The 70,727-nt window shown below is 50.9% G+C and overlaps 2 protein-coding genes across 3 annotated transcripts in view; one reads left to right on the forward strand and one right to left on the reverse strand.

Moving 5' to 3' along the window:
- TICRR (TOPBP1 interacting checkpoint and replication regulator) overlaps positions 1–25,217 on the reverse strand; it is a 48,757-nt gene extending 23,540 nt beyond the window's left edge. The window contains exons 1-8 of the mRNA XM_070400337.1: positions 24,555–25,217; positions 11,350–11,611; positions 9,940–10,178; positions 7,994–8,228; positions 6,996–7,125; positions 2,516–2,655; positions 1,457–1,675; positions 1,144–1,295 (exon numbers count right to left, since the gene is read on the reverse strand). Coding sequence (XP_070256438.1) covers positions 1,144–1,295; positions 1,457–1,675; positions 2,516–2,655; positions 6,996–7,125; positions 7,994–8,228; positions 9,940–10,178; positions 11,350–11,611; positions 24,555–25,217 — 2,040 coding nt within the window. The remainder of the gene's footprint in view (positions 1–1,143; positions 1,296–1,456; positions 1,676–2,515; positions 2,656–6,995; positions 7,126–7,993; positions 8,229–9,939; positions 10,179–11,349; positions 11,612–24,554) is intronic.
- Positions 25,218–44,951: 19,734 nt separating this feature from the next.
- On the forward strand, positions 44,952–60,154 carry RHCG (Rh family C glycoprotein). 2 transcript variants are annotated; one of them, XM_070400492.1, is made up of 11 exons: positions 44,952–45,220; positions 50,169–50,355; positions 51,196–51,346; positions 51,655–51,802; positions 52,896–53,062; positions 53,327–53,464; positions 53,589–53,725; positions 54,233–54,357; positions 54,566–54,639; positions 58,108–58,200; positions 59,742–60,154. In XM_070400492.1, the coding sequence occupies exons 1-10, from the start codon at positions 45,034–45,036 to the stop codon at positions 58,174–58,176; spliced, it is 1,383 nt and encodes a 460-aa protein (XP_070256593.1). In that variant the 5' UTR covers positions 44,952–45,033; the 3' UTR covers positions 58,177–58,200; positions 59,742–60,154. The 2 variants fall into 2 exon arrangements, with proteins under 2 accessions (XP_070256593.1, XP_070256594.1); XM_070400493.1 differs by having other exon boundaries at positions 58,108–58,189.
- The last annotated feature ends 10,573 nt before the right edge of the window (positions 60,155–70,727 follow it).

The raw sequence follows: 70,727 nt of genomic DNA on the forward strand, positions 1-70,727 counted from the left end.
AGCCAAACCGGTCAGGGCCCCTTCTTTCACTTTAATGAAAAAATGGTGAAATGAATGTTCTTCTTTTCTATCTTCAAGCCTGCAGATTTGACTTTTTTTTTTAGTCCCCACCTGAAGATATTTTTTCCACTGCTTTTCAGAGAGAGAGGAAGGGATGGAGGGAGAGAAAGAGAAATACTGATGTGAGAGAGACACATTGACTACCTGCTTCCAGCCCAGACCCCAACCAGGGATGGGGACCAAACAAGCAACCCAGGAATGCACTCTTGACTAGGAATTGAACCCATGACCCTTCAGTGTGCAGGCCAACGCTCTGACCATTGAACCACACCGGCCAGGGCTTGACCTTTCTTAAAAGGAAGATTCCATACAGTAGTGACTGAGATGTCTACATACTATAAACAACTCCTGTTCACTTAAGAAGAGTCTGGCTTCACTAGCCTTGAATAGAAGCAATAACTGGTCTAAAACAGTGGCTTACAATATCCCTGTGCATAAGGGTCACGTAAGAAGCTGTTGGTATATAGATACCCAGGTCCCAACACAGGGACCCAGGTCCCAAGCAGACATTTGCTTCACTGCGTCTGGAGGAAGGCAGGCATCAGGTACTAAAAACTGTCCCACGTGCCCCAGACAGTGTTCATCAATGGTTAGAGCGTTGGCCCGCACACCAAAGGGTCACGGGTTCGAGTCCCAGTCGAGGGCACATACCTGGGTTGCAGCTTTGCTCCCCAGTTGGGATGTGTGTGGAAGGCAACCAGTCAACGTGTCTCTCACACCGATGTGTCTCTCTCACACCTATGTTTCTCTCTTTCTCCCTCTCTCTGAAAACCAATGAAAAAATGTCCTCAGGTGAGGATTTACAAAAAAACAAACAAGCAAAAACGTTGCAGGTGACTCTACAGTCCTGGCAGGACTGAGGACCACTGGCTTAATTCATGTGGCTCACACGCAGCTCAGATAAGGACAGAGGAGAGCACGTGGCATTACGGGCCTAACCCATGCCCTTCGTTTCTGCCTTGTTAGAAAGACCTGGAACTGTGCTCACTGCTCCCCTCATCATGTATGAATCATGCCCTGCATACAAACATGTGAACCAAACCCGCCAATAAGCAACGATGACATTCATCGGGACCCTCTTACCTCTAAGTCCTTGGTGCCTTTGGACTTGAGAAATGCTTTAATGGTTGAGATCATGTTCTGAGCACATGAATACAACACGGTTTCTCCTGTGGCCACAGTCTTTTGGTAATTTTCATGTATGTAAGATTGTAGCTCCTCTTCAGTTTTAAAATCTGTTACAAAAAGAAAAAAAGTTAAACTGAGGACTTCCAGTAAAGATGGCCGAGTGGGTAAAGGCTGTGCTTGCTTGAGGGATAGGACTGAAACGTACACAAATATGAGGGTGTAAAAGGTACCCCTGCACTCAGACACTGAATGCTGAAGTGAGGAGTACCTTTAGGTTTGGCGCTTCTTCGTGTCCTTCCTCTGGGCTCCAATCTACCCGCTGTTCTCCCACCTGCTGTCTGCTGGGTCCCCCTGTCCCCAGCGGCCTCTGGACTGCCATCTGGATGCAGCTTCTGAGCCTTGACGTTCAGCCTCGCGACGTTCAACATCTTTAAGGAGCGGCACATGGTCTTCATCTTCTGCCGCACTGGCGTGCGAGGGACGCCTCCTACCAACCATCGTGGGAGGGAAAGTGAAAGAAATTTTACCCCAGTGGACCAAGAACTACTTCAGTTACCAAAAAACCAAAAAACCCCACTGCTTTAATTCTGCACTAAGAGCTACTTTTCCCACTTTATAATGCAAAAACTTTTCCTAGAAGCTTATGCTAATGAAATCACTAAAGAACAAACCAAATCATACGCATGATATGTACACTACAGTATCATTTATAATGATATCAATCGAAATATTCAACAACAAAAGAATTCTGTAAATTTTGTTAAGCAGTGAGGTGGAATAGTAACTGAAAAGGCAAGGTAGCAGATGAACAAATAATTCTGTAAGCGACACACAAAGTTGTATTTAAATTTGTTATAACTAAAAATAAAAATGGTTTATTAAGAAGGTAAAATTGTGGCTCATTTTTTATTATTTTGTTAATCCTCACTGAAGTATAATTTTTCCATGGAGTTTTAGAGTGGAAGAGAGGGTGGGAGGGAGGGAGAGAAAGAGAAACATCAACGTGAGAAAGATTGGTTGGTTGCCTCCCGCACACACCCAACCAGGGTCAGGAATCAAACCTGCAACCCAGGTACATGCCTCACCAGAATCAAACCTGAGACCCTTCAGTGCACAGGCCAACACTCTAACCACTGAGCACATAGGCCAGGGCTATGGCTGATATTTTAATCACTATTGTACTAACGTAATTATTTTGAAATTTGAAATAGAAGAACGTGTCCTTGTTTATTCGGTTACCATTTCAACCTCATTTTAGGGAGTATTAACTCTTTATAAAACATACAGTCTCAAAAAACACTCAAGAACCTCCTTGGTATGAGCGTACGTTTCTTTCTGCTGTCTTCCTGGTTAGCCACAGCGGGTTCTTCACGAGACCTTCTCAGGTAGAGCTCGGCCAGGCGGCGTGTTAACTCGCTCTCAGTCTTGGAAGACTCTTCCTTAGTGGGCGAGGCAGCCTGCAGCAGCCTGTGAACAAGTCAAGAAGGCTGGTGTAAAGCTGAAAGTCTAATTTCCCCAAATGCTTTAAAGACAACACGACAATAACAACAAAATGCCTCTTTTTATAAGCTAATCAGAGATGGCCCCACAAGATGCCTTCAAAAGTATGCTTTCTCAAGAGGGAAATGGTCCCTTTTCTCACGCTTTGAACAAACTCAGAGGCAAAGGCTACCTGTTCACAGAACCATTAATCGTTACACACAGTGTTGACTTTTTTTAACAAGATCTTCACGTCCCAGGGTACATGTTTGATTACGGCAACTACTTCACTTCTGCACTTCCCTGGTTATTTTTTGCTCAATGTCCATGCATTCAAGTGCAAGATGATGGAATGAGGAGAAATGGGGAATGAGGAGAAATGGGGGTGAGGGGTGATTAGTTATGGAACACTTGTCCACCTAGAGCAGTGGACGGCAAACTCATTAGTCAACAAAGCCAAATATCAACAGTACAACGATGGAAATTTCTTTTGAGAGCCAAATATTTTAAACTTAAACGATATAGGTAGGTACACTGTTATTAACTTAATTAGGGTCCTCCTAAGCTGGCCTTTGCTAAAAATGTCCTCAATCTGATGGAGGTACGTTCGCCGAGGTTGACCCCTTCCAACTCTCCCATCCACACGCGTCTTGTATACTTGTTTCGTCTGTCTCCTTTCGTTCATCCTCTCTATATGTCCAAACCATCTCCACATACCTTTCTCAATCCTTGACACTACATCTTCTTTCACTCCACAACGTTCCCTAAAATTAACTTAATAAACTTTACTTAAAGTTTTAAGTCAACTTCGCACTGTACGTGCGCGCCCGCACGTGGTATTCTGTGGAAGAGCCACACTCAAGGGGCCAAAGAGCCGCATGTGGCTCTTGAGCTGCGGTTTGCCGACCACTGACCTGGAGCTAACTACCAGGCACTAAGGAAATCACAAAAATGGGACAACTTTCAAAATGTATTACTTGTATTTCACTATCTTCCATTACCTGATATAATCTGATTTAAAAATAGGAGAAAGTTATGATGCCATTAGCAAAAACTAAAATCATTTCCCCTAAGAACAGGAACAAGACAGGAATGTCTGCTTTCACCACCCTTGTTCAACATAATATTGAAAGTCCTAGCCACAGCGATCAGACAAGAAGAAATAAAAGGCATCCAAACTGGAAAGGGGAAGTAAAACTCTCATTATTCGCAGATGACATGATATCGTACATAGAAAACCCTAAAGACTCCACCAAAAAACTACTAGATTTAATAAATGGATTTGGCAATGTAGCAAGATACTTAATCAAGGAGGTAAAAGACTTGTATTCGGAAACTACAGGACATTGAAAAAAGAGATAGAGGAAGACATAAACAGATGGAAGAATATATCCGGTTCATGGATTGGTAGAATCAACATCATTAAAATGTCCATAGTACCCAAGGCAATCTACAGAATCCATGCACTCCCTATTAACCCACCAACAGCATATTTCACAGATCTAGAACAAACACTCCAAAAATTTATATAGAACCAAAAAAGATCCCAAATAGCTGTAACAATCTTGAGAAAGAAAAACAAAGTTGGAGGAATCACAATACCAGAATATCAAGTTATACTACAAAGCCACTGTAATCAAAACAGCCTGGTACTGGCACAAGAACAGGCATATAGACCAATGGAACAGAACTGAGACCCCAGAAATCAACCCAAGCTATTACACTCAATTAATATTTGACAAAGGAGGCAAGAGCATACAATGGAGTCAAGACAGTCTCTTCAATAAATGGTGCAAGGAATATTGGACAGATACATGCAAAAAAATGAAACTAGACCATCAACTTATATCATACATAAGAATAAACTCAAAATGGATAAAAGACTTAAATTAAATGTAAGTCAGGAAACCATAAAAATCCTAGAAGAAACCATAGCCAGCAAAATCTCAGACATTTCTCGTAGCAATATGTTGACGGATACATCTCCTAGGGCAAATGAAACTAAGGAGAAAAATAAACAAATGGGACCACATCAAAATAAAAAGCTTCTGCACAGCAAAAGAAACCATCAACAAAACAAAAAGGGAGCCCACTGTATGGGAGAACATATTTGGTAATGATACAACTGATAAAGGGTTAATATCCAAAATATATAAGAAACTCATACAACTTAACAAAAGGAAGACAAACAATCCAATTTAAAAATGTGCAAAGGCTCTAAATAGACATTTCTCCAAAGTGGACATACAGGTGACCAAGAGACATATGAAACAATGCTCAAAGTCACTGATCATCAGAGAGATGCAAATTAAAACAATAATGAGGTATCACCTCACAACTGTCAGAAAGGCTACCATCAACAAATGACAAGTGCTGGCGAGGATGTAGAGAAAAGGGAACCCTGGTACACTGATGGTGGGAATGCAAACTGGTATATTATGGAAAACAGAATGGAGTGTCCTCAAAAAATTAAATTGCCATAGCTGGTTTGGTTCAGTGGGTAGAGTGTCGGTCTGTGGACTGAAGGGTCCCGGGTTCGATTCTGCTCAAGGGCACATGCCCGGGTTTCAGGCTCAATCCCTAGTAGGGGGCGTGCAGGAGGCAGCCGATACATGATTCTCTCTCATCATTGATGTTTCTATCTCTCTCTCTCCCTCTCCCTTCCTCTCTGAAATCAATAAAAATATATTTAAAAAAACAACACTGTGGTACATTTATACCATGGAATACTATGCAGCAGTGAAAAAGAAGAATCTCTTACCCTTTGAGGCAGCATGGAGGGACCTAGAGAGTATTATGCTAAGTGAAATAAGTCACTCAGAGAAAAAACAATTATCACATGATCTCACTCATATGTGGAATCTAATGAATAAAATCAATTGATTAACTGAGTGGATCCAGAGATATAGAAGCATGGAACAGAGGGCGGACTCCTTGAAGGAAGGCAGGGGAGGGTGGGTGTGTGGTAGGTAATCAACCAAAGACCTTGTATGCATAGATGCATAACCCATGGACACAGACAATAGGGTGGTGAAGGCCTGGGGTAGGGGGCAGAGGCAGGCTGGAGCGGGTCAATGGGGGAAAAGAGGGGACATCTGTAATACTTTCAACAATAAAGATTAAAAAAAAAAAAAGCTACGGTACCATTAGTTGAATCTGCTGGCAGGTCTACAGCAAACTCAGTCTCCCTAAGTGTGCTGGTGTTTTCCTTTACCAATAGGGAGAGTTTGCCTGTTTTGTTTTTTTACTCTCCTGTTAATTTTTTAAAGCTTTAGACATGTCAAATATACAGAAGAGATGAAAAAGCATTATTAAATAGTAAGTATGTACCTCGCTCCAAGATTAAATACTTGTTAACAGTTTGCCATATCTGCTTCAGATCATTTGTTTTTAATAAAATTTAGCATTATAGACACAGAGAAAGCCCCAATCTTTTCCCAGCCTTATCTCCCACAGGTATTCCTAGATTTGGGTCTTATTTATAGAGACATACAACATATGGATTAAAACCAGCATAAACTGCTATTTTATGTTGTAAATTACTTTAAAATATTTGCAATTTTTATTGTACTCCACATACTTTCATGTGCAAATAAATAGGTATTAGGTATATTCATGTTGTGCTACCATCACCCCATTCATCTTCAGAACTCTCTTCATCTTGTAAAACTGAAACTGTACACCCATTAAACAACACTCTCCGTTTGTAATTAGTTTTCATTTATTTGTTTTTTTAGCTATGAAATGTATTTAATTTCAGTAGAAGTGGTTTTTAATATGATCCTACTGGTTTTAAATTTGCTTTTCAGCCGAAACCGGTTTGGCTTAGTGGATAGAGCGTCGGCCTGCGGACTGAAAGGTCCCAGGTTCGATTCCGGTCAAGGGCATGTACCTGGGTTGCGGGCACATCCCCAGTAGGGTGTGTGCAGGAGGCAGCTGATTGATGTTTCTCTCTCATCAATGTTTCTAACTCTATCTCTCTCCCTTCCTCTCTGTAAAAAATCAATAAAATATATTTAAAATAAATAAATAAAATAAATAAATTTGCTTTTCAGAATTGTTTTTTTTCCCCCCAATTACAGTTGACACTCAGTATTTTATATTAGCTTCAGGTGTACAGCATAGCAATTAGACATTTATATGATTTACAAAGTGAAGCCCCAATAAGTCTAGTACACACCTGGCACCATACATAGTTATGTAATTACTTTTTAATGTTATTGAACTATACTCATAAAATGTGTCTATTATATAAAAAAAAACCACTCCTATCAAGATAACTGAGAGCTGATTTCAATGATCAATTCCCAGAGAAACAAAAGTTTTACCAAAATGACTCCATCAAATTCGAACTGGCGCCACTGAGGTTGGAGCAGGGAAACCAGCTCTCGGCAACAGCAGCTCTCCAGGGCGCGGTGCGGCCGAGCTCCTGCTGAGCCCACTCTGGACAGGGAGGAGCTGCAGGGACGGAGCAGAGATGGAAGGAAAAGAGGCATGAGAACCAAAGCGGACATCCCCGTTCTTGCGCCTGCCAAGGACTGACCGCCTTCTCACCCAGGACATACAAAGCGCAGCATTAGCGACCCTCCTTCATCTGCACCCACTCCCACGGCCTGTGTCTATGAAAACTGCTGCTCTGACTGCACGAGCGCACGCTTCCTGGCTGCGCCTCAAACACAGCAGGCGCACCCTGCAGGCCTGTGCTCAATGGCTTTCCAACCAGGCCTGCTTAAAATGGCACCCCTCTTACCCCATAACTGCCCCATTCCCCTTTTCCTATTTATTATATAGCACTTATCGCTTTCAAATATCCTATATAATTCCCTTATTTAGTTTATTGTCCTGTCTTCCAACTGAATGGTAAACTCTGTGAGAACGAGAGCTTTGTCTACTCTGTTCACTGGTGTGTTATTCCCAATACATAGCAGCGCCTGACATGCAGCAGGCACTCGCTAAATCTGTTGAATAAATGAACAAATGGAAGAAATACCAAGGTAATTGCATTTTCATCTACCTAGCATAAGTGACAATGCCATGAACCGGAAGGCAGACAGAATCATGACAGGTTCACGTGCAGTCTTTAGTAAATATGTTAAAAACCAGGTTTCATCTTATTCTCTAATTTCGAAGCGGTTCCACAGAGCCTTTGGCCTCCTCCGACCGCTTCAGGATTCTATCAATAATGACGATTTAAATTGCCTGAAGTACTAGTTTGCCTTCACCTGTTTTATAACAGATACTGGGGTTCTACTGAGAGCAGATGGGGCGCAGGGGGAAAGTCCTGCAGCCACCGCCCTGGAGTGTCAGCTGTTGGTTGCAAACTTACCGGAGGTGGTAGGATCTTCCAACAAACAGGGGGTCGGACTCAATATGACACCCATAACATCGGAACAAAGGGACGCGGTGTCCAGGGGGTTCTCGGCCACAGCTGTTTGGAGAAAATGCCTCTGAAATGCAGCCTCCTCGGTGCGGAACACGGTGAGAACCGTAGTGTTGGTAGAGAGCGGGGAAATAACGCCTGTGACGGGGGGCCAGCCGTCACCGGGGTCCACACTGGCGACCTACAGAAGAAGTTCCAGCTGGTTGAGAACTTTGCTGACATGCGTAAAGGAGAATGCAGCAGGGAAAGGCAATGACAGTTTCCCCAGATGCTTATTAATATAAAAACCTACGGAAGACACAGTCTTGGTGGATATTAGTGCAAGAATTGAACTTATTGATTATGTAATCCTAACTCCTCGATTTACAACTAAGAAAAGGCTAAATATACTAGGAATATTTATTGAGCATGTATTTTATTTTATTGATTTCAGAGAGGAAGGGAGCGGAGAGAGAGATAAAAACATCAATGATGAGAATCATTGATCGGCTGCCTCCTGCACGCCCCCTACTGGGGATCGAGCCCGCAACCTAGGCATGTGGCCTTGACCGAGAATTGAGCCGTGACCTCCTGGTTAACAGGTCCACACTCAACCACTGAGCCACGCGAGCCAGGCCTATTGAGCATGTATTATGTATTGATTATAATCCACTGGATCCTCCCAACCACTCTGATAAAGTTTAATTTATAAATCAGGCACAGTAATAGATTAACAGCAATAACTAACAATAAAATAGAACACTTACAACAATATACTGCAATAAAAGTTATGTGAATGCTCTCTCTCTATATCAAAATACCTCACTGTACTGTCCTCACCTGTTCACTTGAAGGAAGCACTTTTCAGCTTCTCTTTGGCATTTCTGATTTGCCGCCATCACTAGCCTTACACTTTGGGACCATTATTAAAATCAGGGTCACTAAAACGCAAGCACTGTGACATGAGACCGTCGATCTGATGACCGAACTGGTTACTAAACTAATGGGTGGGGCTGTACACGGCATGGAGACGCTGGACAGGGGATGATTCGAGTCTGAGGCAGGACTTCTGGAGACTTCATCACGTTACTCAGAACAGCACACAATTTAAAACGTATGAACTATTGCCCTAGCCGGTTTGGCTCAGTGGATAGAGTGTCAGCCTGTGAACTGAAGAGTCCTGGGTTCGATTCCAGTCAAGGGCACATGCCTGGGTTGCGAGCTCGATCCCCAATAGGGGGTATGCAGGAGGCAGCCAATCAATGATTCTCTCTCATCATTGATGTTTCTATCTCTCTCTGCCTTTCCCTTCCTCTCTGAAATCAATAATATATTAAAACAAAACAAGCAAAAGAAAAAACTGGATGAACTGTTTATTTCTGGGACTTTCCATTTAATATTTCAGACTGCATTTGACCGTGGAAAGTGAAGCCGTGGATAAGGGGGGCTACTGTCCCGTCACTTCACCACCCTAATACAGTCACTGCATTTGGCCCACGCCCTTTTTTCTTATGTGAATATAATTTAGCTTAATGGGATTCCAGGTACATGCAATGTTATAAACTTTCTTCACTGATGAGCATTGTCGTGATCTACAATGTAGACAATATTAATATTATTTACAAAAGCATCACCTGTTTCACTGAGATGATATTATAGAGGACAATCCTGGGTGTTTCACAAACACACTTATTCCCCTTTACCAATGATTTAGACCGGCGGTCACCAACCTTTTGGATCTTACGGACCACCAGTGGCCCACGGACCCCCGGTTGGTGACCGCTGCTCCAAAGGTTTCCTTAAACCAGCGTTTGCCAACCTCTCGGACCTCACCGACCTCCAGTGGTCTGAGGGCCACCGGCTGGCGACCGCTGTATTAGACAAGCATGACCTAGCGTGTGGCAGAGACCTACCAGATGTAACTCTTCGGCAGTGAGCCTGTGGACCAGCTGCTGAAACAACGCCCTGTGGGCTGACTTATTCTCCTCTGGACTCTGGAGCATCCAGCTATCAGTGCCCAAAGTGCCACTCATGGGGAGAGACCACTGCGTGGCCGTGCCTTTCAGGAAAATTCTGACTGGTTTCTGAAAATGTCTCTGATGCATGGCCAAGGGCTCTAGGATGACTGTCCATGCTTCTTGAGTCTCTTTGCCTGTTAGAAATAAAGAACATTAAAATCGGAATGTAATAAACAGTTACTAAAAGTAAACTTAATAGTAAGTATTTTACTTATTTTTTAATCCTTACCCAAGGATATTTTTCTATTGATTTTTAGAGAGAGTGGAAGACAGGGGGAAAGACACAGAAACACAGATGGGAGAAAGACACATCGATTGGTTGTCTCCCGCACGCCCCCTGACCAAGGCCGGAAGCCTGCAACCGAGGTGCGGGCCCTTGACTGAAATCAAACCTGGGACCCTCAGTCCACAGGCTGACACTCTATCCACTGAGCCAAACCAGCTAGAACAAGACATCACTTCTTAAATCCATAAAATACAGTACACAACATATCTTATGAGGAGGTTAAATTCTAAAGATGAAACTGCTTAAACAAAACTACTCTTGAAATTTCCTTAGCCCTAGCTGGTTTGGCTCAGTGGACAGAGTGTTGGCCTGCGGACTGAAGGGTCCTGGGTTTGATTCCAGTCAAAGGCACATGCCCGGGTTGTGGGCTTGATCTCCAGTAAGAGGCATGCAAGAGGCAGCTGATCAATAATTCTCTCTCATCATTGATTTTTCTTTCTCTCTCTTTCTCGCCATTCCTCTCTGAAATCAATAAAAATATATTTTAAAAAAATTTCTTAAACTGCAAATAATGTCTAATGTAGTTTTATGTATACATCTCTATATAGTATTACTTCTGTGTGAATGATTCAAAAATGAGACTCGCTATATAGTGAATAATACGGCAAAGGAGAGTTAGGAAGATTCCACATGCTGGCTCTTCCTGATAACACTTTCAGCTCCCTTTGACTAACTTGTTATCAATCATAGTCTCACCGTGGTCTCCCACTTCATCAGTCTCTTCCAGGAGGCAATGAAACCTCACCACCCATTTGCTTGTGCACCTGCGATATTATTTTCTTTGCACACAGCTGAGAAATTTTGAAGTCACTTGCTCGCCTTCTTATACAACGCTGGCAGGTGTACCATACCCGAGTTCCATCCTTCCCTGTGGCACCTCTGACTTGGCTCAGACATACTTTAATTACAAACACTGAGTGCCTGGGCTGTGGAAATTCTAGAGAATTTGAAAGCATAGGCCTGCCTTGAAGAAATGAATATAACTGACACCACCACCACCCCCAACATTATTTGCTTACCTTCAACAGGGAGAAATAACGTTCCTTCCGTCCGTGGAAATGAGGCTTCATACTCAGGAGAATTATAGAGCACACAGTTTAAGATGGAGTCTGTTGGCAGAGCTGACACCCACAAGGAGAGGTGGGGCTCACGTGAGAACAGGGTCTCCCCAGCTTTTGTACCATCGGGGCTCAAAGTCTCCAACGGCAAGACGGTGCCCCCCAGGTGCTGGAGCAGTTCACATACTGTCCAGTATCCAAGGTGGTCTGGGGACTCCCACAGCTAAAATGAAATGACAAAGAACCTTAAGTTATTCTAAAGGAGGCATTCAGAAACGAATCTAAGGGAAATCAGGAGGCACGAAAGGTGATTTCTACACTAAATGATCAAATGACACAATAATGTATTTGTTGGACCCAACACAGAAAATGGCCAGCCTCCTATTACCATACAGTCCAAGAATGTAATCCTATATAATAAAAGCCTAATATGCAAATTGACTGAACGGTGGAACGACCAGTGGGTGGGGGCAGGGCCAGCAAGCGGGCAGCACCAGGCCAGCCAAAGAAGGTGCCAGCGGGCAGAGAGAGGGGATGGTGGCAGAGGGGTGATCGGGGGCGGGGCCTGCCAGTCGCCTCCCGAAGAAGGAGGCCAGACTGTGCTTAGGCCCACTCCTCGGACATCCCCTGAGGGCTCCTGGACTGTGGGAGGGCACAGGCCAGGCTGAGGGACCCCTTCCCCCTCCCAGTGCAAGAATTTTTGTGCACCGGGCCTCTAGTTACTATATAATATGCCTTCAAGATAGTGTCCATTTACTGAAAAGACAACTTCAATTCTGTTTCCTGTCAAACAGAAATGGAGCAAATCACTGGGGATACATCATAAAATGTTAAGAGTCAGAAGGAACACAAACTACGATACGTTAATAACAATTCTGTCCCACACAACAATGGCCAGGTTATCACGGGAATGAGGCAGGTGAACCTCCTGGAGGGTGATCACACAACCCCACAGCACTGTGTGGGGACCAAATAGGTCTTTTAATTCTACCTTCACCAAATCCCTCGTCACCCTTTCGCCTGGACTCTAGCCTATAAAGCCTGTGCCCTGCTTCTAATCTCCTCTCCCTGTTGCTCTAAGAAGTATTCTTCTGAGCACACATCTGGAGCCTGCTACTTCTCTAAAAACTTCTTCCCACGGCCTCCATGATAAAGTAACTCCAGCGCAGCCATAAAGCCCTGGCTAAGGAGCTCAGTTGGCCAGAGCAGCGGTCGCCAACCAGTGGTCTGTGACGTCTGATAGGTTGGCGACCGCTGGGCTAGAGCATCGTCCCCACACCCCAAGGTTTCGGGTTCCATTCCCCGTCAGGGCACATACAAGAAGCAACCAATGAATGCATCAATAAGTGGAACAAATCAATGCTTCTTTCTCTCTCTAAAGTTAATTTTTTTAAAAAAGAAGAGCCCTTCACAACCTAACCCTAATCCTTTTCAAACACATGATCTTTCCCACCTCCATCCCTACCTTCTGAATCGTTTGCTGTTTGCTGAACACGTCATATTTTATAATGCTTCCATGTTTCTGCTGATTCTGTTTCCTGTACTTTCCCCTTCCTTGCTCACCAACTGGATGTTAATTACAGTACTTCCATCTAGCTCAAATCCTGCTTTCTCTGTAAAAGCTGTTCCTCAGTCCTTCACACAGAGCGAACTCTTCATTCAACAACCTTTTACTGAGTAGCCTTTATGTGCCGAGATCTAGCAAGACGTATTCCCTGCCTTCTAGAATCTTCAAGTCGGGATAAGGGTGAGTAAAACAGCAACAACGTGTAATATTTAACTCAGCTTCACAATAGAACATGATGATGTTCAGGAACGAAGGGAACAGGAAGGAGGAAAATGTACCCTGGATTCCTACTCCACAGGGACAACTGGAGACCACAAATCGCCAGGTGCAGGTGAGGCCCTCTAGGTCATCGCCAAACTTTCCATTCAAGTTCAAAGGGGGCAGAAGAGCGCCCACGGTCACGGCAAGGCACTGAAAGACCAGTCTAAACCCAGGACTATCTTGCATCGTGCTTTTAAAAATGAAAGTGGGGCCCTTTGATGGTCTTAGATGGATCCTTTGATGAATCAGTTGCCTGGTTTATAATCAACATTAAAGAAAAAAAAACCTGAATAGAAAATATGTTCAAATAGTTTCAGCCAGAGGTATCGGGGTGGGGGTGGGAGGCACATGACTGCTTATCAAATGAAAGGTAAAACTTCAATAAGCATTGAAAGAACATTAAGTTTTTTTTAAAAATATATTTTGATTTTTTACAGAGAGGAAGGGAGAGGGATAGAGAGTTAGAAACATCGATGAGAGAGAAACATCGATGAGAGAGAAACATCGATCAGCTGCCTCCCGCACACCTCCTACTGGGGATGTGCCCGCAACCAAGGTACATGCCCTTGACCAAATCGAACCTGGGACCTTTCAGTCCGCAGGCTGACGCTCTATCCACTGAGCCAAACCGGTTAGGGCAGTACATTAACTTTTGATTAAAAAGTAATATATGGGCCTGGATGGTTTGGCTCAGTGGATAGAGCAACGGCCCGCAGACTAAAGGGTCCCAGGTTCGATTCCGGTCAAGGGCACATACCTTGATTGCAGGTTCCCCTGCCCTGGTTGGGGTGCATGCAGGAGGCAACCAATCAATGTGTCTCTCTCACATCGATGTTTCTCTCTATCTCTCCCTCTCCCTTCCATTCTCTCTAAAAATCAATGGAAGACTATCCTAGGGTGAGGATTAACAACAACAGAAGTAATATATGCACGTGTGTTTTAAAAAACCCACAGACATGCCCTAACCAGTTTGGCTCAATGGGTAGAACGTCAGCCTGCGGACTGAAGGGTCCCGGGTTCGATTCCTGTCAGGGGCATGTACCTTGGATGCAGGCACATCCCCAGTAGGGGGTGTGCAGGAGGCAGCTGATCGATGTTTCTCTCTCATTGATGTTTCTAACTCTCTATCCCTCTCCCTTCCTCTCTGTAAAAAAAATCAATAAAGTATTTTTTAAAAAAATAAAAAACCCACAAACAGGATATAGAGCATGGTTAAATTTTTCATTTTTATGCATATGATAGGGTAACCTGTCTGGCTCACCAGCACACCAAGCAGGTATGTGATAATATGTACTGAATAAAACAGAGGCATAATCATGTGCCAGGGTCCACTCTACTTCCCTGCATCCTCCATCTGTACAGAGTTCTGTGAGCTTGGACCACCCCTCCCCCACCACATCCGTAAGTCCAGGTTGTGTTTCCCCGTATGACTTTTCTGCCTTTTCTCTTCGTCCCTCTCCTACCCCTGTAGAGAGAACGCCCCAAGGACAGAGCCCAGGACTCCCTTTTGCCTCCACAGTACGGCTGGCCAGAGGCTTTTGAACAGGGAAAAGACAGAACATCAGCAGAAAAAAAAATTTTCCAGAAAAGCTTAAGAAGATCTGACTCAACTTTTCTTACAGGAAACAACCTAACGGATGCGAGAAGCCTCAGGTGGTAGAATATCAGAACTGGAAGGGAACTTTAAAAAGATCCTGCCGAGCCCTAACCGGTTTGGCTCAGTGGATAGAGCATCCGGCCTGAGGACTCAAGGGTCCCGGGTTCAATTCCGGTCAAGGGCATGTACCTTGGTTGCAAGAACATACCCAGTAGGAGGTGTGCAGGCGGCAGCTGATCGATGTTTCTCTCTCATCGATGTTTCTAACTCTCTATCCCTCTCCCTTCCTCTCTGTAAAAAAATCAATAAAATATATTTAAAAAAATAAAAAAATAAAGTAAAATAAAAGATCCTGTCGAGATAGAAGGAAGATGGTTGCCTACAGGAAGGCAGACTGCAAGATAGTGCGTGAGTGAGAGAACGAAGGGAGACTGTGTGCTCGCATGGGGAGTTTTTGTTTGTGAGTTGAGGGACAGCTATACTCCAGGGGACTGTGGGGGATTGCCGGATGGGGTTCCCCTGACCGGACAGCTTCCACTGCTGCTGGGATCCCTCCCGGAGCAACCAGCTCTGACACAGAGACCACACCATCTTGAAGGGGAGAGTGGATGTTGCCGGAAGCCACGTGGATTCGGAGGAGCTCTGTACCCCCGCACGAAAAGGTCCGATTTCGCCTGGGATAAGGAGAGAACTACATAACCAGACACCTGGAGAAGAGAGATCATGGGGAGACAAAGAAACAGCTCACATTTGAAGGAAAAACAGGCATCACCCGAAAAGGAAGTAAACGAAATGGAGGCAAGCAACCTATCAGAAAAAGGATTCAGAGAAATGGTCATAAGGTGGATGAAAAGAATGGAAGACAAATTCAACAATATGTGTAAGAACCGAGAGGAAATGAAGAAGAACCAAGAAGAAATGAAAAATGACATCACTGCTATAAAGAACTCAATAGAAAGCATCAACAGTAGACTAGAGGAAGCAGAGGACCGCATCAGTGAGCTAGAAGACAAGGTAGGAAAAAATACCCAAGCAGAGCAGCTTCTAGAAAAAAAAAAATTAAAAAGCAGGAGGAGAGCCTAAGAGAACTTTGGGACAATACAAAACGAAACAACATCCACATAATAGGGGTGCCAGAAGGAGAGGAAACTGAGCAAGAAATAGAAAACCTGTTTGAAGAAATAATGACAGAAAACTTCCCTGATATAGGGAAGAAAAAACTCACACAAATCAAGAAGCTCACAGAGTCCCAAACAAAATGAACCCCAAAAGACCGACGCCAAGGCACATTATAATTGGCAAGCACCAACGACAAAGTAAGAATCTTAAAAGCGGCCAGAGAGAGACAGAAAGTTACCTACAAAGGATCCCCCATCAGACTAGCGACTAATTTCTCAACAGAAACACATCAGGCAAGAAGGGAATGGAATGAAATATACAAAGCAAGGGTCTAAATCCAAGAATATTGTACCCAGCAAGGCTATCAATCAAAATTGAGGGTGAATTCAGGAGCCTGACAGACAAAAAAGGACTAAGGGAGTTCATTACCACCAAACCAGCAATGCAAGAAATGCTAAAGGGTCTGCTGTAAAAAGAAGAAATAGGAAGCGAAGGAGGAACACAGGGGTAAAGAATAAAAATGACGACAAACAGGTACCTATCAATAATAACTTTAAATGTAAATGGATTAAATGCCCCAATCAAAAGACCTAGGGTAACTGAGTAGATAAGAAAACATGACCCATATATCTGCTGTCTACAGGAAACCCACCTCAGAAAAAAAGACACACACAGACTGATGGTGAAGGGATGGAAAAAGGTTTTTCAGGCGAATGGAAATGAAAAAAAAAGGCTGGGGCAGCAATACTTACATCTAACAAATTAGATCTCAAAGTGAAGGACATAAAAAGAGATAAGGAAGGCCACTTCATAATACTAAAGGGAGCAATCCAACAAGAAGCAATAACTCTGGTAAACATATACGCACCCAATACAGGAGCACCCAAATACATAAGAAAAACTTCTGGAGGATACCAAGAAAGAGATTGACAGCAATATAATCATAGTAGGGGACTTTAACACCCCACTATCACCATTGGACAAACCCTCTAAACAAAAAATCAGCAAAGAAACATCAATCCTAAATGACTCACTAGATCAGATGGAACTAATTGACATCTTCAGAACATTTCACCCCAAAGCCACAGAATATACATTCTTCTCAAGAGCATATGGGTCATTTTCAAAGATAGACCATATATTGGGTCACAGGCAAAGTCTCTTCAAATTCAAGAAGATAGAAATCATATCAAGCATCTTCTCAGATCACAATGGCATAAAACTGGAAATCAATCACAATAAAAACAATCCAAAAAACTCAAACACTTGGAAGCTGAATAGCATGCTATTAAACCATGACTGGGTTACCAGAGAGATCAAAGAAGAAATAAAAAACATCATGGCAACAAACGACAATGAAAACACAACAATCCAAAACCTATGGGACACAGCGAAAGCAGTCTTGAGAGGGAAGTTCATAGCTCTACAAGCCTACTGCAAAAAAACAAGAAACAATGGTAATAAGTTACCTAACCCTACAACTCAAAGAGTTAGAGAGCAACAAGAAAAGCCCAGTGTAAGCAGAAGGAAGGAAATAATAAAGATCAGAGCAAAGATAAACGACATAGAGACCAGAAAAACAATACAAAAGATCAACAAAACCAAGAGCTGGTTCTTTGAAAGGATAAACAAGATTGATGAACCTCTAGCCAGGCTCACCAAGAAGCAAAGAGAGAGGACCCAAATAAACAAAATCAGAAATGAAAGAGGAGAAACAACAACAGACCCCACAGAAATACAAAGAATTGTTAAAAAATACCATGAACAACAACTCTATTCCAACAAACTGGACAACCTGGAGGAAATGAACATATTCCTAGAAAAATACAACCTTCCAAAACTCAATCAGGAAGAATCTAAAAATCTCAATGGGCCAATAACTATGGAAGAAATTGAAGCAGTCATCAAAAAGCTTCCAGCAAACAAAAACCCGGGGCCAGACGGCTTCACAGGGGAGTTTTACCAAACATTCAAGGAAGAACTAAGACCTATCCTCCTCAGACTATTCCAAAAAATTCAAGAGGAAGGAACACTTCCAAGCTCATTCTATGAAGCCAGCATCACCCTAATACCAAAACCAGATAAAGACAACACAATGAAAGAGAATTATAGGCCAATATCCTTCATGAACATAGATGCCAAAATCCTCAACAAAATCCTAGCAAATCGGATCCAGCAGTACATCAGAAAGATCATACACCATGACCAAGTAGGATTTATCCCAGGGATTCAAGGATGGTACAATATCCGCAAATCAATAAACGTGATACATCACATAAACAAATTGAGAGAGAAAAAACCACATAGTCATATCAATTGATGCAGAGAAAGCATTTGACAAAATCCAACACCCATTTTTGATAAAAACTCTTAGCAAGGTGGGAATAGAAGGATCATACCTCAACATAATAAAAGCCATATATGACAAACCCACAGCCAACATCATACTCAATGGGCAAAAACTAAAACCATTTCCCCTAAGAACAGGAACAAGACAGGAATGACCACTCTCACCACTCCTGTTCAACATAGTACTGGAAGTATAAGCCATTGCGATCAGACAAGAAGAAGAAATAAAAGGCATCCAAATTGGAAAATAAGTAAAACTGTCCTTATTTGCAGATGACATGATATTGTACATAAAAAACCCAAAAGACTCCATCAAAAAACTATTAGACTTAATAAATGAATTCGGCAATGAAGCAGGATACAAAATTAACACCAAGAAATCTATGGCATTTCTATACACCAATAGTGAACTTACAGAGAGACTAAAAAAGCAATCCCATTTACCATCACACCAAAAAAATTAAGCTACCTAGGAATAAACTTAACTAAAGAAGTAAAAGACCTCTACTCAGAAAACTACAGGACGTTGAAAAAAGAGAGAGAGGAAGACATAAACAGATGGAAGAACATACCATGTTCATGGATTGGTAGAATCAACATCATTAAAATGTCCATACTATCCAAATCAATCTATAAATTCAACACACTCCCCATTAAAATACCAATGGACTATTTCACAGACCCAGAACGAACTCTCCAAAAAATTCATCTGGAATAAAAAAAGACCCCGAATAGCTACAGCGATCCTGAGAAAGAAGAACAAAGTAGGTGGGATCTCAATACCAGATATCAAACTGTATTACAATGCCACTGTTCTCAAAACTGCCTGGTACTGGCACAAGAACAGACATATAAATCAATGGAATAGAATAAAGAACCCAGAAATCGACCCAAACCAATATGCTCAATTAATATTTGACAAAGGAGGCAAGAACATACAATGGAGTCAAGACAGTCTCTTCAATAAATGGTGTTGGGAAAATTGGACAGATACATGCAAAAAAATGAAAACTAGACCATCAACTTACACCATACACAAAAATAAACTCAAAATGGATAAAGGACTTAAACGTAAGACAGGAAACCATAAAAATACTAGAGGAATCCAAAGGCAACAAAATCTCAGACATATGCTGAAGCAATTTCTTCACCGATACAGCTCCTAGGGCATTGGAAACTAAAGAGAAAATAAACAAATGGGACTACATCAAAATAAAAAGCTTCTGCCAAACCGGTTTGGCTCAGTGGATAGAGCGTCGGCCTGCGGACTTAAAGGTCCCAGGTCCCAGGTTTGATTCCGGTCAAGGGCATGTACCTTGGTTGCGGGCACATCCCCAGTAGGAGGTGTGCAGGAGGCAGCTGGTCGATGTTTCTCTCTCATTGATGTTTCTAACTCTCTATCTCTCTCCCTTCCTCTCTGTAAAATATCAATAAAATATATTTAAAAAAAAAAAAAGCTTCTGCACAGCAAAAGAAACCATCAACAAAACAATAAGAAAGCCCACTGCATGGGAGAACATATTTGCCAATGTTATCACTGATAAGGGTTTAATCCCCAACATTTATAGGGAACTCATACAACTTAACAAAAGGAAGATAAACAATCCAATCAAAAAATGGGCAAGACCTAAATAGACACTTTTCAAAAGAGGACATTCAGAAAGCCAAGAGACATGAACACATGCTCAAAGTCACTAATCATCGGAGAGATGCAAATCAAAACGACAATGAGGTACCATCTCACACCTGTCAGAATGGCTTTCATCAACAAATCAACAAATGACAAGTGCTGGCGAGGATGAGGAGAAAAAGGAACACTCGTGCACTGCTGGTGGGAATGCAGACTGGTGCAGCCACTGTGGAAGACAGTATGGAGTTTCCTCAAAAAGTTAAAAATGGAACTCCCATTTGACCCAGTAATTCCACTTCTACGACTATATCCCAAGAAACCAGAAACACCAATCAGAAAGGATATATGCACCCCTATGTTCACAGCAGCACAATTTACCATAGCTAAGATCTGGAAACAGCCTAAGTGCCCATCAGCAGATTAATGGATTAGAAAACTGTGGTACATCTACACCATGGAATACTATGCTGCTGTAAAAAAGGAGGAACTCTTACCATTTGCAACAGCATGGATGGAACTGGAGAGCATTATGCTAAGTGAAATAAGCCAGTCAATGAAAGAAAAATACTACATGACCTCACTCATTTATAGATAATAAAGACCATTATAAACTGATGAACAAAAATAGATACAGAGGCAGAGCAGAACCAACCAGCTATCAAACTACAGTGGGAAGGCCGGGGAGGGTTGTGGAGGGGCGGGTAAGAGATCAACCAAAGGACTTGTATGCATGCATATAAGCATAACCAATGGACACAAGACATTGGCGTGTAGGGGAGGCTGGGGGAAGATCAGGGGGGGAAAAAAGAGACATATGTAATACTCTTTGTAATACCTTAAGCAATAAAACAAAATAAAAAAAAAAAGATCCCCTAAACCTAGTTACTTCAATACTATTCCAAAAGCGAGAAAAAGAATCTCCAGACACCACCTGCAAAGATGTAGTTCTAGTCGGTATTTGATATGATTTGATATTATCCCAAATCAAGCGCTTCTGTGTTGTGTGCTGTGCCCAACTTTTGCTTTGCTGCCTGAACAAATGTTAAGTCCTAGGTTTCCATTTTCCCCACCAAATGTCTACCATCCCCTTACGCACATCTGTCCTTCCCTTTTCTTTGACAAGCCTGCTGCCTTGTTTTGCATTTTACTACACCTTGGGGGGGGGGGGGGGGGGGGGGACGGACGGGGGGACGACGCTTTGTATATGAAAGGTGTTGGAAATTTTAATATACTATGTCATTATTTAAATATCTGCTCATTCTCCTTTTTTAAAAAAAAAATATTTCTTTATTGATTTCAGAGAGAAAGGAAGAGAGAGAGAAACATCAATGATGAGAATCATTGACCAGCTGCCTCCTGCATTCCCCCTACTGGGGATCGAGCCCGCAACCCAGGCATGTGCCCTTGGCCAGAATCGAACCTGGAACCCTTCAGTCCCGCAGGCCGACGCTCTATCCACTGAGGCAAACTGGCTAGGGCTCATTCTCCATCTGTAATCTTACAATTTAACCCACTGCTAGTTTAGCAACATGCGTTTCCACAAACTGGAATCACCGTCCATCTGGTTAAACCACATCTTCCCATCAATTAGAACAAAACCCGACCTTCCGACCTTGGGCCTACAGAGAGATAAGCCTCTTCTCTTTCCTGACTTCCTCTCCGGACTCCCAACAAACCAACTAAGCTCATCTCTCGCTCAGATCTGTACATCAGCTCTTCTCTCGGCCTGGAATGTTCTTTCCCGACCTTCACATTTCTCCTCCTTCACCATTCAATTCTGTTCCAAGAGGCCTTCCCTGACTGCCGCCCTACTGTGCACAACATCCACACACACTCCTACATCCTCTGCCACACCCCTTCCCCAGCTTTATTTTCTTCAGAGCACAAATCCTATGGCTTACTTGCTCAGCTATATCATCTGTCAGTCTTACCTATATAATTGCCCCTAGAACAGTGGTTCTCAACCTTCCTAATGCTCGACCCTTTAATGCAGTTCCTCATGCTGTGGTGACCCCCAATTCCATTGTTACAAATTGAACATAATTAAAGCATAGTGATTAATCACAAAAACAATATGTAATTATATATGTTTTCTGATGGTCTTAGGCGACCCCTGTGAAAGGGTCGTTTGACCCCCAAAGGGGTCGTGACCCACAGGTTGAGAACTGCTGCCCTACAAGGAAAATTCCACTTTGGCTGGCCACCTTGTCCCCAGCAGCAAAAACTGTGTAGTAGGTACTCAATTTGGTAGCTTCTCAGGAATTATTTATTGTCTAAATTAAGTGACAGGAAGAAAATGGGCCCTGACTGGTTTGGCTCAGTGGATAGAGCGTCGGCCTGCGGACACAAGGGTCCCAGGTTCGATTCCAGGCAAGGGCATGTACCTTGGTTTTGGGCACATCACCAGTAGATGTGCAGGAGGCAGCTGATCGATGTTTCTCTCTCATCGATGTTTCTAACTCTCTATCCCTCTCCCTTCCTCTCTGTAAAAAATCAATAAAAATATATATTTAATAAAAAGTGTGTGTGTGGGTGGGCACCATTTTCTTTTTTTAAAAATATATTTTATTGATTTTTTTACAGAGAGGAAGGGAGAGGGATAGAGAGTTAGAAACATCGATGAGAGAGAAACATCGATCAGCTGCCTCCTGCACGCCCCCTACTGGGGATGTGCCTGCAACCAAGGTACATGCCCTTGCCTGGAATCAAACCTGGGACCCTTCAGTCCGCAGGCCGATGCTCTACCCACTGAGCCAAACCGGTTAGGGCCACACACACTTTTTTAAATTATAGCACTTAACTGGGGCCAGGGCCCCACTGCCTCAGCAAAAATCCAAACTAACCCTTTAGGAAGGTGAATTCTAAGTACGTCAGAATTAATTTAGCTAACAAATACTGAACAACCACAGTGCTCAACACACATCTGCAGGGGATAAAAGATGCCTGTGCCCGCCTTTATTAAGGTTTTTCTAGACCACGTGGGAGTGGAGGCCACACAACTAGAACACAGATGAGAAGGGACGAGTTGTGCCGCAAAAGTATGGAACTCAGACGCCGACACCGAGTAGCTGCCATCGGGGCAGGGCCTTACAGAGTGAGGCTGGGACTGGAATTCCTGGTGACCAACAAACAAGCAGCCGGACCCGCTGACCAGCTAGACTGGGCTGCAATATGCCAGAATACGGGTCGTGCGTAGGACACGTAAAGTCGGGGAAGGCAGACAGGGCCCACATTGTGAAGGACCTTAAACGCTTCGTGGTAGGCAGACAGACAGACTCGAGCAGAGACAGGGCCACAGGCAGGCACGGAAGGTCGCCAGGGTGGAAAGGCCCGGGTGCCTAGCTATGGGCAAAACTGGAAAAGCAAGGACCTCCCCCCCAGGGTAATCTTTCCTCCTCTGACATGTCGCTGGTCAGGCAGCTTGACCCCTTGACCTTTCACATGGCTAGTTGGATGCCCTCTGATCTTCTTCCCCCTGGCATGTCGCTGGTCAGGAAGTTTGACCCCTTGACCTTTCATATGGCTAGTTGGATGCCCCCTGACCTTTCCTCCCCTGGCATGTCAGTAGGCCTGGGGTAGAACCCCTTGGAGGAGGAACAAGGGCGCCCCCCCCCCCCCCCACTCCCTTAGCCATTAACCCTTAGGGCTAACATCTAGGCCAGCAGTTCTCAACCTGTGGGTCTCGACCCCTTTGGCGGTCGAACGACCCTTTCACAGGGGTCGCCTAAGACCATCCTGCATATCAGATATTTACATGACGATTCATCACAGTAGCAACATTACAGTTATGAAGTAGCCACGAAAATAATTTTATGGTTGGGGGTCACCACATGAGGAACTGTATTTAAAGGGCCAGAAGGTTGAGAACCATTGATCTAGGCCTCAGTAGCGTTTCAGCTCCAGGCCCAGAAAAGCAGCCAAACCAGACAAGCGATGCCATGGCTGACCTCAGGACCAGCTGCACTGAATAATGACCCCCGGCGCCCACCAATAAGAGGAGACCAGGACCCTGAAAGGACGCACCTGGAAACGCAGCCAAATCTTCTGAGGTCCTCCCCCTGGGACCGCCCCTAAAATCGCCCCCTTGAAAGCACCGAGGACAGAGGACCTGACATGCTCTCCCCCAGACCGGACACCCGTACCCTTCTCCGCTCACTTCTTCCACCTCTGTGTCTTTCTAAATAAACCCGAGTCTTGGCTCTGAATTCTTTCTTTTCCCACCCCCTCTTTCTTTCTTAAACGTATGTTTATTGACTTCAGAGAGGAAGGGAGAGGGAGAAACATCAATGATGAGAATCATTGATCGCCTGACTCCCGCACGCCCCCTACTGGGGATGGAGCCCACAACCTGCGCATGTGCCCTGACCCGGAATTGAACCGTGATCTCCTGGTTCACAGGTCGATGCTCAACCACTGCACCACACCGGCCGGGCTGAATTTTTCTTATCAGAACTCAAGTACCTACTGAGTTTGCTGAACCAGGGTCAGGTCCGACTCCGAGGGTGTAACACCTGGTGCGGGTCTGGGAACCCACACTTGGACTTGGCAGGTTCCGGGGCCCTGCCTAGTGTATGGTGTAGGCTGCCCCGTCTGGTGAACCCCGAGGGCACGGCGCCCTAAGTCTGAGCTCCCGACCCTCTCACCTTGGACCGCTCGGTGGTGTCCACCCAGTACAAGGTGACCTTCCGGGTGACCATGACCTCCTGGACCCTCCTGGGCAGCAACTTCTCCATCACCTGCTTCGGGGTGGGCGGCGGGCCCTGGGCCTGGGCCTCGCAGCCGGACACGAACTGCACCAGCTCCCTCTGCGAGCGCGGGCAGGGGCCCAGCAGGAAGACGGCGTTGCCGAAGCCCCCGCGCGCCGCGCCGGCCTCCGCGGCCTCGCTCTCCGCGTCCAGCAGCCGCCGCCCGCGGCGGCGCAGCGCCGGCTTGGTGGGCGACGTGATCTCGGGCCGGTCCCACTGGTAGTCGAGCAGCGTCTCCATCAGGGCGCCGTGCGTGTGCGCCGCCCGGGGCGCCGGGCCGGGCAGGTGGGCGCCGGCGGCGCCGTCCCCGAGCCGGGCCTCCAGCTCCTCCTCGAAGTCCTCCCAGGAGCGGGCGCCCAGCTCGCGGAAGTCGGACACGCGGGACGGCCGACCCCGCGCCCCTTGAGAGTCGAAGAACCGGAAGGCCCAGCGGACCCTCGCCAAGCCGAACCGGCAGCTGAGGTAGAGGAGCAGGCGCAGGGCGGCCCGCCGGACCGGGCTCCGGCCAGCGGCGCCGCCCGCCATGTCCAGCAGCAGCATGACGTTGTGACAACAGGCCATGGCCGCCGCCGCCGCCGGGGGGCTCCGGCTCCCCCAGACCCCGCTTCAGGGAACCAGCGCCATTCACGCTCCCGGGGACCCTGCTCAAAAGGCTCCCGCGCTCTCCAGGAAACACCACTATTGGCGGAGCCAGCTCCCAATCACAGCTCTTATTGGTCCCTGGCCTTACGTAATTCACGTGAGCGCCCGCCCTCCTCGGCGCTGATTGGAAGGGCGTTGGGGAAATCCTCTGCTCGATTGGTGGAGGGCGTGCCTGTGGGCGGGCCCTGTGTTCCGGGAAGAACTTAACGCTGATTGGCCAGGGCCTTCGTTTTAAAATTTAAAGAGGTGGTGCTGGGACGGCGTCTTGTAAAGTTCCCTCCTGGGAAGGAGGTGTGCGTTTGGGCGATTGTGCGCAGGTGCGCGGCGGCCGGCCCGCCGGGAATCCGTCTGGGTTGAAGCTACCCTGGGCTTTCGATGGGGTAGAATCAAATGCGAGGACTTTAATTTTCTGTATTTTAAGTAAAGTTATGAAAATAGAAAAGTTCACTCCCTTTGGCCAAGTTAACTTAGAGCTGAGTTTCTTTGAATGAGGCAATCAGATCCATAGAGTGGCTTTAACTTGAGAAAAATTGGAAACTCGAATGGGAATGGCACCCTAGGAGAAAGAACGTCGGGTGTAGCTTTTTAAAATAATATTTTTTCATACGTAATGATACATTTTTAAAAAAAAGACTGTATGTAACAGCACATGCAGTGAGATCTCCGGATTTTCTATCCATTTGTATATTTCTAAACTGCTACGTTAATCTGTGCACGAAACTTGTCTGCTATTATCTCTGGATGATAAGATGATGATGATTTTTTTTAAATTTTGATTTTACACTTTCTGAATTTTCTAAGTTTTCTACAATTCTGTATTTCTATATTACATTTACAGTAGGGGGGGGTATCCTTAATGAATAAAAAGAATCATCTTGCTGCAAAGTGAAGACTCCTCAACCTCCCAGTCTCCTTACAGACTTGTGGAGGGGGGCAGGGGGGGGGGGGGTCGCTTTCCTTAGAGGGGAGAGCAGGCATAAGCGCATCCATTCCATTTTGTTTGTATAACTTAGCACGTTGTGCGGGACTCAAGCCACCTCTTTAAGACTTTTGCTTTATTTTCTAAACCGTGAGTTCCGAGAGGGCAAGAACGGTGTTTTATCTGTCTCTGTATCCTTCCTGCCTAGCAGCGTAGCCATAAATTATTTTTTAAAATCGAATTGTCTTATGTTATCCAGCATCTCTTCCCCAGAAGGATTTCAGGACTTGGTGCAGGTACAGGTGAATTACCACCAGAGGGCAGTAGCAGCCACTGCACTGAAGGGCTCTGATGCCTATACGTCCCACTCACAATGAAACCTTCCCCCCCACTGCACTGCTTGTCCTTAGTTTAGGTGAGAAAAGCAGACGTCTGGGAACTTATTATAGCTGGGCCTCCCATGGAGACCAAAGTCCTTGGGGTGGCTGACAAGGCTGCACCTGGAGCAAAGGGTCCCATTCTTTTTTTAAATATTTTTTTATTGATTTCAGAGAGGAAGGGAGAGGGAAAGAGAGATAGAAACATCGATGATGATGCCTGCCGGCCGGCATGGCTCAGTGGTTGAGCATCGACCTATGAACCAGGAGATCAGGGTTTGATTCCCGGTCAGGGCACATGCCCGGGTTTCGGGCTCGAAACCCAGTGGGGGGCGTACAGGAAGCAGCTGGTCAATGATTCTCTCATCAATGATGTTTCTATCTCTCACTCACCCTTCCTCTCTGAAATCAATAAAAAAGAAAGGAAGAAAGAAAGAAAGAAAGAAAGAAAGGAAGAAAGAAAGAAAGAGAGAAAGAGAGAAAGGAAGAAAGAAAGAAACATCGCCCTGGCTGGTTTGACTCAGTGGATAGAGTGTCAGTCTGCAGACTGAAGGGTCCCGGGTTCGATTCCTGTCAAGGGCACATGCCTGAGTTGCAGGCTGGATCCCCAGTAGGAGGCTTACAGGAGGCAGCCAATCAATGATTCTCTCTCATCACTGATGTTTCTTTCTCTCTCTTCCTCTCCCTTCATCTCTGCAATCAATAAAAATATATTAAAAAGAAAAAAGAAATCAATTATGAGAATCACTGGCTGCCTCCTGCACGCTTCCCACTGAGGTTCGAGCCCATGACCTTCTGGTTCATAGGTCAGTGCTCAACCACTGAGCCACACCAGCCAGGCACCCCTCCTCTTTCTTTAATGGGGTGATAACCCACTCTGCTTAGGGCCAGGACCAGCTCCATCACTTGCAGGGCCCAGGGCAAAGTGAAAACATGGAACCCCTTGTTTAAAAAAACGTTAAATGCCTGCAGAGCATCGACCCTAATAGAGCAATGAGAGAAATAATGAATAATGACATCACAATAGCTCCCCTCTTGGGGCACTTAGACTCTGCATTAGACTCTGTCTCTTTAAACATTTCTTTCCATCTTCCTGGGGTTGTTTGTCCCCCTGTGTGTTTTCATCCCCACAATGAGGAGGCTGGACTAGACCAGTCGTTCTTAACCCTGGTTACACATTAGAGGCATCGGGAGACTTTAAATAAACACCCAAAGCTGGCCCCACCCCCAAGGATCTAACAGAACTGGATGGGGGAGAGGGGAGCAGTTGGGCACATGAGTCAACTCCCTCCAGTTCTAGGACTCCGGCGACAGTTTGAAGGGGACGATGACAATGAAGATCTCCTTCCCCTCCTTTGTTTTAAAATAATAGTATTTTTTATCGATTTCAGAGAGGAAGGGAGAGGGAAAGATAGAAACATCCATGATGAGAGAGAATCGTGGATCAGCCGCCTCCTGCACGCCCCCTACTGGGGAGCCCACAGCCGGAGTCCAAGCCCCTGGGGGAAGCTATGCATGTGGGGCAGGGTTTCTGGGCACAAAGAGACAAGAGTGGCTTCTCCGCCCACCTGGGGACTCCCCGCTCGGCTGGCAGCCACGTGTAGGAAGCTGCCACAGAGAAGCAAGCAGAAAGGGAGAGAATGTTTACCACACACTGTCTGGGGGTCTCCCATGGCGGTAAAAGCGTCCAGACTTAATCTTCCCCAAACCCTTCTGGGTCTTTTGGTTTTTTAAATCCCCATTTCTTAAAAAAATATATTTTATTGATTTTTTACAGAGAGGAAGGGAGAGGGATAGAGAGCTAGAAACATTGATGAGAGAGAAACATCAATCCCACTGGGGACGTGCCCGCAACAAAGGTACATGCCCTTGACCAGAATCGAACCTGGGACCCTTCAGTCTGCAGGCCGACGCTCTATCCACTGAGCAAAACCAGCCAGGGCATAAATCCCCATTTTTACAGCTCAGAGAGGTTAAGTTGCTGGACATCCCTCTGCTCCCTGGAGGGGCAGGGCTAGGTTCAGAGATAGGGACCAAACTAGTTTGGCTCAGTGGATAGAGCGTCGGCCTGCGGACTGAAGGGTCCTGGGTTCGATTCCTGTCAAGGGCACATGCCCGGTTGTGGGCTCGATCCCCACTAGGGGGCGTGCAGGAGGCAGCTGATCAATGATTCTCTCTCATCATTGATGTTTCTACCTCTCCCTTCCTCTCTGAAATAAATACAAATATATATCTTTAAAAACATTTTTAAAAATGTAGGAAGGCCCTAGCCGGTTTGGCTCAGTGAATACGAGCATCGGCCTGCAGACTGAAGGGTCTTGGGTTCGAGTCCCATCAAGGGCACATGCCCAGATTCTCTCTTATCATTGATTTTTCTATTTCTCTTTCCCTCTTCCTTCCTCTCTGACATCAATGACAATTTTTTTTTAAAGGAGCTATGACTCTTCTAAGCTTTAAAAGAAAAAAATGTAGGGAGAAGGCTGGGCGGTGCTTGCCTCCCCCCCACCCCCCTCACCCCCCACCACCCCCCTTATCTCTGACCCTGTTAGCCTGAGGCCTAGGAGCCTACTCCACTCCACGCCCACCAGCAGGGCTCCCCGTGTCTGAGGCCAGAGCAGAGGTCGGCAGACTTCGGCGGCTCGAGAGCCACTTGCGGCTCTTTGGCCCCTGGAGTGTGGCTCTTCCACAAAACACCGACTTCTGCGCATGGGCCACGAAGTTTCAATCGCACTGTACATGCGCGCCCGCACGTGGTATTTTGTGGAAGAGCCACACTCCAGGGGCCAAAGAGCCGCACGTGGCACGCGAGCCACAGTCTGCCGACCCCTGGGCCACAGCAACCCCAGAGCCAGCAGAACTGCCCTCCCTTTTCTGCCTGGGAGAGCCGAGCTATGGCTGCAGCCAGTGAGGCGTGGCCCAGGCCTGCCTTATCAGGACTACACAGAGCCCAGAAACCCCTCACCTGGGCCCTGGGGACATGACCTGGAACACTGGGTCCATTCACTGACGTAGGAACCCAAGGACAAAAGGAAGGTCCCCCGGGGAGGCAGCCCAGGCTCCTTGAGGAAGCCCGGGAGGAGCTGGAGCAAAGGCAGATGGGGGCCCGGCCGGCCGCTGAGCAGGGCAGAGAGCAACCATGGTAACATCTGGCGATTTCATGAAAAGAAACCCTGACTTCTGGCTTGTCTGGAACCCTCAGAGGGTCTGGCTGGCCACTGGGACCGTGCAGTGGCTGCTCGGGTTGTCCGTCCGTCCATCCGTTGTCTCCTGTGGGCCCTTCCATCCGCTCACTTCAGTCCCTAATTTACCTGCCTGGCCCTTGAAGGCATCTGCGTTTGCCTGAAACTCACGGAAGCCTTATTTGCATGAATCTGATCAGACTAATGAGAGCTGGACTTCTGCCAAGCCAGCCCAGCGGATCTTCCCTCGAGCCCGGTCGAAACTTAAAATCGCCGATGATGAAAATTTCTCTCCGATGTTCCCAGAGTTCAGTGGGTAGGATCCCTTTGGCCCCAAGCCCCCATGACTTTTTAAAAATATATATTTTTGCCGAAACCGGTTTGGCTCAATGGATAGAGCGTCAGCCTGCGGAATGAAGGGTCCCAGGTTCGATTCCGGTCAAGGGCATGTACCTGGGTTTCGGGCACATCCCCAGTGGGGGGTGTGCAGGAGGCAGCTGGTCGATGTTTCTCTCTCATCGATGTTTCTAGCTCTCTATCTCTCTCTCCCTTCCTCTCTGTAAAAAATCAATAAAATATATTTAAAATAAATAAAAATAAATAAAATAAAAAATCTATTTTTATTGATTTCAGAGAGGGAGAGAGATAGATAGAAACATCAATGATGAGCCCAGCCAGTGTGGCGTGCAGGAGGCAGCCGATCCATGATTCTCTCTCATCATGGATGTTTCTCTCTCTCTCTCCCTCTCCCTTCCTCTCTGAACTCAATAAAAATACATATTTTTAAAAAATAAACATCCATGATGAGAGAGAATCATGGATCGGCTGCCTCCTGCACGCCCCCCTACTGGGGATCGAGCCCGCAACCCGGGCATGTGCCCTGACCGGGAATCGAACCGTGACCTCCTGGTTCACCCCATGATTCTTTGATCCTCAAGATTCCCAGAGACTAAGTCCTGTGGATATAGGCGAGGAAAGAGAGAGAGGAAACAGACAAGTCACACACACCCACAGGTAGACTCAGGATATTAAGAAAGAGCACACAGAGTCCTCCCAATCAATGAGCCAAATGATATATAGCAGCCTTGTCCAAACACTGCTCTCTGACTCACTCCCTGAATCACACTGAAGGGATAAAGCTGTGTGCGGCCTAGAGCCCCGCCATCCGCCCAGAGCACAGGGTGAGAGGAAGGGGAAGGTGTCCATGCCCGGTGACTCCACGCGTTCCGGCTCACCTGGCCCAACCTTCTCCTGAGCCACCTGGCCACGCTCCTGCCTTCCTCTTGGACTTGAACCAGGAACTTGACTGTCCAGGTACATGTGAGCTCAGCAGCCAGCCATCCTGAAACTCAGGTGTCACCCGGTGGCTTAGAGGCAGAAAATAATAACTTAGTTAACAGTCAATGAAGTTTAGATGGTGCTTACCATGTGCTAAGCACTGTGCTAAGAATTACGCATAGATTGCCCGGCCGGCGTGGCTCAGTGGTTGAGCACCAACCTATGAACCAGGAGGTCACGGTTCGATTCCTGCTCAGGGCGCATGCCCCGGTTGCGGGCTCGATCCCTAGTGTGGGGTGTGCAGGAGGCAGCTGATCAGTGATTCTCTGTCATCATTGATGTTTCTCTCTCTCCCTTTCCCTTCCTCTCTGAAATCATAAAAATGTTTAAAACACATAATCTCTGTTATAAAAACCCCTTGGTTGTGACGCCGTCACGCCGTAACGACCAAAGACCGGTCACCAGGAGGCTGCGTGCACAGCGAGGCGGGAGTGGGTGGGCGGGGACTGGACGCTGGGTCCCACAGGCGCTGGGAGGATTTGACACTGTGTCCCGAAGCGTGCCGGGTCTGGGTCTCACTCGATTTCGTGTGCTGGGTTCCTAGTAATAAAATAAAGTATAGCCCTCACTGGTGTGGCTCAGTGGATAGAGCGTCAGCCTGAGGACTGAAGGGTCCCAGGTTCGATTCCAGTCAAGGGCCCATGCCCGGGTTGTGGGCTCAATTCCCAGTAGGGGGCGTGCAGAAGGCAGCCAATCAATCATTATCTCTCATCATGGATGTTTCCATCTCTCTCTCTCTGTCTCCCTTCCTCTCTGAAATCAATAAAAATATACAGTGGGGCCTTGACTTACGAGTTTAATTTGTTCCGTGATGGAGCTCGTAACTCAAATTACTCGTATGTCAAATCAAAAGTGAACGAGTGAGACACGTGATACTGGGCTGATGTTGTGGCGTTCACTGTGACGTTCGCTGCACCAACTAGCGGTGGGGTGTCTGAAGCTGGCTCGTCACCCGAATTTTAGCTCGCAACTCAAAGCAAAAAAACCGGCCGAGAGAGACGGCTCGTATCTCGAAAAACTTGTTAGTCGGGACACTCGTAAGTCAAGGCCCCACTGTATTTTTTAAAAAATTAAAAATAAAAGTACAAGTGTGGCCCTTGGCCCAGCAGCATGGAATCATGGCAAAGGCAGACCCTCAGGCCTATCCCACACCCACACCTGCCACATCGAAATCTGCGTCTAATACCAGCCCCAGGGACTCGAACACACGGACACACGCTGACGTTTGAGAGACACCACAGCAAATGGCATGACTCGCCCTCCTGGCCACAGGCATCTTGGGGAGGCGGTGGTGTCATTCCGGGGGGCCGGGCGGTGGGAGGGAGCCAGAGGCAGGCAGCACTATGATTTCACTTGGTCACCTTCTCTGTGAGCCCAGGACCCCTGCGGTGCGGAGGCCCGGGAAGGCGATATGTATTTGCTGGTCCTTGCCCCATGCTTTCCCCTTCCCTCCCCACCCCACCCTCCTCTCTCTACCCCCTCGGGTGGGTTGGTGGTTGGGAACAGGGCTGGCTGCTGTGCCCAGCGATAGTCTCAGCTGGCTGCCTCCCCTCCCCCGCAGATCTCCCTTATCTTGGGCATCGAATCTCTGCAGCCATGCCTCCCCCCACCCCCACCCCACCAAGGTCACCTCCAGGGCTGGCTCATTGCACAGCCCCCTTCTGCTTGGCCTGGACATGGGGGAGGGTTTTAAAGAGCCAGGTCCTTGCCTGGAGTCCCCCCCTTCCCACCCCAGGGAACCGAGTCAGGGGGAAGGGGAAGGGGAAGGGACCATGATGGGCTTGGGAACAGAAGGGGCACGTTCAGTCCCAGGCTCTGAGCCTCATTCGCTGGGAACCTTGGGCCAGTCGCACCCTTGTTCTGGGCCTCAGATTCCTCATCTAGAAAGAGGGGGGCTGGGCCAGACACTCCCCGAGATCCTTGCCTTCTAGGAGGGGGTGTCCTGGTTGGAGTGTCAGGTTTGTGACAGGGGTCTATGTAAGCATTTCTTTTTTCTTTTATTAGAAATACTGGCAGGCCCTGGCCAGCCTGGCTCAGTGGATAGAGCGTCAGCCTGCGGACTGAAGGGTCCCAAGTTCGATTCCGGCCAAGGGCACATGCCTGGGTTGCGGGCTCGATCCCCAGTAGGGGGTGTGCAGGAGGCAGCCGATCCATGATTCTCTCTCATCATTGATGTTTCTATCTCTATCTCCTTCTCCCTTCCTCTCTAAAATCAATAGAGAAATATATTTTTTTAAAAATACTGGCAGCCCTGTCCCCAGCCAGGAAGGAGTCCCACTGACCGTTCCACTGAGAGGAGGAAGAGAAGATCAAGAGGAAACCAATAGCTGAGGAGAGACAGAGAGATCGGAGGCGGGAGCAGGAACCCCTGGGTTTGGCTTTGACAGGGCACAGAATCCCACAGCTTCTGAAATGGGAAGTCTTGGCCCTGGCCGGCAGCTCAGTTAGTTAGAGGATCATCCCGGTACGCCAAGGTTTCGGGTTAGGTGCCTGGTCAGGGCACATATAAGAAGCAACCAGCCCGGCCGGTGTGGCTCAGTGGTTGAGCGTCGACCTATGAACCAGGAGGTCAAGGGCACATGCCCGGGTTGCTGGCTCGATCCCCAGTAGGGGGCGTGCAGGAGGCAGCCGATCCATGATTCTCTCTCATCCTTGATGTTTCTCTCTCTCTCTCACTCTCCCTTTCTCTCTGAAATCAATAAGAATATATTTTTTTAAAAAGCATCCAATAAATGCATCAATAAGTGGAACAACAAATTTCTGTCTCTCACTCCCTTCCTTTCTCTCTAAAATCAATAAAAATATGTTTTAAAGCCCTGACCAGTTTGGCTCAGTGGCTAGAGCGTCGGCCTGTGGACTGAAGAGTCCCAGGTTCGATTCTGGTCAAGGGCATGTACCTTGGTTGCAGGCACATCCCCAGTAGGGGGTGTGCAGGAGGCAGCTGATAGATGTTTCTCTCTCAGGGATGTTTCTAACCCTCTATCCCTCTCCCTTCCTCTCTGTAGAAAATCAATAAAATATATTTTTTTAAAAATGTTTTAAAAAAGAAAAGTGGTCCCTGAAACAGCGGCATTGGCATTGCCTGGGACTCGTTAGAAAGGCAGCCACTGGGCCCCGATCCAGGCCTGCAGGAGCCGGACCTGCCATTTAAAAAAAAAAAAAAAAGAATTTATTGATTTTTTTACAGAGAGGAAGGGAGAGGGATAGAGAATTAGAAACATCTATGAGAGAGAAACATCGATCAGCTGCCTCCTGCACACCTCCTACTGGAGATGTGCGGGCAACTAAGGTACATGCCCTTGACTGGAATCGAACCTGGGACCTTTCAGTCCACAGGCTGATGCTCTATCCACTGAGCCAAACCGGTTAGGACGGGACCTGCCATTTCACAAGACCCCTGAAGTCTGCGGTGCTTGTGACTCTTGGGAGAGGGCAGAGGTGGGAGGGAGGGGGAGCAAAGGGCACAGCTAGCCCAGGCCCCGGCATCCTCGCCCTGGCATCCTAGAAGCTTCTGCTGGGACCCGGCTACCAGGCCGGGAGAGACCGACGCCCTGTGCCCACGGCCGGCCCGTGTCACAGCGCTGTGGTGGGGACAGCTCCGGGTCAGTGGCCAGCACCAGAGGGAAGCACCCGAAACCGGAGCTCTGCGGGGCCGGGCGGGACACGGGGCCCCTGATGGGTGGGGACCGTACACACAGGCTCTATTGTGTATACACAGCCCCAGGCGGGGAGGGAACCCAGTTACAGAGCGGCCAGTCCTGAGCACCCTGAACCCCCCGGGGAGGGTGGGACCCTCACGGCTACTGGGTCCCCCGGCCCCTCACCAGGTATGGAGGCTGCTGACGAGGTCTCAGGTCCCTTCAGCCACAGAGAGGCCCTCCTGGTGGGCAGGCAGGTGGCACTCGGCTGTCACGCTAGGGTGACCATCCGTCCCATTAGCCCAGGGCAGCCCTGGGTACACCTGCTGTCCTGGTGTAATTATTAATAATGCCCCCTCTTGCTCTGGTCTGGATGACACATTAAAGGGTCACCCTGGCGATAGCCCAAGTTTGATCCCCAGAACCAAAGGAAGGTGACTCTAAAGGGGACTGTCCCAGGAGTTGGGAGCTGACACCTGGGGCCTTAGGCCAGTCCTCTCTGGCAGCAGGTGCCTCGTCTCAATGAAAGAGGTTGGCCCGGCCGGCGTGGCTCAGTGATTGAGCATCAGCCTATGAACCAGAAGGTCACGGTTCGAGTCCCAGTCAGGACACATGCCCGGGTTGCAGGCTCGATCCCGAGTAGGGGGCGTGCAGGAGGCAGCCGATCAGTGATTCTCTCTCATCATTGATGTTTCTATCTCTCTCTTTCTCCCTTCCTCTCTGAAATCAATACAAATTTATTTAAAAAAATAAAACTTATAAAAAAAGAGGTTGAATAGATGGGCCCTTCTATTAATGAACGTGAGATGTGGGTCTGTGGGGTGAACACGGGAGGGGGAGGACATGGACCCTTCCCCGGCGGCTTTGACTCCGTGGCCTCTGGGGACCCCACCTTCTGCTGGTTCTTCTTCCAGGACCTGGTCTCTGTGCCCACAGCTCATGGGGGCCCTTGGCTTGAATCCCTGCCTGTCCCCGCCTGTCACCCTGCCTTCTCCACCCCAGAGGGACCCTCCTTCAACCCGCACTTCCTCACTGGCTGATGTTGGAGACACATAACTTCATACCCTGCGACTGTGTCACCACTTGTCACCCTGGGACAGCAATGCCAATCTCGCAGGATCAGGGACATGTCATACAGTGCTTGGCTCCTAACAGGAGCTCACTGGGGTATTACTTTGTCTTGTTTGTTTGCTTTTTTTAAAATATATTTTTATTGACTTCAGAGAGGAAGAGAGAGAGAGAGAAACATCAATGATGAGAGAGAATCATCGATCAGCCGCCTCCTGCACGCCCCCTACAGGGGATCAAGCCCACAACCCGGGCATGTGCCCTGACCAGGAATCGAACCGTGACCTCCTGGTTCAGAGGTCGATGCTCAACCACTGAGCCACACCGGCCGGCCGCGCCCCAAGGTATTACTAAGCCACCTGCTTCCCATCTTCATGTGAATGCATCCTATCTCTGCATCTCAAGGCAAACCACCTGCTGGCTGGCGTGGGAACTAAAGGAGGGGGTTTATAAGCACCCGAAGGTCACGAATGTCACGCTCGGTGACACTGTGCACCGGGAAGGTTCTGTGAACGCTCCCAATCCTCAGCCCCACCTCACGGGCAACATGATCCATCTGTCATCTGACTAATGCTGGGGCGAAGCAATGTGGACACTTTAATCCCAGGGCTCAGCCATCTTGACTCTCACGACAGAGTCATGTTGTTAAACTTTCTTCCCTCACTTGCTCCATTAGCCTTGCGTTTGGGGGATTTGCAGCCAGCAGAAAAGGCGCCCGCTCTGCAGGCTGACACTTGTCTAGCTGCCTGTCTCCCACTGGGCCGCAATTCCTCTTTTCTTTTCTTTTTTTAAAATATATATTTTTATTGATTTCAGAGAGGAAGGGAGAGGGAGAGAGAGAGAAACATCAATGATGAGAGAGAATCATCCATCAGCTGCCTCCTGCACACCCCACACTGGGGATCAAGTCCACAACCTGGGCATGTGCCCTGACCGGGAATCAAACTGTGACCTCCTGGTTCAGAGGTCGATGCTCAACCATTGTGTCACGCCAGCCGGCCGGGCCCCACGGTATTACTAAGCCACCTGGTTCCCATCTTCATGTGAATGCATTTTGCCTCTACATCTCAAGGCGAACCACTTGCTGGCTGGCGGGGGAACTAAAGGAGGGGGTTTGCCCTGACCGGTTTGGCTCAGTGGATAGAGCGTCGGCCTGCGGACTAAAGGGTCCCAGGTTCGATTCCGGTCAAGGGCATGTACCTTGGTTGCGGGCAACATCCCCAGTAGGGGGTATGCAGGAGGCAGCTGACCGATGTTTCTCTCTCATCGATGTTTCTAATTCTCTCTCCCTCTCCCTTCCTCTCTGTAAAAAAAAAAATCAATAAAATATATATTAAAGGAGGGGGTTATAAGCACACGAAGGTCACTTAGGTCACGCTCGGTGACACTGTGCACCGGGAAGGTTCTGTGAACGCTCCCAATCCTCAGCCCCACCTCACGGGCAACATGATCCACCTGTCATCTGACTAATGCTGGGGCGAAGCAATGTGGACACTTTAATCCCAGGGCTCAGTTATCTTGGCTCTCACGACAGCGTCATGTTGTTAAACTTTCTTCCCTCACTTGCTCCTTTAGCCTTGCGTTTGGGGGATTTGTGCCAGCAGAAAAGGCGCCCGCTCTGCAGGCTGACACTTGTCTAGCTGCCTGTCTCCCACTGGGCAGCAATTCCTCTTTTCTTTTTTTTTAAATATATGTTTTCATTGATTTCAGAGAGGAATGGAGAGGGAGAGTGAGATAGAAACATCAACGATGAGAGAGAATCATTGATGGGGTGCCTCCTGCATGCCTCGAACTGGGGATCGAGCCCACAACCTGGGCACGTGGCCTGACCGGAATCGAACCATGACCTCCTGGTTCATAGGTCGGTGCTCAACCACTGAGCCACACCAGCTGGCCACCCAATTCCTCTTTTCAACCAAGGGATAATTGTCCCCAAGTCACAGACTCATCAAGGTTTTATATGAGGTAGTACGTGAAAAGGATCCGTACAGGGTAGGCCTCAATAAATGTAGGTTTCATTGCCTTTTAACCTGTTTTTTTTCCTCTTGCTGAGAAAATATAACTTTCTGTGGGATAAGATAAGTAAGCAAGCAAGAGTGTCTAGTTTCTATTGCCAAGTAACAAGTAATCCCAAATTTTAGCATCTTAAAACAATCAGTTTCTCGTTCATGGTTTTGTGGGTCGAAAATTTGGGAAGGCTTACCTGGGTAGGTCTCGCTGGGGGTTTCCCAGGCAGTTGTTGGGTGGGGCTGCCATCATCCGAAGGCTCGACTGGGCTGGATGTCCAAGAAGACGCACTCACTCGACTGGCAGCTGATACTGGTTGTCGGCTGGGCGGAGCCTGGGACTGTCAACTGGACCATCTACAGGTGCCTGCGCAGCATGGAGGCGTTTGAATTTCTTACGTGGGGGCTGACTTCCCCACCAGAGCAAGCATCTCAAGGGGCCAGGCCCAAGCTTCATGGCCTCTTAGACCTGGTTTTGTTTTTATTTATTTTTTAAAATATATATTTTATTGATTTTTTTTATAGAGAGGAGGGGAGAGGGATAGAGAGTCAGAAACATCAATGAGAGAAAAACATTGACCAGCTGCCTCCTGCACACCCCCCACTGGGGATGTGCCTGCAACCAAGGTACATGCCCTTGACCGGAATTGAACCTGGGACCTTTCAGTCTGCAGGCCGACACTCTATCCACTGAGCCAAACCGGTTAGGGCTAGGCCTGGTTTTAGAAGTCACATAACATCACTTCTGCCCCAGTCTATTTCTGGGAGCCTGCCCAGATCCGAGAGGGGATGTAGACCCACTTCTCCATGGAAGGAGTAGCTTCCATGTAGATTAGCAGGTGGGATGGAAGATACCGAGGCCATCCTGGGGAAATAGAACATGACATCCCCCCTTCATAAATTTGTATGTAAATTGGGGCTTTTATCAGTTACGGTTCTTGCTCATGAACTCCAGAGGCTGGCTCTGGTTAGCTTAAGCCAGTGGTTCTCAACCTTCTGGCCCTTTAGATACAGTTCCTCATGTGGTGACCCAACCCTAAAATTATTTTCGTGGCTACTTCATCACTGTAGTGTTGCTACTGTGATGAATCGTCATGTAAATATCTGATACGCAGGATGGTCTTAGGCGACCCCTGTGAAAGGGTCGTTCGACCCCCAAAGGGGTCGCGACCCACAGGTTGAGAACCGCTGGCTTAAGCAAACGTTTTTGGAAGGCCTTGTTCACAAAAGGTCACTGCCACCAAGCCAACAGGTGTCCCCGATCTGGAGAGACTTAATTCATGTGAACAGTCTGCAAATCGAGGAAATGAAGCCTCCACAGGAAACTGAAAGTGTGTTCCCCTGAGACAAAGGGGAGGCCGGATAATACAGAGCACATGTCTGCCCTGGTCCCTGATTGGTCCATTTAAATGCAAATGAAGGATCCAAATTTGCATCATTTGATTGGTCCGATTCGCACTGTCCTGATTGGTCAGAATCTTGAGTCCTGACTGGTCGTGATGGAGTCGCTCTGATTGATCAGTAAAGATGCAAATGAGGGTGAAGCTGTGCAGCTCCCATTGGATGAGGCAGGTCTCAGCCCATTGGTCGAAATACAATCCCAGGAGCACCTTTTTTTTTTATATATATATATATTTTATTGATTTTTTACAGAGAGGAAGGGAGATAGAGAGTTAGAAACATCGATGAGAGAGAAACATCGATCAGCTGCCTCCTGCACACCTCCCACTGGGGATGTGCCCGCAACCCAGGTACATGCCCTTGACCAGAATCGAACCTGGGACCCTTCAGTCCGCAGGCCGACGCTCTATCCACTGAGCCAAACCGGTTCTGACTCAGGAGCACCTTTATAAGGGTCAGCTCAGACAGCAGGGACCTGGTGCAGGAGGCCTGGCAGCCCCGTGCAGGGTGCATGAGGGGTCCTTGTAAACAACAGCTATAAGACTCTGATTATGAATTTGGGCCCAGTTACCCACAAGCAGTCCTTGCTACAGGTATATTCTTTGTGGGGTCAAAAGCTTTTAGGGTTCACAGAGCTGATAGAGCCTAGAAGGCCAGGATTGGAGAACAGGTTGGAACCCAGAAGTTCTGGAGGCCTGAGCAGTAGGTACCCCCACCAAGGAGGAAGCATAAGAGCAGAGCCCGGCCTGGCCGGTGTGGCTCAGTGGCTGAGCATCGACCTATGAACCAGGAGGTCTCGGTTCGCTTCCTGGTCAGGGCACATGGCCAAGTTGCGGGCTCCATCCCTAGTGGGGGGCGTGCAGGAGGCAGCTGATCCATGTTTCTCTCTCATCATTACTGTTTCTGTCTCTCTCTCCCTCTCCCTTCCTCTCTGAAATCAATCAAAATATATTTTAAGAAAAACAGAAAATGGACAAGAGCTCAATCCTCAGGGGCAAGTCTGTTGCTGCAGCAGGTCCTGACCGGCCCTCCTGCTCCTCAGAACCAGCCCTCCCAGGAAATGGGCCTTGGCTGGGGTGACGCCCGGACCATCGTGTGCCGCTGCCTCCCTGGCCGCCCAGCCTGCCTGGTCCTACAAGGGCAGCAGCCCCGAGTGCAGGGCTGGGCTCGGGCCCACCCCACAGACGCGGCTGATTCAGGGTCTGTGTTTGTGCTCAGGATTTCCGCAGGGGCTCACCCAACTGTGCCTGCCAGGCCATGCCCAGGCTCCGTGGTTCTCACCCTCATTTCTTCCTTCCTTGGAGCCCCGATCTTCCTGCTGCATTTCACCCAGTGTCCTTGGTTTTCTCCCCAAGGTTTGCAAAAACTGGTGAGGCCCTAGTCTGTTTGGTCCAGTGGATAGAGCATTGGCCTGCAGACTGAAGGGTCCCGGGTTCCATTCCCCGTCAAGGGCACATGCCCGGATTGCGGGCTTGATCCCCAGTAGGGGGCGTGCAGGAGGCAGCGATACATGACTGTCTCTCATCATTGATGTTTCAACCTCTCTCTCCCCCTCTCCCTTCCTCTCTGAAATCAATAAAAATATATTTAAAAAAGGAAGGAAGGAAGGAAGGAAGGAAGGAAGGAAGGAAGGAAGGAAGGAAGGAAGGAAGGAAGAAAGAACTGGTGAGAAAACTGGTCTCTTCTAAAAATTTGTGATTAGGCCCTGGCCAGTGTTCCTCGATGGTTAGAGTGTCAGCTGTGCACCAAGCGTCCTGGGTCTAATTCCCGGTCAAGGGCTCGTACCTGGGTTGCATGTTAGATTCCCCAGCCCGGTTGGGCATGTGCAGGAGGCAACCAATCGACGTGTCTCTCTCACATCAATGTTTCTCTCTCTCCCTCTCCTCCTCCCTCCCTTCCCTTCCACTCTCTCTAAAAAATCAATGAGGCCCTAGCCGGTTTGGCTCAGTGGATAGAGCATTGGCTTGCGGACTGAAAGGTCCCGGGTTCGATTCCCATCAAGGGCACATGCCGGGTTGCAGGCTCGATCCCCAATGTGGGGCATGCAGGAAGCAGCCGATCAATGAATCTCTCTCCATCATTGATGTTTCTACCTCTCTTTCCCCCTCTCCCTTCCTCTCTGAAATCAATAAAAACATATTCTTTTAAAATTACGTTGCTATGAAAAAAGCTCCCAGATTTATTGGATTTCGAGTCCCGCCTGCAGTTGCCTGGGCAGGGCCAGACCAAATGATACGGCCCGCGGGCCTGACGTTCCCCACCCCTGACTGAGGGCAAAGAGGTCAGTGCCCCTGACTAAATAGTCAGGTACTGCACGTTGTAAAGGTTCTCGTGACACGCCGGTTGAAAACCTCTGGTCTACATCATGGAGGCCAGCCCAGTTCTATTTATGACATCTTCCCGAGGACTTGCCCATTCATTCCCACATGCAAATAAGAGCAGCCGATTCCTCAAAGCACCCACTGGTGATGAAGTCATCCATTCCATGAGCTGGGCGTCACGCCCACAAGCTGCCTCAGAGTCGTCTAGCCTGCACATCCCTCCTAAGGTGGGGACGCCACTGTCACGCCATGGTATGAATGAGGGAATGGAGGCCCAGAGAGGTTAAGCAGCTGGCTCAAGCTCACCCTGCTGGGACTTGAACCCTGGCTCCTTAGAGCCTCTGTGTCCAGGTACTACATTACTACATACCATGTTCTCCTCCTCCTCCTCCTCCTCCTCCTCCTCCTCCTTCTTCATCGTCATCACCCAAGGAGAGTGGAAGAGAAAGGGAGAGACAGGGAGAAATATCGATGTGAGAGAAACACATAAATTGGTTGCCTCCTGTACAAACCCCGACCAGGGCCCGGGCCAGAGATGAGCCTGCAACCGAGGTATGTGCCCTTGACCGGAATCGAACCAAGGACCCTTCAGTCCATAGGCCGACGCTCTATCCTCTGAGCCACATCGGCCAGGGCCCATGTTCTCCTTGGAGTCTCATGGCCGATCAGGGCAGTGGGCAGGGCCCACTAGGAACAGTCATTTGCAGACAGAGGGAATAAGGCCTAGAGAGGCTAGGCATTCTGACCAAATTTGTGATGCTAGGGCCACCCCTAAAACTTGTGAGTCCTGGCCTAGAGCCCTTGTCACAACCCCCAGCTGCTCCCAGGACTGAGGCCACGGATGCTAAGGGTCATCTAACAAGAGGGATGGACAGAGGGGAGGATGACACAGTGACTGTCCCTGTGTGTCCCCTTCACTATGGCCACCAGGCCTGGAGCGGGAAGACTCCCCTCAAACATGATAATCTGAATCCCCTGACTCTCAACCCACAGCCCCCCACCCGCAACCCCCTTGTCTGTCAATATGGCTGTGATGCCCCGCCCCTCGCCCCTGGGGAGGGCACCATCCGGTCCCAGTCACCCTCCCTGTCATCCCTGCTCATTTAGGCACCCACGTTTGGGAGGAAGTGGCTGGCTTCCCGGGGAAACACCTGCCTGGCCCCATCAACCTGAGCAACCTGTTTCTTGAACCCCGGTCTCAGAGGTCGAACCTAGAACTCCAGCCTCCTGATGGTCAGGAGAATCATGGGGCTGGGGTGGGGAGGGTGGCCTAGAATCCTAGGATCCTCGAGTGGGAGGTGGATGAGAGAGAACAAAGCCAGAGGGCAAAGGGCAAAGGGGGAAGGTCGACCTCTTAATTGCTCTGCAAAGCCCAGATCAACTCACCTCTTCCATGAAGCCCACTTTGATCACCCCATGTCCCCCCGACCCCCAAGCCCTCAACTACCTAGGAAAATGCTTGCTTCTGCTGAGGGACGCCCCCTGAGTGCACAAATTTTTGTGCACCGGGCCTCTAGTCCTATATAATAAAAGCCTAATATGCTAAGTGTCCAGTCATCGGGTGGGCCGTTCAACCAATCAAAGGGTAATATGCTAATGATATGCTATTGCCACTCAACTGCTCACTATGACATGCACTGACTACCAGGGGACAGACAGTCGACATGTTGCTATGACCTGCACTGACCACCAGTGGGCAGATGCTCTGACTGGTAGGTTAGCTTGCTGCTGGAGTCCGGCTGATCAGGACTGAGTGAGATGGGCCGGACATGCCCTGGAGCCCTCCCGTGGTCCCTCCTCAGCTGGCCAACCTCCCGTGTCCCTCCCCGGCCCTGATCATGCACCGGTGGGGTCCCTTGGCCTCCCCCCCCCCCAAGTGCACAAATTTCGTGCACCGGGCCTCCAGTATAATATATTGTTATTGATTTCAGAGAGGAAGAAAGAGGGAGAGAGAGAGAGAAACATCAATGATGAGAAAGAATCATGGATCAACTGCTTCCTACACACCTCCTCACTGGGGATCGAGCCCACAACCCGGGCCTGTGCCCCTGACTGGAATCGAACCCAGGACCCCTCAGGCCCCAGGCCGATGCTCTATCCATTGAGCCAAACTGGCTGGGGCTGGCTGTGTCTTGAAGCAGGCTGCTTCTCCTAGGAAGGGAGAGGGGACACCCCGGTGCCCTGTGCTGGTGCAGTGAGCCACGGTCCAGCCCCCAGCACACTGGTCAGGCGCTCAGCTCCAGGCATTGTATGTGGCATTGGTGGCTTTTACAAATCTGGGATCCAAACTGGCAACAATTTTTTTTTTTCCAAATCCAGCATCAGGGAGGAGGCATGGGTACCACTCTCATACCTGAGTCATGAGGTGCGTGCTTTGTTTGGGGGGACATGTAACAATTTGCCTCAAAACAAGCCTGCCTCTGGGAATTCACTGAAGCCTGTGCAAAGACTTTTGTACCCGGATGTTCATGACAGCAACATTTATCATCCCAATCAAATGAAAAGCAACCTCACTGTCCAATACCAGGCATTGGCTCCATAGAGCATGGCCTATACTGCCATTTAAAATGATGTTGTAGCCCTGGCCGGCTTGGCTCAGTGGATAGAGCGTCGGCCTGCGGACTGAAGGGTCCCAGGTTCAATTCCAGTCAAGGGCATGTAACTTGGTTGCGGGCACATCTCCAGTAGGGGGTGTGCAAGAGGCAGCTGATCAATGTTTCTAACTCTCTATCCCTCTCCCTTCCTCTCTGTAAAAAATCAATAAAATATATTTTTAAAAATAAATAAATAAAAGGGACAAAAGAGAACATACACAAAATTAAAATTGTTAAAAAATAAAATAAAATAAAATGATGTTGTAGCCCTGGCCGGCTTGGCTCAGTGGATAGAGCGTCGGCCTGCAGACTGAAGGGTCCCAGGTTGGATTCTGGCTCAAGGGCACATGCCTGGGTTGCTGGCTCGGTCCCCAGTTGGGGGCGTGCGGGAAGCAGCCAATCAATGATTCTCTCCCATCACTGATGTTTCTATCTCTCTCTCCCTCTTCCTTCCTCTCTGAAGTCAATAAAAATATATATATTTTAAAGGGGGGGTACCCCAGGAGGCATATGAAGGGGTCTCCACAGAGGTCAGGGCGCCCCTACCCATTGCCCTGTGGGCCCTGCTTTCGCTGCTGTTCCTTTTCCCAGCGCCGGCGCCTCTGGGCCCCCGGTGACGAGGCCGGGGCGGGGGGTGGGGATTGGGGGAAGGCGGGATCCGGGCCGCGGGTCCCCTCCCGGGCTGGGCGCCAGCGATCGGGGCGGCACCTGGGTCAGCAGTTCCACAACTCGCTGGGGCCGCCCCGCCCCCGCCCCTGCCTGGGTTTTATAAACCCGTCCGCCTCTGAGCGCCGGATTCCGGCCGGAGCGCGCCCTGCCCGAGTCCCCGCAGCGGCCAGGGGTCCCCGCAGCGCCCGGCCAGGGGTTCCCGCAGCGCCCAGGGGTCCCCGCAGCATGGCCTGGAACACCAACCTGCGCTGGCGGCTGCCGCTCACCTGCCTGCTGCTGCAGGTGGCCATGGTGGTCCTCTTCGGCGTGTTCGTGCGCTACAGCCCCGAGGCTGACGCCCATTGGATCGAGGGGAAGGAGCCCGGGAACCGGTCCAGCGACCTGGAGAACGACTTCTACTATCGCTACCCTAGTAAGTGCCGCCGCCCTGGAGGCCCAGGGACAGCGCATCCGGGCCGGCCGGTCCCCACCCGGCCCGGAGCTCGGGCGCTGGGAACCAGGGCAAGCGCACAGGAGATGCCGCTCACAGTCTGGGCTCCTCTCTAGGAATCTCGCTGGAGAACTGGCCAGATGTGCACAAACTCCTTTTTTCCCTGTGGAAAAGGTAATAGGGGCCCTAGCCGGTTTGGCTCAGTGGATAGAGCGTCGGCCTGCGGATGGAAGAGTCCCAGGTTCGATTCCCTGGTCAAGGGAACATACCTCGATTGCAGGCTCCTCCCCAGAGGGGCCCTGTTCAGGGTGCATGCAGGAGGCAACCAATCCATGTGTTTCTCTCACATGGATGTCTCTCTCTTCCACTCTATAGGGAACTCTCACTCACCTGGGTGAGCTCATCCAGGTGTCCCCCCAACCTCCTTGTTAGAGAGGCCTGCCTGGTGTCCCCAAAAGACATAAGCCCCCCATCTTAGTCACCAGCCAGGGGGTGACCCTGGCTCCCTTGCCCAGCTGTGCCATCCTGTCCTTGTCTAGGGCCACAGGGATGGCTCCTTGGCCTGCCAGGCCTCCTGCTGGGAGAGAGGAGAGGTGTGTGGGTCCGTGGCCCCACCCGCTTTGTCTGGGAGAGGGAGCACCCCCAAATTCTCAGGTACCCAAGTGCCGAGGTTAAGAGCCTGCCTTGGCATCACCAGACCTCACTGCTCAATGCCTCTGCCATTCCCCAGGTGGGTGGCTTTAGGCAAATGTCCTCACCTGTGGAATGAGGATGACAAATCAGGGACAGTGCCGGGCATGGAATCCTCACTTCACGATGGAAAATTACTAGAAAAGCACTCAACACAGGAGTTGGGAGGACGGCCCCCATTCAAGCTGTCCCACGAACAGAGGGCAGTACGGCCTGCACTTTGGAATGAAACAGATCTGGGCCCATCACTAAATGGAGTGAGCCCACTCCCCAGCCACTCTGAGCCACTCTGAGCCTCAGCATGCCCATCTGTGAAATGGGCATGTTATTGAATGCACAGGTCCTTTAGGAAGATGCAAGGTGGCAGGTGCCTGGTAGGACACATCTCCTGGCACCGAGTGAGAGGACAGTAAATGCTGGTATCGCGTTTCCTCATAAGGGAGTGAGTGCTCCGTCGATGACTGTATTTAAATGGAGGCTGAACATTTCTTTCGATAGGTAACCAAGGCATAGCTCCCTGAATATTGGTTTCAACTCATAGCACTGCACTTCCTTTGGGCTGTCCCCACTTACCAGGGTCTTTTGCATTGTAAATGCTCTCTGGTGTGGCATTTGTTCCTGTGTTGTGGTGCAGGAAACGGAGCTTAGAGATTTACCCAAAGCTCTCAGCTGGTCAGTGGCACCTGCAGGGATGGAGCCACGCCCTCCCCCACCCTCCCACAGCCCACCTGCTTCCCTCCCCCCATACTCTGTGGCATTGCCAGCCCCTGGCTACGTCCTCAAGAGATTTTGCAGCAATGGCATGATTCTGCGGGTGGCCCTGAGTGTGGGAGAGATGAGCACAGAGCCTTGGGGAACTGAGGGATGGGCCAGCGGTCCCCAAAGGGAGCAGTTTAGGCTGGGCTGGCCTGCAGAGCTTTGGGGCACCACTGGGCTGCCGTGGCCCATTGGGGTGGGCAACTTTGTCTTCAGATTTTGGAGATTTCTGAGAACTATCCCGGGAGGGAAGAGAGAGCTAGGAAGCAGGTGCGGACTCGGAGAGTGAGAGCAGCTGTGTACTGGTGCCCCCTGGTGGCAGCTCTCAGGATGGCAGCCAGTGTGCCACCCTGCCCCACAGGGACCCCAGGTTGAGAGAATTGGTTCTGGGCGGGGCTGCTTGAGTCTCCCGCCACCCCTCCACCCCCAGGCTGGGGAAAGAGTGGGCATTAGGGGTGTCTTACTAACTTCCACTGACCTTCATTCAGCAAGTCTCGAACTCAATGGATGCAAAGCTGGTCAGTCCTGAAAGAGAAAAAGAGAAACAGTAGCTAACAGGATTGAGCAATTGCTAAAGAGCCAGGCTTATGTCTGGGCGCTGGTTGGATCACCTCACTAAATGTGCACCTGAAACCCTAGCAGTGAGCCCTACCTGAGCACCGCCATGACTCCCCATGTTACGGGGAAAGACACAACAGATCAGAGGTTATGTCCTTGAAGGTCGTACAGTCTGAACTTTCAAACCATTTTTTAACTGATTTTTTTTTTTGAGAGAGAGAGAGGAAGGGAGAGAGAGAGATAGAAACATCAATGAGAAACATCATCAGTCAGCTGCCTCCTGCACGCCCCTTACTGGGGATGGAGCCCACAACCAGGCATGTGCCCTTGACCAGAATCGAACCAGCAACCTCTCAGTGCACAGGACAATGCCCAACCAACTGAGCCACACAGGCCAGGGCTTAAACCATTATTATTAAAAGCATTTTAGCCCTAACAGGTTTCGCTCAATGGATAGAGCGTCAGCTTTCGGACTGAAGGGTCCCAGGTTCAATTCCGGTCAAGGGCACATGCCTGGGTTGTCAGCTGATCCCCTGCAGGGGACACGGAGGAGGCAGCCAATCAATGATTCTCTCTCATCATTGATGTTTCTATCTCTTTCCCTCTCTCTTCCTCTCTGAAATTAATAAAGATATATATTAAACAAAAATAAAAGCATTTTAGGTAGCAGCAAGCTTTATGAAACACTAGAGGCCCAGTGCACAAAATTCATGCATGGGGGTGGGGGGTCCCTCAGCCTGGCCTGCACCCTCTCCATTCCAGGACCTCTCAGGCATGTCTGATGGCCCGGATGTCTCACAATCCGGGACCGCTGGCTCCTAACCACTCACCTGCCTACCTGCCTGATCGCCCCTAACCACTCTGCCTGTCTGCCTGGTCACCCCTAACTGCCCTCCCCTGCCAGTCTGGTCACCCCTAACTGCTTTCCCCTGCCGGCCTGGTTGCCCCTAACCGCCTCTGCCTCAGCCCCGGCCACCGAGGCTTTGTCCAGAAGGACATCCAGAAGATGTCTGGTCTAATTAGCATATTACCCTTTTATTAGTATAGATACATTAATAAACTTGTAGGTTTGGGTTGTAAATTAGGACCAGTTTGGGAGGTAAAGAGAAAGGGAGCAAGAGAATGAATTGAGGAGGTACCCAAGGCAGTGGGGAGGGGAGCTGGCCTCCATGTGCCTGAGGGAAGGGGAGAACAGACAACCCCAGACAGGGTCTGGGGGAGGTCAGGGCACCCACAGAGGCAGGGAGAAGGACAGGAGAGAGGGGGACAGCATGGGAAGCAGAGGGCTCCCTGTCCCTGCTCTCAAGCCACACACGTATCTAGTGGGGTTCCCCATCCCCCCCCATCCTCTTTTCAGCCTTGCCCCTGCCCCCAGGGTCCTCATTCCACAAGACAGCTGACACCCCTCTCCTCCAAAGGCCCCCAGATTCTGTTCCTCCCACCTCCCTGCCAGTTCTCAGCTTCTGTCGCCCTCTCATCGCTTTCACTTTCTGACTCACAGCTCTATTTGCAGGCCTGCCCAATCTCAGACCCCAGCTCCCACCCGCGCAGCCAGCCAACCCCCACTCCTTCATGCCACCCTGCCCATCCCTCACCACCCCCACCCCCGGCCCTGCCCGGGGTCATCTCCAACCCCCCCCAGCCAGCACCAGACCCAGCACTCCCTCCCACCCCGCAACCTCTTCCCACTTCCCTGTGTTTATCAACAGCCCCGCCAGCTCCCCTCCCTGAGCTGTGGTCTGAAGATGTCACCTCCCGCTGCCTCACACCTCTCCTACGGTCTGTCACCCATCCCGTCTGTCCTTCCCAAGAATAACCACCGTGCCAGGCACGCTGCTTCACACCCATTAGCTCCGTGTCCCCACCGCAGTTGGAAACATGATGACCCATGAAATGCGGTAAGACACGGAGTCAGAGGCAGGTGCTGTGAACGCCCGGCGAGCTGCCGTCTGTGAAAGCTCATACAGGTCTGCACACAGAAGCTGAGAGCTCAGGAGACCCACAGCTCTCCTGCAGCAGCTTGCGTGCCCGCTCCCCTGCCCCTACCCTGCAGTGCGCCCGTTCCCCGTGGCTGCCCCCCGCCGTGGCCAGGCTGCAGTGGGCACCAGGGCCTCTCCGCCTTTATGGGGCTGCTGCCTCACCTGCCTGTGAATTCCCACCTGGGCTTCTCTGACTGCTGCCCAGCGGGCACATCTGGGTGCTGCTGAGGGACCCACCACAACCACTCCTTCATTCATGGATATTTATTTATTCAGTTTTTTAAAAATATGTTTTATTGATTTTTTACAAAGAGGAAGGGAGAGGGATAGAGAGTTAGAAACATCGACGAGAGAGAAACATCAATCATCTGCCTCCTGCACACTCCCCACTGGGGATGTGCCCGCAACCAAGGTACATGCCCTTGACCGGAATCGAACCTGGGACCCTTGAGTCTGCGGGCTGACGCTCTATCCGCTGAGCCAAACCGGTTAGGCCTATTTATTTGTTTAAATATTGATTTCAGAGGAAGGGAGGAGAGAGAGACAAAAACATCCATGATGAGAATCATGGATCGGCTGCCTCCTGCACGCCACACACTGGGGAGCGAGCCCGCAACCGGGGCGCCTGCCCTGACCTGGAATCGAACCGGGACCTGCTGGTTCAGAGGTCGATGCTCAACCGCTGAGCCATGCCGGCCCGGCATTCATGGATATTTATGGAGAGTCTTCGTGGCACTTCGTGCTGGGCAACACCAGAGTGAACACAGCAGGCGTGGGCCTGCAAACTGTAATGAGAACTAGACAAGAAAGAAGAGGCATGTCCTGAGAGAGAGAACCGCCTTAATTTTTAAAAAATGTATTTTTATTGATTTCTGAGAGGAAGGGAGAGAGAAAACGTCACTGATGAGCGAGAACTGGCATCACCCGCGCCTGCACTCTCCCCGCAGGCTTCCAGGACGTGCACGTGATGATCTTCGTGGGCTTCGGCTTCCTCATGACCTTCCTGCAGCGCTATGGCTACAGCTCCGTGGGCTTCAACTTCCTGCTGGCGGCCTTCGGCATCCAGTGGGCGCTGCTGATGCAGGGCTGGTTTCACTCCTTCCACGACGGCTACATTCTCGTCGGCGTGGAGAAGTGAGTGCGGCGGGGGCGGGGCCCGGTGTCTGAGGGGCGGGGCCTCGCGAGGGGCGGGGCCTGGGCGAGAGGCGGGCTCAGGGGTGGTGTCTGGGTGGTGGGGCAGATTGGGGGCGGGGTCTGGGTGAGGGGCCGGATGTGGGTGGGGCCATATGAAAGGCGGGCCCAGGGGTCTGAGTGGTGGAGCTGGGTGAGGGGCGGGGCCTCTGGGAGAGGCGGGGCCTGTATTAAAGGCTGGTCCAGGGGTGGTGTCTGGGTGGTGGGGCAGGCTGGGGGCGGGGCCTGGGTGAGGGGCGGGGCCTGTGTAAGAGGCAGGTCCAGGGGTCTGAGTGGTGGAGCTGGGTGAGGGGCGGGGCCTCTGGGAGAGGCGGGGCCTGTATTAAAGGCGGCCCCAGGGGTGGTGGGGCAGGCTGGGGGCGGGGCCTGAGTGAGGGGCGGGATGGGGCGGGGCCTGTGTAAGAGGCAGGTCCAGGGGCGGTGTCTAGGTGAGGGTGAGGGTGAGGGTGAGGGTGAGGGTGAGGGTGGGCCCGGGGGCGGGGCCTCGGAGTTTGGGGGCTTTGAGCCCACTCCTCATCATCCAACCTGGGTACCCCGAGCCTGGAGCCTGTGACAGACACCACACGTGCACACACACACACACACTCCGCTTCCCGATCAGCGAGTCTCCAGGATGGCTGGGTGTTCTAAGGGTGTCTCCCTCCCCCTCCCCGCAAGTCTGAGGCTGCAGACAGCTCAGCGGCTCCCTTCCAGGGGCGGGGACTGGGTCCTTCGTCCTGACACAGGGAAATTGCCCTGAGACACCGCAGCCCCTGAGCCCCTCCCGGACCTGTCTCCCCACAGCCTCATCAACGCCGACTTCTGCGTGGGCTCAGTCTGCGTGGCCTTCGGGGCAATTCTGGGCAAGGTCAGCCCTGTCCAGCTGCTCATCATGACTCTCTTCCAAGTGACCCTGTTCTCAGTGAATGAGTTCATCCTCCTCAGCCTGCTCAATGTGAGCAGGGGTCGGAGTGGGGGTGAAGGTGGAGGGGACACTTGGGGAGACCCCAGAGGGGTAGCGAGAGAGAGGGCTGGGGAGACATGCCAGCTGGATTCCGTTCAACCTTGGCACGTGACATATATTGGGCATGCGTACAGCCTGAGCTCAGGGACCCCCACGTTCTCCCCTCCCCAGTGCATTGGTCTGTGGGAGTCCCAGGCTCGTGAAGTCAGAGACAGCTGGGCATTGTCTGTGCGTGGCTTGGCGAGGGCGTGGGGGTGGGGGGGAGGACATCAGAGCGTGACTGGCCCCTTGTACCCAAGGTGAAGGACGCAGGGGGCTCCATGACCATCCACACATTCGGCGCCTACTTTGGGCTCACAGTGACCTGGGTCCTCTACCGGCCCAACCTGTACCAGAGCAAGGCCAGGCAGAGCGCTGTGTACCACTCGGACCTCTTCGCCATGATCGGTGAGTCTGCCACAGGGATCGAGGGCCCGCGTGATGCCTGAGGGCCGCCGCGGTCACACTGATCTCCACATGGCGGTCGCTGCCGGTTCCCCGTGGGGGGAGGGAGGGGTGCTCACGGACCATTCCAGAATCTCCGATGCTTTGGGCAGCCACCCTGTGCTTTCCCCAGGCTGCCCCGGGGCCGACACTGTGGTTCCCATCCTGGGGCCAGGGCGGGGTGCTCCATCTCCTCCCTGTGTCCATTCATTCCAGAGAACGCACATGTCCACCACCCACTCTGGTCTCTTAAAGCCTAGCCGGTGTGGCTCAGTGGATAGAGCGTCGGCCTGCGGACCGAAGGGTCCTGGGTTCGATTCCGGTCAAGGGCATGTACCTCAGTTGCAGGCTCCTCCCCCCGCCCAGGCCCTCATCAGAGCTCAGACAGGAGGCAACCAATGGATGTGTTTCTCTCACATCGATCTTTCTCTCTGTCTCTCTCCTTCCCTTCCACTCTCCCTAAAAATCAATGGGAAAATATCCTCGGGTGAGGATTAGCAACAACAACAAAAAACCTAGCCCTGCATTCAGGGAGTGACTCACAGTGTCATGGAAGAGATAACCTCTCCCTCCCGGGAGAGAAAGACTCCCCCGTGGTGTGGTGGGAGCAGGTGGGGGGCAGATAGCTCAGTCATGGGTGGGGTAAGACTTCCTGGGGCAGAGAGGAAGGTAAGTGGAAGTGAGGTAGTGAGCCAGGCAGGGGGGGCGGCCTTCAAGAAGAGCCCCCAGGCCCTGACCGGTTTGGTTCAGTGGATAGAGCGTCGGCCTGCGGACTGAAGGGTCCCAGGTTCGATTCCGGTCAAGGGCATGTACCTTGGCTGTGGGCCCATCCCCAGTGGGGGGGTGTGCAGGAGGCAGCTGAATCGATGTTTCTCTCTCATCGATGTTTCTAACTCTATCCCTCTCCCTTCCTCTCTGTGAAAAATCAATAAAAATATATTTAAAAAAAAAGAAGAGCCCCCAGCATGAGTACAGGGACAGGGACAGGAGACAGCTGGGCATGGCCCACCCATCTAACGCCTCTTCTCCCGCCCCCGGCCCCGTCTGGTCTGGCCAGGCACCCTCTTCCTCTGGATGTACTGGCCCAGCTTCAACTCGGCTGTGTCCAATCACGGAGACGCCCAGCACCGAGCGGCCATCAACACCTACTGCTCCTTGGCAGCCTGCGTGCTGACAGCAGTGGCGCTGTCCAGCGCCCTGCACAAGAAGGGCAAGCTGGACATGGTGAGCAGGGGGCCGGGGGGGGGGGGGGGGGAGGGGGGGCAGTGGGGACCTGGGGAGGGTTGCAGCTCAGCCGGTGGACACACATCCCCAGGCCCTTCCAAGGACTCTGTGAGGCAGGCGGCGTAAGGATCGTTGTACCCATTGCGCGGATGAAGAAACTGAGGCTCAGAGAGAAAGGAGCTGTCCCGATTGCATAGCTGGTTTTCCGCAGAGCTCTGCGTGCGGGAGGCCTGACGTCCCGCCCGCCCTGCCCGCCCCGCCCAGGTGCACATCCAGAACGCCACGCTGGCCGGAGGGGTGGCCGTGGGCACCGCCGCCGAGATGATGCTCATGCCTTACGGCTCCCTCATTGTCGGCTTCATCTGCGGCATCGTCTCCACGCTGGGCTTTGTGTACCTGACGGTGAGGCTCGGAGCGGAGGGGGGGATGGGGAATCCTGGGTCTCTGTATTGAGACCTCCAGAATCCTGGCCTCCCCGCCCCCAGCCTTAGCTCTCGGCCTGAGCAGCACCCCTCCCCCTCCCCAGCCATTCCTGGAGTCCCGCCTACGGATCCAGGACACATGCGGCATCCACAACCTTCATGGCATGCCTGGCGTCATAGGCGGCATCGTGGGTGCTGTGACGGCGGCCTGCGCTAACATTCAAGTTTATGGACAGGAAGGGTACGTATGGCCCGGCCGGCGGGGCTCAGGGGTTGAGCGTCGACCTATGAACCAGGAGGTCACGGTTAGATTCCCTGTCAGGGCACATGCCCGGGTTGCGGGCTCGATCCCCAGTAGGGGGCGTGCAGGAGGCAGCCGATCCATGATTCTCTCTCATCACTGATGTTTCCATCTCTCTCCCTCTCCCTTCCTCTCTGAAATCAATAAAAATGTATTTGTAAATAAGGAAGGGTACAGATGGAGGAGATGCAGGGGACCAAGACTGTGTCTCTCTTCTGGTCCTTCCCCAACGGGACGCCTCTTTTTTCATGGGTCTCTCTCCCCAAGCTCTGTCCTTCCACAAACTTCTGAGACCGTCTGATCGCTCCGATGCCCCCATTTCGCAGATGGCAAGGCTGAGGCCCGGGGCTTGTGGAACACTGGCGCCCGCTCACATCTGTGGAGTGGCAGCACAGGGTTCCGTGGCCTCCCTGAGGGGCCCTGACCTGCCTCCTGTCTCCACCCCAGGCTGGCCCACGCCTTTAACTTTGACGGTTTCAAGACTGAGTGGACCCCGAGCCTGCAGGGCAGTTTCCAGGCCGCAGGCATCTTCGTGTCCCTGGCCATGGCCCTGGTGGGCGGCCTCATTGTGGGTGAGTGGGAGTGGCTGGGCCAGGGGAGGCGGGGCCGTTGTGATGCTTGGTGGTGGTGGGGGGGGGGGTTTGGGGGGGGGGGCCAAGAAATTAGAGGTCAGCCCGGAGCCACCGGGATCCTGGAGAGACGGTCCCCACTGAGGGAAAGGGCTGGGTTAGGCCGAGAGGAAGTGGGTTCTGACCTCTTGTGACCTCTGACTTTCCTTAGGAAGCATTTTGAAATTACCCATCTGGGGCCAAGCTTCTGATGAGAACTGCTTCGAGGATGCGGTCTACTGGGAGGTGAGTTCTAGGGACTTGTCCCCCCCAAGCCCGGCACAAGGACACTGTCCCCCCTCTCCCCTGAGCTGGGGCCTGGGGAGCCAGGCGCTGAGGGGTGGGGATGGAGCCCACACCACCTGCTCTTTCCTCCCGGAGGCTGTGTCTCCTGGGGTTGAAGACTTTAATCTAGAGCAGTGGTTCTCGACCTTCCTAATGCCGCGACCCTTTCATACAGTTCCTCATGTTGTGGTGACCCCCAACCATAAAATTATTTTCATGGCTACTTCATAACTGCAATTTTGCTACTGCTATGAATTGTCATGTAAATATCTGATATGCAGGACGTATTTTCATTGTTACAAATTGAACATAATTAAAGCATAGTGATTAATCACAAAAACAATATGTAATTATATATGTGTTTTCTGATGGTCCTAGGCGACCCCTGTGAAAGGGTCGTTTGACCCCCAAAGGGGTCGTGACCCACAGATTGAGAACCGCTGATCTAGAGCAATGGTTGCCAACGTGGGGCACATGCCCCGTAGGGGGGCAATTTGACTTTTAAGGAGGGGCAATTTGAGAATGAGTTATTAACAGGAAACTTTAGTCCTAGCCTGTGTGGCTCAGTGGATAGAGCGTAGGCCTGCGGACTGAAGGGTCCCGGGTTCAATTCTGGTCAAGGGCACATGCCCGGATTGTGATCAATCCCCAGTAGGGGGCGTGCAGGAGGCAGCTGATCAATGATTCTCTCTCTTCATTGATATTTCTATCTCTCTCTCCCTCTCCTTTCCTCTCTGAAATCAATAAAAATATATTATTTTTAAAAAAGTGAACTTTTTGCATTTCTTCTGGCTCTAGGGGCCTCATGTACAGTCTATAAATATACATGGTGACATATTTATGCATTTCAGTTCTCTATTCTATGCTTTGAAACTTTATTTGCTAGTTTTTCATATCACTTCATATTATTCTTATTTTATTTTAACCATTTCTTAGCGATTTCTTCCTGGGTACTTCAACTGTCCTTCCGTTCTTTCATTTTTCTCTGTCATGGATGCCATGTTCTTTGGAAGCTTGTTTAGACCAAGCTCATGGCCTTTGAGGCTTCCTCCACATGAATAGGAGCTCACTTTTTGAATAATAAGAATTCTATGTCATGGGGGAGGGGGGGGGCTTCAGGATGTTAGAGATGCTTAGGTGGGGCGTGGCCACAGAAAGGTTGGGGACCACTGGTCTAGAGCAATGAATCTGAGAGTGGGGTCTCCATCAGCAGCCCCTGAGAACTTGTCCCTCCTGAATCTGAAACTCAGGGGGAGCATGTCTGCCTCCAGAGCCTGTTCCCCAAGGCAGACCCCGCCCCCCGCCCCCCAAAGAGCAGGGCTGCCTCTACGGGGGAGGCTCCCTCCCAGCTCCTGCCAGGGCTGCTGTGGGTACCTGTGCAGAAACCCAACCTGCAAACATCATTCTAGAAGCTGAAAGTCGTGGGATGTCTTTTAAAACATGCCATGGTGTGGGCTCCCTGTGACTTCGGGAAGTCCTTCCTCCCCAGGAATCATATGGGAGGTGTTTACCTGTGTTTGTTAGATGATGAGGATGGCAGACAGGGACCTAGCCTGTGTCTGTGGCCCCTGATATGAGGATCTGCCCATGATGGCCTTCCTTTTGGTTCTGTATTTTTAAAATATATTTTTATTGATTTCAGAGAAGAAGGGAGAGGGAGAGAGAGAGAGAGAAACATCAAAGATAAAAGAGAATCACTGATCAGTTGCCTCCTGCACAATCCCTACTGGGGATCAAGCCCGCAACCCAGGCATGTGCTCTTGACCGGAATCGAACCCGGGACCCTTCAGTCCGCAGGCCGATGCTCTAGCCACCGAGCCAAACTGGCTAGGGCTCAAGTCTTTTTTCTTCTTCTTCTTCTTCTTTTTTAATGATTTGCCTAGATTTTTCTTGCACAGGCGAGATGGTATTATACACCCAATTTGGTCCCCTGCTCCTTCTCTTTATCTCTCACCAGAAGTGTTCGGTTTCATTCATTCTCACTAAACTCTCTGTTTTAGCAGCATAATTATTTTCACTTCATATTTAAAGTCAGAACTTAAACTATTTTAGACACCACAGTTACAACCCACATGGATTTAATGCTAATGAGACAAACTAAGAAAACACCATCAATTCCCTTATGTAGATGTTTGCTCCAGTTTCTGTTTTGATATTTATAATTTATTAGGGGCTTGGTGCATGAAATTCGTGCACTGGGGGGTGTGTCCCTCAGCTCAGGCCGCACCCTCTCGCAGTCCAGGAGCCCGCGGGGGATGTCTGACTGCTGCAGAGGTAAGAGAGGCTCCCGCCACTGCTGCTGCACTAGACAGCCATGAACCTGTGGGAGTGCACTGACCACCAGGGGGGAGCTCCTGCGTTGAGTGTCTGCCCCCTGGTGCTCAGTGTGCATCAGAGCAACCGGTTGTTCTGCCATTCAGTCGATTTGCATATTAGCCTTTTATTATATAGGATTCTAAGTTCACACCTTTCCCCTGCTGTATACCCTTCAGCCACACTCAGTAGAATCCTGTGCCCGAGGAAGTGAGCCACTGTTGGGCTGGACTTTGGGAAGTTAATCTAGAAGATGACTTCCCAGAGAGAGGGGGAAGATAGCAGTCTTTAGGATTAAATCCTAAGGCAGGGCTGACCCTCTCCACTGGACACAACTGACGGATCCACTTCTGGCCTCCCCCACCTTATTTTATTTGTTGTTGTTTGTTTGTTAATCCTCACCCAAGGATATTTTTCCATTGAATTATTTTATTTCATTTGTATTTATTTAGTAATATATATATGTATATATATATATTTATATATTTATTTATATATTTATTTTACTTTTCCATTGATTTTTAGAGAGAGTGGAAGGGAGAGAGAGTGGGAGAGAGAGAAACACCAATGTGAGAGAGACACATCGATTGGTTGCCTCCCACACATGCCCTGACCGGGGCCAGGAATTGAGCCTGCAACCAAGCTACATGCCCTTGACCGGAATCGAACCTGGAACCCTTCAGTCTGCAGGCTGACGCTCTATCTATCTACTGAGCCAAACCCGCTAGGGCCCTCACCTCACTTTTGGAGCTGCTTGCAGTTCCGGGAGCTTGTCTTGCCTCTCACCGGGCACACAAGTGGGTTTGGCACAACCGGAATCCCCCCAGGCCGGGTGATCAGCCTCTCGTGTGCATTTAGAACACTCGAATGCCTTCCCATCGCTCTGTCCAGTCCTGGAGTGCCCAGCACCCTGGACAGTGGCGGACAGGAACTAGGAACTAGGGGTGTGATGTACAGTAAAGACTGCCCTGCTCCTCGGCGTGCACGCCACACGATGACCACTAGGTGGCGCCCGCCACACACCATTTGCGGCTCCCGACTTGCCCAGGCTGTTCTAGTTCCATGAGGGACACCCGCCCTCCGGGTCCTCCTCCGAGCTGCCTCCTCTCTCTGCAGGTGCCCGAGGAGCCCAAGAACGCTGCCTCGCATCATGAGGACTCTACCCTCAAGGCACCAGAACCCTGAGCTCCCAGGGCAGGTGAGAAGCAGGTAAGGGGAGCGTGGCTTGTCAGTGGGGGATGGATGGGCAGGTTCTCCAAGTGGGGGCCCAGCCCTGGGAATCAGATACCACCAGCAAAGGGGCAAAGAGAAAGCATCAAAGAAATAGAATAGAGCCCTCCTGCCTGGAGTGGGCACGCTGGCGTTGGTGGTCAGACCGGGGTCAGACCGGGTGGCGCACACAGGGATGTGGGCGAGGTGCCTGGGACTGGAATGAATGATGGCTTTGCTGCTTCAGAGCCGAGTGCCTTTGAGGCTCTCCTCTCTCCAGGGACTCAGTCTCATTTACTTTTATTTACTTTTATTTTATTTTTTTAAAAATATATATTTTATTGATTCATTACAGAGAGGAAGGTAGGGAGATAGAGAGTCAGAAACATCAATGAGAGGGAAACATCGATCAGCCGCCTCCTGCACACCTCCCACTGGGGACGTGCCCGCAACCAAGGCACATGGCCCCGACCGGAACCGAACCTGGGACCCTCCAGTCCGAAGGCCGACGCTCTATCCACTGAGCCAAACCGGCCACGGCTACTTTTATTTTTAAATATATTTTTATTGATTTCAGAGAGGAAGGGAGAAATAGAAACATCAATGATGAGAGAGAATCATGGATCGGCTGCCTCCTTATACCTCCTACTGGGGATCGAGCCCACAACCCGGGCATGTGCCCTGACCGGGAGTCGAACTTGACCTCCTGGTTCATAGGTCGACGCTCAACCACTGAGCCACGCCGGCTGGGCCTGAGTCTCATTTATAAAAGTGGGGAGGACAGGACTGGCTCTATTCAATCCATCAACTGGAGCAAGACCCTCCCTTCCTTCCTCCTTTCTGTCAACTCACATTTCCTTGCCCCTCTGGGGAGGCACCGAGCCCTTTCTCCAGCCTTCTGCATCCAACGCTCCAGGGACCCCCACAAAACGGGTGCAATTACTCCCCTCCATTCTTTTATTTACTTACTTATCTTTCCTCACCTGTGGATATTTTCCCATTGGTTTTCAGAGAGCGTGGAAGAGAGAGGGGAAGACAGAGAGAAACATCGATGGGAGAAAAACACATTGACCAGTTGCCTCCTGCACGTACCTGCAGCCATGGTACCTGCAGCCATGGTACCTGCCCTCAACCGGACTCGAACCTGGGATCCTTCGGTCCGCAGGCCGACGCTCTATCCACTGAGCCAAACCGGCCAGGGCCTCCCCTCCCTTGAATAGACGAGGGAGTTAAGGCTCAGAGAGGTTCTGAGTTTCCAGGTCACACAGCTCACAAGTGGATGAACTTGGGGTCTTTCTGGGTTATCATCATCGCTCCTGTCATCCTCACTTGCCCTCCTGGAGGCCAGAGCTTGGAAAGAGCTGGGTCTGGGGCAAAAGGCTGAGTGACGTGGCAGGAGAAGATGTGGGGCTTTAAGGAAAGAGAAAGGCCAGGCTGTGACCAGTGGCTTCCGGTGCTCACCCCACCCCTAAAGGGAAAGGTGCCCCACGAGGCTAAGCAGGACCTGACCGCGGCCCCTGCTCTCGGCTCTCTCCCTGCAGGCTCCACAGATAGTCCCGGCGCCCAGGAGGAGCCGGTGCTGGCCGAGCTGGGCACGTAAGAGCAAGGGGAGCAGCACCCCGCCTGCTGGCATGGCCCAGGGTGCCGCCACCCTCGCTCCCCTTCGCTGCCTGGACATGGAGAAGGAGGAGGAGCAGACAAAGTGGGCGGATAGGCCAGGTTCCGGCTGCAGGAAGCCGGCCACCAGGGCTCCCAGTGGCCTCACTCAGGCAGGAGCGGGGCTGAGCCTGGAAGGGGACCCAAGGCCTCCCGGGCGACAACGTGACTGCCAGCCCCCAGCTGCTGGGTTCTCGGCCTGCACGACCCAGCTCCCTGCCCCCCCTCCCACCCCCACCCCCGACCTCTCTGTGCCATACGCCCATGGCGGCCTCTGTGAATAAAAGTTCTAGGCGTTCTTTGTAACACGGGTGCGAACACTGGAACAGTTTGAGGGAGAACAGGATGCAGAGACCTGGCTTCCAGCCCCAGTCCTGTGACCGCCCACCCCAAGCTGCCATCCACACTGCAAGGGAAATTACCCCAGGCTTCCGGGGGAAGAATTTGGGGTGCTGGAGCCGGCCCCTGCCCGGAGCCCCCTGGCAAGGCTCAGCTTGGGGGCTTGGGTATTTCCCCAAGGGCCTCTGCTTACTTCACATTAGCCATCCCATGTGAAACGGCCATGCCTCCTGTGCCCAGGTGGCTTCCCAGAGTGGGTCACCTGAGTAGGGTTTTGGAGGCTGAATAGGAGTTTACCAGAAGGCTGGCAAAGCAACAGCATGGGCAGAGACTCAGGGATGGGAATGGAGGGAAAGAGAGGGGAGGCAAAAGTATGGCAGCTGGCGACTAAGAAGCAGAATCCAGATCCTTTTGAGGCGCAAAGACCCCAGAGAAGAAGGGGTGAGGGGAAAGGATGGAGAGGGTCTCTCTCGCCTGCAAATCCGCCCTCACCGCCCCATCACAATTCACACACACACACACACACTCAGGTGTTCACTCCCCTTGCCAAAGGGGTGGAGGAGGAGGAGGAGGAGGAGGAGGAAGAGGAGGAGGAGGAGGAGGAGGAGGAGGAGGAGGAGGAGTAGAGGAGGGAGCCGCAACGCAACCTATTCATGTTCCGGCGAGGAACACCCTCATTTTCCACGCTGGGGAAGACAAAACCCCTTCACAACCTGTTTCTGGAACTTGTCAGCAGCTGCCAAGAGGAGCATGTTAATTAAACGTCAGCGAAGATGGAAGCCGGAGGGCCCCGGCTCTAATTGGACAGTTTGCTCCGCTGAGTGAAAAACATTGTGACAAAGGAGGAGGTGCGCCTTGCGCAGCGGGGTGCGCTGAGGGTGCGCGCGCCGGGGAGGGGCCGGCGCTTTGATTTCAGCTGATGGGGCTCCGGGCATGCCCAGGAGGGCTGAGGAGGGGCCTGTGGGCCAGGGGGAGGAGGGGTGCAGGGGGGGAGGAGGTGCCCCGAGCCCGCATGCCAGGGCAGCCAGCAGTCTCCCTGGCAGCAGCACGGGGGCTCAACCTCAGACCAGGCTTTGGGGCGGGGGGGGGGGGGGGGGGAGGCCCCTTCCCCCCATTATGTGCCCTGGGTCTGGGGGCCATGCAGGGAGGGGGCCCAGGGCAGGGCCAGCAGTCACCTCCCCACTATGTTGAGACTGATCTGGGGTCACCCTGTTGCCCAAACTATATGTGGGCCACGTGATCGGGGGTGATGTCTTTATTCATTTATTTTTAAAAATATTTTAATTGATTTCAGAGAGGAAGGGAGAGGGAGAGAGAGGTAGAAACATCCATGATGAGAGAGAATCGCTGACGGGCTGCCTCCTGCACGCCCCCTACTGGGGGTCAAGCCAGCAACCGTGACCCCCTGGTTCATAGGTCCACACTCAACCACTGAGTCACCCCGGCCAGGGTGGGGGATGAAGTCTTTAAAATGCTGGCAACTGGGAAGCTTGTCTTGGCAAAGCAGCTGTGAAGGGCCTCACGGAGCCTTGCTGAGCTGGGAGTTGCCCGCAGGGCTGCAGGGGGCACCCCCAGACTGCCCCCCGTGTGCGTGTTTGACGGCTGTCCGCCAAGTCCCCTCCCGTTCCCCACTCACAGGATGAGCTGGGTACCACGCTGGGTGCCTGCCCTGCCCTGTGCCCTCACCTCCCAGCCCCCCCTCGGGGGAGCATCATACACACCCAGGTCGGGCTGGGGTCACTGGGGTGGGGGTGCTTAGCTAACAAGGGCACAGCTCCCTCTTCTGCCCCGTGTGTGCGTTGCCCCAGATCTGCCCCTACCCCACTCTCATCCAGAGCTGAAGGGCTCCGTTCGGGGTGCGGGGGCCGGGCCGGGGCCTGCGCGCCAGAAGCCAGGATGGGAAACAGGGCCACTGCGGCTGATCCTGGGGATTAAGAGCTACAAAGTGGATGAGGAGGCGGGGGCCATGGACGGCAGCCCTTGCGTGCGTTCCCAGGGGGGCTGGGAACAGGCCGCCTGCCGGGCCTAATCCCCTGGGAGCTGCCGCCGGAGGGGCCCCTGAAATAAGGCTGCTGTGGGGAGAGGGCTGCCCGGGGGGGGGGGGGGGCAGGGGGGGCGCTGGGGTGTTGAGGGAGGCGACCCTGAGGAGGGCTGGGAGGCGGGGAGATATGCCCAGGGGTGTGAGTGTGACCCTGGGCCCCTGGCTGGGGCGGTGCGTCTCCCTCCGTGGGTGACCCAGGGTTCGAGGGGCGGCGTCAGCCCCTGCGTGTATCTGAGGTTTAAAGCCTCCCTTCTTTAAAAATGTTTTTATTGCCAGAACCGGTGTGGCTCAGTGGATAGAGCGTCGGCCTGCGAACTCAAGGGTCCCGGGTTCGATTCCGGTCAAGGGCATGTACCTTAGTTGCGGGCACATCCCCAGTGGGGGGTGTGCAGGGAGGCAGCTGATCGATGTTTCTCTCTCATCGATGTTTCTGGCTCTCTATCTCTCTCCCTTCCTCTCTGTAAAAAAATCAATGAAATATGTTTAAAAAAATGTTTTTATTGATTTTTTTAGATAGAGAGGGAGAGGGATGGAGGGATAGAAACATGGACGAGAGAGAAACATCGGCTGCCTCCTGCGCGCCCCCTACTGGGACCTGTGCCCTGAACGGGGATGGAACCTGTGACCTCTTGGTTCCTGGGTCGACGCTCAACCACTGAGCCACACCGGCTGGGCTAGGGCCCCCGCCTTGAGGGGCGCGGGGCCTTAGGGCAGCGACGGGGGCCGCTCAGAAGTCCCAGGCGTGTGGAGGAAAGAGGAAGGCCTCCACCTGCAGGCTGAGTGGGTGCCGTGTGTGTGTGTGTGTGTGTGTGTGTGTGTGCGCGCGCTCTTGTGCACACACCACGGAGCGGGGTGCTTGAGAGCGGCCCTTTAGCGCCGGCTGGAAGGGCTCTGCAAATTGTAATCAGATTAAGGGGGCCCCTCACTTAGGGCTCTTGAAAAGGCCACAAGACTGCTCAGCGGCCGGGGCGCCCGGCCCACAAAGGCCGGGAGGAGCGCTGCGGGGAGCCGCCTGCGGGGGGGCCGGGGCGGGGGGCGCTCTCCCCTCTCTGTCTCTCGTAATTATGTCAATTTGCTAGCCAAATTGTTTGCTCGAGTGGACAGGAGGCTTGTGCTCCATTCATGTGATAATGTGGGAACCGCAGGCCTCCTGGCTGGGAAAACGGGACTGTACCAGGACCTTTCTCCCCGGAGGAGGCAGGCCGGGGGTGCAGGCGCCGGGGGTGCGGGCGCCCAGGCCTTGGGAATCCTCTCCCCAGTGTGGGGCTTTTCCCCAAGCATTCCAGAAAGTTCCAGCTGGGGGGTGTGCTCTGGGATGTCCTTATAGGGCCTATTAAGACAAAGGACGGGACCCTGGCCGGTTTGGCTCAGTGGACAGAGCGTCGGCCTGTGGACGGAAGGGTCCAGGGTTCGGGTCCGGTCAAGGGCATGTACCTCGGTTGCAGGCTCCATCCCCGGCCCTGGTTGGGCCTTGTGTGGGAGGCAAGCAATCGATGTGGGACACATCGATATTTCTCTCTCGTTCTCTTTCTCTCTTTTCCCCTCCCTTCCACTCTCTCTTAGAATCAATGGAAAAATACCCTCTGGTGAGATTTAACAACAACAGAACAAGATGAAGGATGGGGAAGGAAGCGAGGACCCCAAGAGAGGACAGAGCGGTGGCCGCCAGGCTCCTTCAGGGTCAAGTGGGCAACTCTCTGTCCCCGTGCCTGGGCCCACATGGGCCGGGCTGAAGCTGGGACAGTGTGGGAGCAGCCTGGGAGGTGCCGGAATGACAGGGTCCTGGGGGTGAAGAGCCACGGCCCGCGGGGACTCGGGATGCGAGAAAGTTCTCACCAGTTTCCTGACCTCCCCGCAGGCACCGGGCCCAGCCACGATACTTTGTCCTTTGTACACAGGCAGCAGCTGGCGAAGCTGGACAGCAGCCCTGGGAGGCGGCGGGGAGTGGGCTTCCCATGGCACAGATGGAGAAAATAAGGCCCAGAGAGGCGCAGCGACTTGCTCAAGGACACACAGCATGTTGGCGAGAAGCAGAAGTAGGAATCCAGCTCTATCGGATCCTCCGCCGCCTGGGCCCCACCCCCATCATGAAAGTTGGTCCCTTCCTCTACGGAAGCGGACAGTCCGCCCCGGGGTGCATGAGGCACGGAGGATGCAGATGGCCCGGGGAGGGGACCCTCAGGGCTGCACACTGTGGTCTTGCAGCTTATCCGTCTTGTCCTGGGATCGGCTTCAGAGTAGGTGCTAACAGAATCTCTAAATCAAGCGTGTCAAACTCGCGGGCCGCGGGCCGCATGCGGCCCACAACGAATATTTTTGCGGCCCAGCCAATATAATGGTATGTAAGAAAACATGAATTTTGCCGTGACCGGTTCGGGTCAGTGGATAGAGCGTCGGCCTGCAGACTGAAAGGTCCCAGGTTCGATTCCGGTCAAGGGCATGTACCTTGGTTGCGGGCACATTTCCAGTACGATCAGCAGGAGGCAGCTGATCGATGTGTCTCTCTCATCGATGTTTCTGGCTCTCTATCTCTCTCCCTTCCTCTCTGTAAAAAATCAATAAAATGTAAAAAAAAAAAAGAAAACATGAATTTTATCATTGCTCTTGTTCTATTTTATGCTATACTTTTCGAAATAAACCTACGTTTCTATGAAAATTGAAACTCTAGCCGGTTTGGCTCAGTGGATAGAGCGTTGGCCTGCAGACTGAAGGGTCCCGGGTTCGATTCCGGTCTGGGGTATGTACCTTGGTGGTGGGCATATCCCCAGTAGGAGGTGTGTAGGAGGCAGCTGATCGATGTTTCTCTCTCATCAATGTTTCTGGCTCTCTATCCCTCTCCCTTCTTCTCTGTAAAAAATCAATAAAATATATATTTTTTAAAAATCAATAAAATATATTTTAAAAAAAAAAGAAAATTGAAGCTTGTGTTTTTTGGCGGCCCACGTAAACTTACACCTTGTTGATTTGGCCTGTGTTAGCCTTTGAGTCTGACATGCTTGCTCTAACTCAGTGGTTCCCAAAGTGTGATCCGGACCAGCTGCACCGCCATCCCTTGGCAACTTGTTAAAAACGCACAACCCTGGAGTCCTTCCTCCCCAGCCCCCTGTGCTGGCTCCAGTTTGAGACCCATCCGTCTGTGTTACTTAACAATTCGCCTGGGGAGGGAACTTCAGGGTGTTTCCAATTCCGTGTCATTCAAACCTGCGCTACAGCCCTGGCCGATGTGGCTCCGTTGGTCCCTGTGCACCGAAAGGTTGCCGGTTCAATTCTCAGTCTGGGCACATGCCCAGGTTCTGGGTTCGGTCCCGGTTACAGGAAGCAACGGATGGATGTTTTTCTCTCACATCGATGTTTCTCTCCCTCTCCCTTCCTCTCTTTCTAAAATCAATTAAAAATATTTAAAAAACAAACAGCAACAAAAACGTGTGCTACAATATGTCCTTTAAATATATATATATTGATTTCAGAGAGGAAAGGAGAAAGATAGAAACATCAATGATGAGATAGAATCATCGGCTGCCTCCTGCACGCCCCCCTACTGGGGGGATCTAGCCCGAAACCGGGGCATGTGCCCTGGGCTGGAATTGAACCTGGGACCCTTTAGGCCAATGCTCTATCCACTGAGCCAAACCGGCCAGGGCGATACGTCCTTTTATTTGTGTGTTTGCGCCTCCTGAGAGCACGTCTTCCCTCTCAAAATGTTCTTGGTTAACTTTTCACGTTTGCTCTTCCAAATGAACTTTACAATCGGCATCTGAATTCCGTCTCAACGGCACGGCGTCGACTAGGTGTTTTAATTTAGAAAGGATTGACATCTTGACAGTATCGAGTCTTCCCATCAAATACTGAAACGCGGCGGGGTTTTAGGTATAATTCACATAATTACATATAATTTAGGCCGGCTTTGTTATGATCCTAGTTATAACAATTGCAGGAGAATTTTATGAAACTAACAACATAATTGCAAAGGGTCAGGCATATGATCACCTTATTCTTCTTGGGATAGTCTTATTTCTTTTTTTATTGCTTTTTTGATGAGAGAGAGAGAGATAGAGAGAGAGACTTGTTGTTCCACTTTTTTATGCATTCATTGGTGGATTCTTGTATGTGCCCTGACCGCGGTTTGAACCTGAACCTTGGAGTATCAGATGACGCTCCAACCAACAGAGCTACACCAGTCAGGGCTGTACACTATTTTTTTAAAATATTTTTTATTGATTTTTAGAGAGAAAGGAAGGGAGAGGGGGAGAGAAATAGAAACATCAATGATGAGACTCATTGATCAGCTGCCTGCTGTACGTGATCGAGCCCGCAACCCCGGGCATGTGCCCTTGACCAGAATCGAACCCGGGACTCTTCAGTCCACAGGCCGACGCTCTATCCACTGAGCCACACCAGCCAGGGCTGTACACTATTTTTCTTTCTTTTCCTACTTTTAAAAAAATATATTTTTAGTGATTTCAGAGAGGAAGGAAGAGGGAGAGAGTTAGAAACATCAATGGTGAGAGAGAATCAATGATCGGCTGCCGCCTGCACGCCCCCTATTGGGGATCGAGCCCGCAACCCGGGCACATGCCCTTGACCGGAATTGAACCCGGGACCCTTCAGTCCACAGGCAGACGCTCTATCCACTGAGCCACACTGGCCAGGGCAAGCTTCCCTCTTCTTCTGCCTCAGGTGCAACCACCCGCTCAGACCTGACTGCCTGGGGCCACCCTGTCTCTCTGGGTGAGCCGGGACCCCACCCCCCCACCCCCAGTGGCTGTCCCAGCCAGGCTGGCAGGAGGGGAGGGGCTGGCGCTGGGTTAGACACCCCGCCCTGGGAGGTAAAGCCCCCCAGGAGGCCGCTGCGTGCTGTGCTGCCTCTGTGGGGGCCCTGGGATGGGAGGCGCCGGGCGGCCGGTAAACTTTGGCTGCCAGATGAAAGGGGGACAACATAAAGGCTACCCGGCCGGCTGAGCGCGGGCGCTTTGTGCGCCTCCAGACAGAGCTGCAGACCCCGTGAATGAAGATGTCTGCTGCTCCAGACGCCCCCTTTCAGCCGGGAGGTGTTTCCCGGCCGGGCCTGGGGCCTCCGGTAGCCTCATTTGGCGATTGTGCTTCTGAGCGGCCCTGCATTCATCACTCCTGGGGAGGATGGGAACGGGCTGGGGGGCCTGACCCCCCTCCTACCCCTGTCCTGGAATGCGGGGGGAGGGGTTCCCCTCCCTTCTCCTCCAGGCGAGGCTGCGGGGGGGGGGGGGGGGGCGGCAGGGGGAGGCCATCTGGGAGCCATGGGAGCCACAGTCCCCCGCCTCAGCCAGGCCTCCTTCCCAGGCCTGTGTGGTGCCAGGGTGGCCGGGGTCAGGGGTCACTGGTGCTTTCTCCTGAAGAAGTGGGTGAGCGTGTTGAGGGGATGGCATTACGAGAGCCTGGGGTCGCCCTGACCGGTTTGGCTCAGTGGATAGAGCGCCGGCCTGCAGACTGAAGGGTCCCAGGTTTGATTCCAGTGAAGGGCATGTACCTTGGTTGTGGGCACATCCCCAGTGGGGGGCGTGCAGGAGGCGGCTGATCGATGTTTCTCTCATCGATGTTTCTCTCTCATCGATGTTTCTAACTCTCTATCCCTCTCCCTTCCTCTCTGTAAAAAATCAATAAAATGTATTTTCTTTTTTAAAAAAAGAGAGAAGCCCTGACCGGTGTGGCTCAGTGGATAGAGCATTGGCCTGCGGACTCAAGGGTCCCAGGTTCGATTCCAGTCAAGGGCATGTACCTTGGTTGCGGGCACATCCCCAGTGGGGAGTATACAGGAGGTGGCTGATCGATGTTTCTAACGCTCTATCCCTCTCCCTTCCTCCCTGTAAAAAAAATCAATAAAATATATTTTTTTAAAAAAGAGAGAGAAAAGAGATAAATTAAAAAAGAGAGAGAGCGTAGGGTTCGCCTGGCTGGTGTGGCTCAGTGGGTTGGAGCATCATCCCGTCCTGAACACCAAAAGGTTGCAGTCTCCATCCCCACTTGGGGTGTGCATGGGAGGCAGCCAGTGGGTGTTTCTCTCAAATTGATGTCTGTCTGTCTGTCTCTCTCTCTCAAATCAATAAACGTAAACTTGGGTGAGGATTAAAAAAAAAAAAATTAAGCCCTAGCTGGTGTGGCTCAGTGGATAGAGCGTCAGCCTGCGGACTGAAGGGTCCCAGGTTCGATTCCAGTCAAGGGCACGTGCCAGGGTTGCAGGCTCGATCCCCAATAGGGGCCGTGCGGGAGGCAGCCGATCCATGATTCTCTCTCATCATGGATGTTTCTGTCTCTCTCTCCCTCTCCCTTCCTCTCTGAAATCAACAAAAATATATTAAAATAACAAAACAAAGAGAAAGCCTGAAGTTCAAGTCCCAGGGCCACCAGAGATGCCAAACCATTCCCTGATGTCACTGAGCCTCGGGGCCACCTGGGGACCACCCTCCGCCCTCCTGCCCTATGAGGTGAACGACTCTGTATCCGTTTAAGCCGGTCCCAGCCATCCGGCCTCGGTTCCCGTACAGCCGGGTACAACCCACGTGACACAGAACAGCCGGGGCTCACGTTCCCGGTCCTGCACCCCACAGTGGCACAAGGAAGGGGTTGTGTCACTCAGAGCCACCGTGAGGGGAGGGGACATGGCCACGGGGGGTGTGAGGACCTGGGACAGCGCCCCGGCTCCCACAGACAGGCCACCGTGGTGCCGTCTCGTGGGCACCGGGTACGAGAGTGTGTGCCCACTGGGGTGGGCGTGTGCCCTTGAACCAACCAGGACCAGCTGACGGGGCAGGACCTGGTGTGAGCCTCTATGTAAGCACGGACCACATCGCCGGAGCCACTGAAGATCGTCGGTGTTTAACTTGTCTGAACAGCTAATACTTTCACCCAGGACAAAAGTCACATCGGCAGGGAGGTCTCCTTCCTGTCCGTGTCCCCCATCTGTTCTCACGACTCCCTAAAAAGACACTAACTGTTCCCCATCTCTCAGGTATCCTCTAGAGCAGTGGTTCTCAACCTTCTGGCCCTTTAAATACAGTTCCTCACGTAGTGACCCAGCCATAAAATTATTTTCGTGGCTACTTCATAACTGTCATGTTGCTACTGTGATGAATCGTCATACAAATATCTGATATGCAGGATGGTCTTAGGCGACCCCTGTGAAAGGGTCGTTCGACCGCCAAAGGGGGCGCGACCCACAGGTTGAGAACCGCTGTAGAGTGTCTTCATACATCAACAAGCCAGTGCAGCCCTAACCGGGTTGGCTCAGTGGATAGAGCGTCGGCCTGCGGACTCAAGGGTCCCAGGTTCGATTCCGGTCAAGGGCATGTACCTTGGTTGCGGGCACATCCCCAGTGGGAGATGTGCAGGAGGCAGCTGATCAATGCTTCTCTCTCATCGATGTTTCTAACTCTCTATATCTCTCCCTTCCTCTCTGTAAAAAAATCAATAAAACATATTTAAAAAAAAAAAAGCCAGGGCAAACTTGAGTTCTGATTTCTCCCTCCTTTTACTCAGCTTCATAGTATTGCTTCAACCTCTGCCTTTTTTTTTTTTTTAATTCTCACCCAAGGATATTTTTCCATTGATTTTTAGAGGGAGTGCAAGAGAGAGGGAGAGACAGAGAGAAACATCGATGTGAGAGAGACACATGGATTGGTTGCTTGCTGCATGAGCCCGACCAGGGCCCGGGCCAGGAAGAAGCCTGCAACCGAGGTACATGCTCTTGACCGGAATCGAACCCAGGCCGATGCTCTAGCCACTGAGCCAAACCGGAGCGGGCACAACCTTTGGCTTTTACAAATGTCATGGCAACCAACTAACCGTGAACAGAAGTCAGTTCTCAGCAGCGTGAGTGTACCTGTCGGATACATTCCCAGGAGGGGGATTGCTGAGACAAACCTAGGGGAATTGGTGACTTTTGTTTTGTTTGTTTGTGTGTTTGTTTTTTGTTAATCCTCATCCAAGGATTTTTTTCCATTGATTTTTAGAGGGAGTGGAAAGGAAGGGGAGAGAAAGAGAGAAACATCGATGTGAGAGAGACACATCGATTGGTTGCCTTCCGCACGTGGTTGCGACCGGTATGTGCCCTTGAGCAGAATCGAACCCAGGACCCTTCAGTCTGCGGGCCGTCGCTCTATCCACTGAGCCAAACAGGCTAGGGCAGTGGTCGGCAAACTCATTAGTCAACAGAGCCAAATATCAACAGTACAACGATTGAAATTTCTTTTTTTAAAAAAATATATTTTATTGATTTTTTACAGAGAGGAAGGGAGAGGAATAGAGAGTTAGAAACATTGATGAGAGAGAAACATCGATCAGCTGCCTCCTGCACACCTCCCACTGGGGATGTGCCCGCAACCAAGGTACATGCCCTTGACTGGAATCGAACCTGGGACCTTTCAGTCCGCAGGCCGATGCTCTATCCACTGAGCCAAACCAGTCAGGGCTGAAATTTCTTTTGAGAGCCAAATTTTTTAAACTGAAACTATATAGGTAG

The sequence above is a fragment of the Myotis yumanensis genome, unplaced genomic scaffold (genome assembly GCF_028538775.1).
Source record: "Myotis yumanensis isolate MYYU_CA2020_CCGP unplaced genomic scaffold, mMyoYum1.0.hap1 SCAF_20, whole genome shotgun sequence".
In the NCBI taxonomy this organism is placed as follows: Eukaryota; Metazoa; Chordata; class Mammalia; order Chiroptera; family Vespertilionidae; genus Myotis; species Myotis yumanensis.

Bases quoted from the DNA above. Each gene is read 5' to 3' on its own strand.
- RHCG (XM_070400492.1), top strand. From the start codon at position 45,034: ATGGCCTGGAACACCAACCTGCGCTGGCGGCTGCCGCTCACCTGCCTG. The intron at 54,358-54,565 runs GTGAGTGGGAGT...GACTTTCCTTAG, and splicing joins GGTGGGCGGCCTCATTGTGG to GAAGCATTTTGAAATTACCC. The intron at 54,640-58,107 runs GTGAGTTCTAGG...CTCTCTCTGCAG, and splicing joins AGGATGCGGTCTACTGGGAG to GTGCCCGAGGAGCCCAAGAA.